This window comes from Narcine bancroftii, chromosome 2 (assembly GCF_036971445.1).
Source record: "Narcine bancroftii isolate sNarBan1 chromosome 2, sNarBan1.hap1, whole genome shotgun sequence".
NCBI lineage: Eukaryota > Metazoa > Chordata > Chondrichthyes > Torpediniformes > Narcinidae > Narcine > Narcine bancroftii.
Window position 1 is genome coordinate 104407344 of NC_091470.1, and position 72089 is coordinate 104479432.

Here is a 72089-nt window from a genome sequence, read left to right on the forward strand (position 1 = left end):
AGTCAAATGTGTTTTTTGTAAAAAAAAGCAATATCAATTTTCATTTTCTTAATAAAAGCTAAAACTCGCTTTTGCTTAATTGATTTAATCCCTGAACATTAAAAGTTGCAAATTTCAAACTAGACCTTTTAATAAACTAACAATATAACCACTTAATGCAAAAAGTCACTCTCCTGCTAATAAATGAAATGCACTCACCCTCCCCTAATATGATAGAAAAAGTTTATATAAAAAGGAATACAATTAATTCCACCCCACCCCCCAAAAATAAAGAACCTCCCAAAGGTAGTAATTCCCTAAAAAAACTGGGTGTGGTAAACCCCACCAGTGGCAGATGACTATCAAAGATTTCAGTGCCATCCACCCCCCCAGCCAGAAATACAATATATATAATAATATAATTCAACATCATAGAAATATTCAGCTCAGTGACTCCAGTCCCAATGACTGTTTAGAATCTTCAACATCAATAAGACTGTGTCAAAAACTCCATCTTTCCCATTCTTCCCATTCTGTCCATTTCCATTTCCATTGGCCCTTCTTTTAGGCGACGACGGCGAGATTCTTCCTTGACCACGTAGATCCGGTAATGAATTAGCAAAAACCAATGCATCATGATCATTCTCAAAAAATCGAGACTGATAATTGACATAAAAAACCTTCAACACAGCAGGTTATCGAAAAGCAAATTTATATCCTTTCCACCACAACACATTTTTAGCCGAATTGAACTCCCGTCGACATCTAATAATTTCTTGACTCAAATCAGCATTGAAGAAAAGTTTATTATTCTGAATCATTATTGGAGCTTGACTTTGTCTTGCCTTCTGTACCACCAATCGCAAAATCATTTCTCTATCCTGATGATTCAGGCACTGAATTAAAACTGCTCGTGATGGTTGTCCCGGTAACGGTTTCCTCCTTAACGCTCTATGTGCCCTTTCCAATACTAAACACCCATAAAGAATTCTTTACCCAATATCTCAGGGATCCAGTTCTTAACATTTTTTTATTGGATCTGCACCTTCAATATCTTCTGGAAGGCCCACAATTTTTACCTTATTTCTCCGACTTTGATTTTCCAATGAATCAATTTTTTTTAATAAATCTCTCTTCTGAATTCCCCAATCCACGAACGAATCTTCCACTTTCTCTATTTTATCTTTATTACATACAACTTGCTCTTTACATTCAGAAAAAAGTTTCTCAAGGGTTTTTTAAATTTTCTTGTACTACATCTACTGAAGTAAGGCATTTATTAACATCTCTCTTAAGTGTAGATATATATTCAGAGACATTAAACATTGTAGATTGCATTTAAGTCATTTGATGAGACATAGTATCCATATGGTAAGCAATCCCTTCCAACACAGTAAAAATAGAGTTCAGTCCGGATTCCAGTGCCACATCTTGAGACCCACCTTATACAAGCTCCTCCTCCAATTGTTCCTGTGAACTGGCCATGAAAGGTAAGTCTTCTTGTTCCAGCATTGTCAGGGCTTTTCCCATGCGGCTGCGGGTCTGGACACCTGGTAACGGCACCCTGACCACATCGGGGCGCCGCCGCTCAGGCCCCCCCGCAGAACACACATGCTCCAATAAATCGTGGACCCTGGAAGCACCGCGCATGCCTGGCAGGGGCTGGGGCTGCGCAGGGGCAGTTTCCAGCGCCTTCCTGCACGTCCCCGACTCCCCTGACAGCAGCGTGGGCCCAAGGGCTCTTTGTTCAGTCGGGTCGCCCTTGCGCCCAACATCGCGAACGCGCGGGTCAACATCGGTCAATTTCGTCAAGAAGCCGGTGCCATCTTGCGGGGACAAGACCGGCGCCAGCGTAATACTTAGCCTAGATGGAGTCCTCTATGGCTTGGAAGTTCCCGACGGCAACTCCGTGGTTCCAACTGGACAGGTAGGCCTAAGTTCTTCAGCACTTTTAAAAAATAGTTTTTTTCTGTAGTTGAGTCTTAGGTTTTTTAATATTAGTCACCAACTAATGTACTTAGAAGCAGAAATAAAGCATTTATATACTTAGATTAAAGTTTAAAAATGGGTGTTTTAATAAACTGGCTGGGGAGGATTAAGACCGCATGACTGCCCTCTACGCCATCTTGCCATGCCTCCCCCCACCCCACCCCCCCCACTCCCCCCACCCCACCCCCCCCCTACCCCCCCCCCCCCCCGATTTTATACATTTCTACAAGATCCCCTCTCATTCTTCTAAATTCCAGCAAGTACAACCCCGGGCAATTCGATCTCTCCTAACAGGCCAACCCCTCATCTCTGGGATCAACCTGGTGAACACACCCCCCACCCCCACCACCTCTGCATCGCCTCCAGTACATCCTTCCTCAAGTAAGGAGACCAGAACTGCATGCAGTCCTCTAGATGCAGCCTCACCAGGACCGTGTACAGTTGCAGCAGAACCTCAGTGCTCCTAAATCCAATCCCTCTGGCAATGAAGGCCAACATTGTGAAGGTATACTTCTACCTGTGGCCCTCAGCTTCACTGAGGGAGAAATGATTCATTTCTAAAATCATCAGCTTGCTCCTTTACTTCAGGACACTTGGTTTTAGGGGTTGAAATGAAGGCGGGGACGAGGAAGGTGAGAATTGGGGTGATGAAGCTCAATGGGTTATGTAGGCCCAGGCGATGTATTTTGATTCAGCACGGATGGTGGAGAAAAGGTAAGAGGAGCTGTAAGCAGGTCTGTCATCTGCAGATCGCTCACTGCAATTGAGCACATTTTCAGTGACAGAAATTAGCTGTGAAGGTAGACTGAAGTAAAGTTAAAGTCCACATCCTCACCTGCTCTTGTTCTAAATTTTAAAATGTAGACACACAGCACATTAGCAGGCCCTTCTGGCCCATGAGCCCATGCAGCCCAAAAACACCCAATTGACCTACAATTTTTGAAAAGGCTGAAGGTAGTTGGAGACTATGTCCTGGCAAATTTCTCCCGTCCAGGTTTCACTTTTACTTGCTCATCTCTGATTGTTGTTCGTCCTTCATAGTCGAAGATGACCATGGCTTCAAAATCAAATAGGAGATTGGTGGCTGTGGGTCCAGAAGTGACTGGTGAGGCCAATCCGGGCCCTGAAAGCTCGCCCACATGGTGGGTGGGTGCTGTCATGGTACTGAATGCTGCTCGGACATTGCGCACAGCACGCTTTTGTTGCACCTCGGTGATGCACCTGACTTCAGCTGCCCGGGCTCCCGTGGCGATCTTACAGCGCCAAGCTGGATGGTCGAGGGCAAGTGTCTCCCACGTGTTGATGTTGACACCCAGGCCTTTGAAGGACACTTTGAGGCAGTCTTTGTGATGTTTCTTCTGCCCCCCCCCCCCCCCACAACTGAGCACTTGCCCTGACACAGTTCTCCATAAAGCAGCTACTTAGACAATTGGCTATCTGGCATAATGACCACAGGTCCAGCCCATCTGGCTTGGGCTTTGGGCTTTCAGCAGGAGGGTGTAGACACTGCAGAGCCCAGCTCGTTCCATGATTTCCATATCTTTGATACCTTTCATACAACGTGTTATGACCTAGAGCAGTAGCAATTGAAATTCACCAGACCATGGTATTTATAGTGTTATATAACATAACACTTCTTACTTAACTCTAACTTAATCCCATTATGTGCAAATGTGTATATGTGTGTGTGTAGCAAAACCCAAACCATTACAGTTTAGGCATAATTCTGATTTTAAAGTTCAGTCTCAGTAAGATTTTGTGTTGAAACTCAAAGTTTTTACTGCCGTTTAAAAGTTCTCAAACTCACAAATTCTTGTAGTTTTGCTTTTAGAGAATTGTTTCTTCATACGAATGATTCCCCTCTCTTGGATGGAGGTTTCAAACTTATGTTTTCTTCCATGAAGATTTCACAAACTCCGGCAAGGGTTACATGAAGTGGCCATGTAATAATGGACATGGTGAATCTGTCCTCTTTTCAAAGAGAGAGCAGAAATGACTCTTCCTTGCCACTGATTTGTGCATCTCCCATGGTAAAGGGAACACAACACAAACAGTACCTCTCCCACTCGAGGCTACATTTCTCCCTTCAGATGTTTCTTGGTGCAATATTAAAGATGTATTTTCTGGAGTGTTGAAATCACATGACATGACCTCATTGAAGTTTCTTCTCTTCCAAAAGTTAACGAGCAAATACTTCCAAGTTGTCTGCCCAGGTCACAAGCAGATGGTTTTGTGTGCACACAAATCATTGAAGCAAAAGCCAGCTTGTTTGAACCTATGCCATCTCTCAGCAAACACCATTATCTTTAATTTCAATGAAGAATCACTTCAGTTTTACTGGCTGTTTACACAGCTTCCACTGAACAATGGATCCACAGATATTTCGACTTTTAAAATGGTTTCTGGATGTAAATGCCTGTGCATCCCTATCCACCCACAAAGGCTTTTCTAATAAATATATATCATTTTCATAAAGATTAAGAATAACACAATTCCGTCACACAAACACTCAATCGTCATCCGAATCTCTGGCCACTTTGAGATGTGACAACAGTGCCTTTGTATTGTTTCTGTTAGAATCAGCCTAGTATTTGCATTTATTCTGTTTTTGAGACTTCATTAATGCACATTTCAATGCTATCCCCCGCTTCTCCTGCAGACTGCACATTTTCTTGGCTGGCCTTTATTTCCTGACATATCTTAATCTGCTTTCAGATTTGATGTTATTCTATACTGTAATGATTTGTTACCCCTGGTTTCTCAATTTGTTTTAAAAAAAGTCACAAACTGCACTGGTTCAGATGTCCTGGCAATTAATCCAGTGGTCCAGCTCTGAGGTATGGCAAGAGATTAAGAAAGATGATAAAATTGGATGGAATTTGTACCTGGCAGCCAGATACACAAGATTATCCTGCTGTTCTTTCAAGGTTCTTTTATTGTCATGTAATAAAACACAAAATTTCCTTTCATCTGCTGTAAGGCAGACAAAGATTTGGCATCAGCCAATTGTGCAGTGCCCTTACAGTCAGAGAAAGAGAAGCAAAAGAGAGTTCCCCCATTGTGACTGAGTGTCTGCGGATTTGCCTCCAGCCTTCTGTTCAAACCATTGCCAACTCAAGCTTCAGATCCAAGCCTCTGACACGATCAAGAAGCCCTCAGTGCCCTCTCACTTCTCGATTCCAATACCTTGTACCCCTTCAGCCAGTCCTGAGGCAGTCTCCAGCAGTCCGCAGGCTGGTCCTTTGACCACAGTCGCCCGTGTGTTCTTCAGTCGCAGAGCCCCCTCCCTAGACACCATCCCATGGGCCGTCCCCTCTCGATCAGAGTCCCCAAATCAGAACCCACCCTTCCATTTCTGCAGAGCCCTGGACGAAATGTCGCGACCACCTCAAAGATGAGAGTACAGTTCAAGACGTTCCGGTGATCATCTCATGTTCAGTACTGAATTGGAATCAGTTGGGACAATGAGACACAGCCCAATCCTTTCATCTCGCGTCCAAGAGACAAATAAATTGCTGCTTGCTGTGACATATTCATAATAATTACCAGTATGCCAATGTTCTTATTTTATCCCAAAGTTGCCTCCTCTAACAAGACATAAATGACATGAATTCACCACAGCAATGCAGAGAATTCTCTGAAGCTCTATTTTTTTCATTGCTGTTTTATGTTAAGGGTCAAATGCAGAGATAGATCCATCAACGTTCACAGCTTGCCAGGAAAATATAAACAAAATTCCACATAAACATGAGTAATGCTAACATTTCATGTGGCTGAGGGACTTCCAGGTCAGATTCTTGCCAGGTTATAAGAAACAAATCGGGATTTAATCATCAGGCTCCCTTTCACAACAGTTCATTCAGACTGAAGTGATTTATTTGTGCGATCCTTGATGGTGAATGCCCCAGGGCCACCTTCCCTGTTTTCTAACAACCCTATGATCTAAGCACTGGTTTTGCAAACTCTTGCCTCTATGACTGATCAGAAGATCATTACACAGCTCTGTGTTGTTTTATGACCAACCTAATCTGTTGGAGATCCCATGGTATCAAGCCTATTGCCATCTGATTGCACAAGTACAACCTGATGAAACCACGTTCTCTGGTCCTCAGTACAGGCACACAACCAGACATAACACACCTACACTCAAACAGTACATATGCAGGACAATTATTCATCTATACAAAAGAATAAATATTATTTTGTAAATATCAGAGTCTCAGATGGTTAGTGTGAGCAGATCCTTTGATCGTTCAGCATTCGTGGGACGAAGCTGTTCCTCACTCAGCCTGGTGGTGCTGCATCTCTTTCCCCCTCCCCCCCCCCCCCCCCCCCCCACCGACGGGAGCAGCTGAAAGATGCTGTGTGCAGGGTGGAAGGGGTCCTCAACGATTTTGCGTGCCCTCTTCAGACAACGATCTCGGTAGATCTTGGTAGATTGGAAGGGGATGATGATCCTCTCTGGCACTCTTACGTTCCTGTGAATTGACCCCCCCCCCCCGATCCATTTCCCTGCTGCTACTTCACTGCACTGTGATGCAGTGTGCAAGGACACTCTTGATAGAGCTCCTGTCGAAGGTTGACCCGATGGTGGTTGGTAGCCTTGTCCGCCTCAGTCTTCTTAGGAAGTGTTGTGCCTTCCTGACAAGTGAGGAGATGTCGTGTGTCCAGGATAGGTCACTAGTCAAGTGGGCTACAAGGAACTTCCCTGTAACTACTGAGTTACTGATGTATCGGAGAGTAGCAGTATGACATTAATTGCTTTCTCCTGTCTGCAGAGAGGATTTGATTGTAGTGGGAAGCACGCCTCAGCAACCAATGTGCTGGAAAGCTTGTTTTGTAATTGAGTTCAGTATTGGCCTCTGAAAATATTGCAGCTCCCGTCAATGTCTTCACTGCACATTGTGCCACAGCATTACTTTGGAAGATGATTCAGGATATCCTGTGAATCCTCTCAAGAGGATTAATGAAAACAGGATTAATGCTGACCTTAGAATATTACAGCACAGAAACAGGCCCTCCAACCTTTCTAATCTGTGCCGAAATATTATTCTGCCTCGTCCCACTGACCTGCACACAGTCCCAATCCCTCCATACCCTCACCTCATCTATGTACCTGCCCAAATTTTTCTTAAACATTAGAAATCAAGCCCATTTTCACCACTTCAGCTGGCAGCTTGTTCCACGCTCCCACCACTCCCTATGTGAAGAAGTTCCCCCTAATGTTCACCCTAAGCTTTTCCCTCTTAAGTCATGTCCTCTGTATTTCACCTCACCCCAGTGGGAAAAGCCGTACCTCCATTCATTGTGTTGACAGGTGCTCCCCTACAAGTGATGGTCCGACTTATGATTTTTCAAAGATATGATGGTTCGAATCCGTACCTTCAATTTCGAATTCTGATCTGGTCCGCGCTTGCAATATGCAGATTTGAGAGTGAAATTGATGACCCTGTCGCTTTAACATCCTCACTTTTAGTGCGCTTTCAGCTGTGTACGTTAATGGTTTTTTTCCAGTATGGAATAAAGGTAATCAAAATTTAATGATTTTAAAAAATGGTAGGTGCAGAACTGTCTTTTGGGGTTGCCAGAACGTAGCTACATCGTAAGTTGAGGAGCACCTGTATACTCACCATAATTTTGAACGCTCTATACAAAGATAAAGTGCTAGCACTGGATGGATTACTTGACATGGAGGAAGGTTTAGATTGTTGTGGAGTAGGTTTAAGTAGGTTGAAAGTAAATCATAAAAATTTGCACTGCACTGTACTGACAATAACCACACCAGCAGTGCAGGTATAAGACAGCTTTAATAAACTAATATGTACACTAAGAGGTCTTGTCTGTCTGCAAGACGAACCTGGAAGGCTTCGACTGTAGCTCTGACTGCTTTATATACAAGGTCACCAGGATGACCCCTGGTGACCTAGTGGTGTAATTACATATCACTACATTCATCCCTTAAAAAATGTTATCCCCCACCCCTTACCCCTGTCCTCCTTCCCTTGTTTGTAAATTCATAAGTCCATAATTTTTCATGGCTTCCGTTGCCTTCTGGACCTCCTTGGTAGTGGTATAGAGGTGGGGAGTGCAGTCTGCCATTCGGCCTTTCTTGGTGGAGGTGTGGGAGTGGGAAGTACTAGATGGCCATGTGGGCTGGGAATCCTCTTGTATGGGATTAAGTCCTGCCATTAAGTCTAGAGTGGTGATATTTTGTGGGGCGGGCATACCCAGGGTCCCGATTTCCGGGGTGGGTGGTCTAGTCCTCTGGGGTGACTCGATGGACAACTGTTCTAGTGACTGCTATTGCGCTCCTTGTTGATCCAGACATCTGTGTTTCCTCTGCGTTGTTCACACATCCAGCCGGCACGAGATCCCTGGTGGCCACCGAGTCTTCTCTTCCACCTGGGAATGTGACGAAGGCGTACTGAGGGTTCACGTGCCTCAACTCCACTTGATCCACCAGTGGGTCTGCTTTGTGGGGTCTGCAGTGCTTCTGGTGAACAGGTCCCGGTGTCATCATCCATTTAGGCAGCACTGGGCCCGTCGTTCTGGAGGAGCTCAGCAGGTCAAACAGAAAATGCCAGCAGGCATTCACACCTTGATGAAGGGCTCTAGCACGAAACGTCGGTTCTATACCATTGCTGCATAAAGGACATTGACCAGCTGAGCTTCTCCTGCATTTTGTGTTTGTAAGGTTTAAGTAGGTCATGGGGTGAAGGGCTGTACTGTGCTGGAACGCTGTATGTGCTTTGACAGCAGAAGAACAGACACTTCGACCCATGATGTCAGCACAAAAAGTCGATGCCAAATTCAATCTCTTCTGCTTGTACATCAAACTTTTTTTCTCCACTCACCTACCACTCTAAGTAATCCCAATGCCATCAGTACTCTGTGATTTAGTAAGGGATTGGTTAAGGTGAGTGGAAAGAAAAGATTTGAAAACCACTCTTTTAATCATCCCTAATTGACTCTATGTGCACAGTTTCATAACTCCAAAGGAAATGGGCCAATGACAATTTTTCTCAGTAACAATTGGGTCTAGAGCAGTGTTTCTCAACCTTCCCTTCCCACTCACATCCCACCTTAAGCAATCCCTTACTAATCACAGAGTACTTCGATGTTGGAGATGAAGTCGCTCCAATGAATGTTGAGGATAGAGCGGAGACAACGCTGGTGGAAGCGTTCTAGGAGCCGTAGATGATGTCCGTAAAGGACCCATGATTCGGAGCCGAACAGGAGTGTGGGTATGACAACGGCTCTGTATGGCAGAGGCCGACAGCATCGAATCCATGCTGCTGAAGATCAAACTGCGCTGGGTAGGTCACGTCTCCAGAATGGAGGACCGTCGCCTTCCCAAGATCGTGTTATATGGCGAGCTCTCCACTGGCCATCGAGACAGAGGTGCACCAAAGAAGAGGTACAAGGACTGCCTAAAGAAAGCTCTTGGTGCCTGCCACATTGACCATCGCCAGTGGGCTGATATTGCCTCAAACCGTGCATCTTGGCGCCTCACAGTTCGGCGGGCAGCAACCTCCTTTGAAGAAGACCGCAGAGCCCACCTCACTGTCAAAAGACAAAGGAGAAAAAACCCAACACCCAACCCCAACCAACCAATTTTCCCTTGCAACCGCTGCAACTGTGTCTGCCTGTCCCGCATCGGACACAAACGAGCCTGCAGCTGACATGGACATTACCCCTCCATAAATCTTTGTCCGCGAAGCCAAGCCAAGCCTAGCCTACTAATCACAGAGCACTGATGGTGTAGGAGTATTTATTATAAAATTTTTGTATTTATTTACTCCTTTTAGTCCAATTATACATACCATTGTAGATATTTTTACAACAGCAGCAAGTAAGAATGTCGGTTCATGTGTACAATGTGTATGAGAATAATTCCATTATCAATATTATCAGATTTTGTATTAATTAACAGCAATTTAATGTCATTTACCACAGTAGGACATACATGGTAAACAGTAGGGCACTGAGGAGTGCGGTAGAACAGAGGGATCTGGGAATACAGATGCACAGTTCCCCAAAAGTGACGTCACTAGTAGATGGGGTTGTAATGAGAGAATTTGACATATTGGGCTTCATGAATCAAAATATTGACTATAGGAATTGGGATGTTCTGGCAAAGTTGTACAAGACATTAGTGAGGCCAAATTTGGAGTATTGTGTCTAGTTTTGGTCATCTAATAACAAATATGATTGTAAAAGAGAGCAGAAAAGATTTACAAGCATGTTACTTGGATGTTGCCAGGACATGAGGAAAAGTTTAAACAGGTTAGGTCTTTGTACCCTGGAGTGTCAGAGATTGACAGGTGTACAAAATTATGAGGGGAAGAGGTAGAGTAAATGCAACCAGGCTTTTTCTCCTGAGATTCAGTGTGACAAGAGCGAGAGGACATGGGTTAAGGGTGAACAGGGAAAATTTTAGGGGGTACGTCTTCATACAGAGTGTGGTGGGAGTGTGGAACGAACTGCCAGCTGAAGTGGTGGATGCAGTCTCGATTTTGACATTTAAGAAATATCTGGAGAGGTACCTGGATGGGAGGGGTATGGACTGGGTCCAAGCAGAATAATGGTTCTGCACAGACTTGATGGGCAGAGAGTCTGTTTCTTTGCTGATTTCTGTCATTTTAAAATAATTATTACATTTTTTCAAAACTTTCCATAAATATCTTCCTTTGTAAGCTGACGGAAGACCATCAGGATGGCCCATAGGTGGGGCACTGTCCTCTGCCATCTGATATCTACCCGTCCCTGCTTGCTCTGATTTGAGCAGTGGACCCAAGCAGTGGCACTAGAGGAGGGGTGTGACCACCATGGATTGCTACCACCCACAGCCGGTGCGAGGTGGGGGGGTGGGGCACAACAACAGCACTAGCTTCACTCGTCTCCATGCGATATAAGCACGCACGTTTGTCTGTTATGTCGGAGCAAGGGGGAAGTGTAACGGCGGTGAGTGGTGCATGGAGGAGGTTCATGGCAGATAGGTGTCCCCACCCCCGCCCCCCCCGCTGAGTGAGATTTTGAATGTCAGCTTGCCCCCACCCCCCCACTCACCCTCATGCCCCCTGATTAGACCTGTTCTGCCACTGATCCTGTACCACCTCGGGAATGGTGTGGGAAGCAACTATGGGAAGACTGACATAGGGATTTCAATTTGCCTGTAGTATTCTTTGGAGCAGTCATCCTGCATATATTAAACAAAAAAAAGCAAGCTGGAGACTTAGGATAATAAAAAATATATTTTTTTAAATTTAGATATGCAGCATGGTAACGGACCCTTCTGGCTCATGAGCCCATGTTGCCCAATTACACCCAATGAACCTACAACCAACATTCTGAACGGTGGGAAGAAACCAGAGCACCCAGAGGAAACCCATGCAGACACGGGGAGAACGTACAGACTCCTTACGAACCTGGGTCGCTGGTGCTGTAAGAGCATTGCTCTAACCGTGCCAATATTCAATGTTAGAACTACAGGCTTTTTAAGTTGCTGTAAGAAGTGCTTCCGTTTCAGTTTAAAGTGGCACTACTGGCAATTTCCACTGGCAGCTAGTATCTCCAGCAGAGTTTTATTCGTGAATAATCCCCGTGGTTTGCTGAGTCGAGCCCTTAACTTTGGTCACTGCTGTCCTTTCTCCCCGATCGTCATTTCCTTGGTTGCGTCTCGTGCACTCTTCAGCAAGGACATGATTGTGGAGCCTCCTGTCCCCCGCTCTACCAGGGACTGTGGGGCTTTCTGCAAGACCTGCGACGAGCTGGCAAGCTTGGCCTTCGCCCTGGCTGCTGAGATGGTGATGTACCTAGTGACCATGGCAATGTGGTAGTTCCTGAGGCCAATGAGGGCCTCAATGCAGTCATTGTAAGCTTCTCGGAGGACAGGGCTTGGGTGAAAGAGGATGTATTCTCGAACAGATGGGCCTGAGGCAACAGCTTGGATAAATGCTTTGTGTGATGGTGGCATATAATCCCTCATCCGATGAAGGAATTCAGCTGTTGATCAGAACAAAATTAATCAAATCATCTACATAAATGGCCAACGTTACATTTAATCAACTAATTGCAGGTGAGCAGAATCTTTGTTGAAGAATTACATCCTTGGCGTGGTTTACATTTTTCAATATATTATTCTTCTTCTTCAAACAAACTGGCTTTCCCTCCACCACCCTCACCCACATATCCTCCATTACGCACACATCTGTCCCCTCCACAACAAGGACAGGATTCCCCTTGTCCTCACCTATCACCCCACCAGCCTCCACGTCCATCACATCCATCTCCGCCACCTACGACGTGATCCCACCACCAGACACATGTTCCCTTCTCCTCCCTTCTCCTCCTTCTGCAGGGACCGCTCACTCCGTGACACGCTCCTCCACTCCCACCAATCCTGGCACCTACCCCCTGTGACCACAGGAGGTGCCCCCCTTGCGTCCACGCCTCCTCCCTCACCACCACCATTTGGGTCCACAAACAGTCCTTCCAAGTGAAGCAACATTTCACTTGTGAATCTACAGGGGATGTCTGCTGCTCCTGTTGTGGTCTCCTCTGCACTGGAGAGGCTCGGCGCAGACTGGGAGATCACATCATTGAGCACTTCGGCTCTGTCCGCCGCAATAGCGTGGATCTCCCAGTGGCCACCCATTTCTATTACCTGCCCCATTCCCTTGCTGTCCATGGACTTACTGCCAGACTGAGACCACCTGCAAATTAGAGGAACACCACCTCATCTTCCATCTGGGCACTCTCCAACCGGATGGCATGAACATCAACTTCTCCATTAAATTTCCCCCCTTCTCCTTCTCCTGTTGCCTTTCCCCCAGCTCTGACTCTCTCTCTCTTCATTTTTATACCCAATTAACCTACACCCCTGGTACGTTTCGAACAGTGGGAGAAAACGGAGCTCCCAGGGAAAGCCTACGCAGACACAGGAAGAACGTACAAACTCGTGAGAGAAATCGTGGGATTCAAACCCCAGTCCCAATGGGGTTCTAACCATTGCGCCAACCGCGCCGTCCTTTCACAGATCCAAAATCAATTTTCACTTTTCTTCTCATCATATCCAATTAACAACTTTTGTATGTTCGGCTGGACCCCTCCCCCTCCCATTCTTCAATCTTTAATCTGATTCCTTCCTGCTCTTTGCTTACTACCTTGAAGAAGGACTCAGGCCCGAAACGTCGGTCATATATCTTTACCTCCTATGGACATTACGAGATCAGCTGAGTTCCTCCGGCATTTCCGCATGTTTTTAACTACAATCACAGCGTCTCCAGACTTTCGAGTTCCACTGTGTTTTATATTTTAACCGATTAAATGCCAAATGAGAGAATGTGTCCAATACATCATCAACATCTGTCCCAGCAATCGCCCCCCCCCACCTCTCCATTAACATCTGTCCCAACTTCCCCATGTCTAACATTACAGTAGAGGCCTTGATGTGCTGAGCCCTATATATCTACCAAAAAGATACAAAACAGTCCCTATCTTTCATCCGTGTGCCTGTCTAAGAGTCTCTTAAATGCCCCCGTTGTTCCAGCTTCCTACACCATCCCCGGCAATGCATTCCAGGCACCCATCACTGTGTTTTTTTTTAAAAACCCTAATATCTCCCCTAAACTTTCCTTCCTTCATTTTGTGCAAATTTCCTCTGGTGTTTGCCACTCCCGTCTTAGTTAAAAAGATGCTGCTACTTTACCCTGTCTATGCCTCATAACCATTCCTTCACCTCTTGTCCTTCTTTGTTTCAAAGAGAAAACCTTGCCTCAAATGTTGCCTTTCCAATCCAGGCAACATTCTGATAAATCTTCTCTGCACCATCTCCATTGCTTCCACATCTTTCCAGTAATGAGGTGACCAGAAATGAAGACCATACCCTGTCCGCACAACCATTAACATCCACACTACACTTTCCCTGTCCATTAACACCTGCTGAACATGTTCCCTGGTCACCAGCATCTGTCCAAAACTCCCCGATCTATAACATCTGTACAACCCCGCCTGCTGACCATTTTCCCTGCCTTAACCCTTCTCCCTCCCGCACTGAGCAACTAGTTCAAAAACCCCCTCCACATTGTTTGGACAACCGTGGTCGTGGTCTCTGACTGAACACCTGACCAATCGTTTGCTCGGCACCTCTCCCGATGCCCTCTCCACTTCCCACAACAAGCCAAACTTGGAACATAGCTGGCAAACATCCAAGACCTTACCAACTCTCCCACTGTTTCCCCACGCGAACACCCCCGAGAAGGAATGCACGTCCTCGGGAGTCCGGGCACTGCACTTCGTGTCCGCACAATGATTCAAACAGGAAACACTTCCAACGTTAGCTTCCAGCTATTCCATTTCTGCAGCTTTGATTCTGTCGAAGCCTTCTGTGTATAATTTCATTACATTTGTTTCCCTGCTACATGAAATTACTTTGTTTTAATATTTGTTCATGCCAAAAGAAACATGACTCACTTCCTGCATTTTGATAATGATGTTGGAAAGGGCACTGTTGACGCTTCTGCCTTCTATGCTTTTGTCTGTATATGATAATAAATCCATTATCATTACTGTTATATTCCGAATTAAAAGCAGTTCATGCCGTTTTACCAAAGTAAACTGTAGGGCACTGAGGGGTGCAGTAGGACAGAGGGATCTGGGGATACAGATACATTCCCTGAAAGTGGATAGGGTTGTAAAGAGAGCTTTCGGCCTTCATAAATCAATGTATTGAGTACAGGAGTTGAGATGCTATGGTGAAGTGGTATAAGGCATTAGCGAGGCCAAATTTGGAGTATTGTGTGCAGTTTTGGCCACCTAACTACAGGAAAGATGGAAAGAGTGCAGAGAAGATTTACTAGGGTGTTGCCTGGACCTCAGGAACTGAGTTACAGAGATGATACGCTATCAATAACTCCAAAAGACTGAAATTACTAGACGACAGGCTTTGACTGGGCACGTGCTCCTGTTGCTGGCCCGATTCCAGGATTCATACTGAAGAAGGGCGTAATTCCCTTTATTGGGGAATTACAGGGGGAGGAGTTATAGGGAGGAGGCGGACCAGCCATAGAGATACAGTGCAAATGGACTAACGGCATCACTGTGGCATCACCACATTCACCCCCCCCACCCCCCGCCCTCCTCCAACAGAGTGGACTGGGTTCAGTGTCAATCAAAAATTCAGCTGCTGCAGTGTCCTGTGTCTCAGGGACTGCCGTGGTGCCGGTTCCTGGTCAATTTAGAGGTGTTAGTAGTTGGTGTACCTGGTGACTGGGGAGGGGCAAGCCGCTGGGGGGGGCCAGCGGTGGTGGTCGGAGCAGCTGGTGAATGAGTCAGGGGTAGGGTGCCCGGGTATGTAGTGGTTAATAGTGGCGGTATGTCACACTGGGTCGGTGGCAGTCTCAGGATCTCCTGCGCACGCCAGGTCCCGGACATAGTGACTTCGTGCCCTTGCAGCTATGCCACATAAATGTATTGTGGGTTGGTGTGGACCTTCTCAACCAGTGGGTCAGTCTTATGGCCTCATGCATACCTCCGGAGCAGGTCTGGTCCTGGGGATGTCAACCTGAATGGTAGCATTGTCCCCAACACGGACTTCCTGGGAAGGAAAACATTTGTTCATGTGGCATGGTGTTGGTGGCTGTACACAGGAGGGATCTAATCATGTGGAGCGCCTCAGGAAGGACCTCTTGCCAATGGGAAACAGGCAGGCCTTTTGATTTCAAGGCTAGGAGGACTGACTTTCAAATCGTGAGTTCTACCATTCCACCTGGCCATTTTCCAGAGGGTTATAGCTGGTGGTCCTCTACCGGCACCACCTACGGCTCCTAGAACGCTTCCACCAGCGTTGTCTCCGCTCCATCCTCAACATCCATTGGAGCGCTTACATCCCTAACGTCGAAGTACTCGAGATGGCAGAGGTCGACAGCATCGAGTCCACGCTGCTGAAGATCCAGCTGCGCTGGATGGGTCACGTCTCCAGAATGGAGGACCATCGCCTTCCCAAGATCGTGTTATATGGCGAGCTCTCCACTGGCCACCGTGACAGAGGTGCACCAAAGAAAAGGTACAAGGACTGCCTAAAGAAATCTCTTGGTGCCTGCCACATTGACCACCGCCAGTGGGCTGATATCGCCTCAAACCGTGCATCTTGGCGCCTCACAGTTTGGCGGGCAGCAACCTCCTTTGAAGAAGACCGCAGAGCCTACCTCACTGACAAAAGGCAAAGGAGGAAAAACCCAACACCCAACCCCAACCCACCAATTTTCCCCTGCAACCGCTGCAATCGTGTCTGCCTGTCCCGCATCGGACTTGTCAGCCACAAACGAGCCTGCAGCTGACGTGGACTTTTTACCCCCTCCATAAATCTTCGTCCGCGAAGCCAAGCCAAAGAAGATAGCTGGTGGTTCTACTAGTGGCAATGCCCGGTGCCAACAGGTACTGACCCAACTTGTCGCTCATGAAGGAGGATCCCCGGTTGCTATCTTTACCGAATAGGGTCAAGATGTTGTGCAATGCCTTTATGACTGTGGCTGTGGTCATGTCCAGACAGTGAATGGCAAAAAGGAATTGGGAGTACTCATCGACATTGAGGAAGTGCAGGTTTTGGTTGGAGGAGGGCTCAGGCGTTCAAAGGGCCAGGTAGCCTTGATCAGGTGTGACTTGTCGGACTGGTAGAAGTGTGGCTTGCACTTAGCACAAACCCGGCAGTTTCTGGTTAGCATCCTGACATCATCAGTGTGGTAGGGAAGGTTTCTGGCTTTGACAAAGAGAAAAAACTTGGCGACCCCTGGGTGACAGAGGTCGTCATGGAGTGCTTGGAGTCATTGGGACTACATGCTAGCACACGTCCCCCAGGACAGGGCATCTGAAGGCTCGTTGATCTTTCCAGGCGGATACACGATGTCATGGTTATAGGTGGAGAGTTCTATTCTCCACCTCAGAATCTTAATGTTTTTGATTTTACCCCTCTACTTATTACTTAAACATAAAAGTGACTGCATGTTGATCAGTCATTTGCCGATCAGTAGTGCCTCCAGTGTCGCACTGCCTCAACGTTTGTCTGGGCCTCCTTCCCAACAGAGGAGTGCTGCACTTCAGAGCCATGGAAGGTGCAGGAGAAAAATGTTCTGGGTTTTCCCGCTTAGCAGCTAGGGCAAAGTTGGAGACATTGTTTTCCACCTGGAATGGGGTGAATTTGTCCATGGCATGCATCATGGCCTTGGCAATGTCTCCTTTGATCCAGGTGAAGGCCACCTGAGCTTCTGCTGACAGAGGGAAGGAGGTGGCTTTCACCAGGGGCTGAGCCAGTATGAGCCTCTCATACTGGATGTAGTATGAGAAGAAACCCCAGGAACCTCCAGGGCCTTTTGGCTGTGGGGGAGTGGGAGCTCCATCAGAGGGCGTATGCAGTTGGACCAATGACTCCATGTCCCACGACACAGCCGAGGATGGCCATACGTGATGTGCTGAACATCCATTGTTTTTATTATAAGTGAAATTGAGTGCTTTGCTGTTTGGAGGAATTTTTCTAAGTTTGCGTTGTGATCCTGCAGGTCATGGCCTCAGTGACAGGCCCGGAGGACCCCAAAACCCAACAGCAAGAGAAATTCACCAAGACAAACGGTTACTTAAACAAAAGTTGTTTTTAATTATCTTTAAACATGAAAACAGGATCAAACTCTAACTTATTACTATTAACTTAACCCCCTTCTAATTCTAAGCGCATGTGTAATGTAATGTAATGTGTGTGTAAGTTCAGAAAAGTTCTTTGATTCACAGTCCAATCTCACTTCTCACTCCTCCAAGTTCACTGGTTGCAGCCAATCCTCATGCTGAGCATAGAATTTAACGATGGTTAAAGGTAATTGGTTACCGCTCAGGAAGGTTCTTGTTGGTTTCAGGGAGAGATTCGTGGCTCATTGGACACCCACACAAACTGATTTACTTCCATCAGTCACTTCAGTGTCTTGCCGAAGAAACCTGCCCCATCAGAGTTTTTCAAATGGTAATCTCTTCTTCCAGGTCACCAGAGTTCCTCTTGTTCCCCTTATTTCAGGAGAAACACTCTAGCCATCCATTTCCTCTTGTAAGGACTACAAGGGTTTTCATCAGGATGAACTCAGAACTCACAACCCATCTTTAACAAGCTGCCAGCTTCCAAAAGCCACTGCAAACCTGAGTTCTCCCTTTCTTAGAGAAAGCCTGTTTGGTCTTTTCTCTCTCTCTCTGCTTGCAAAACCACATAATCTTCTTGCAGGGCTCCAGACCCAGTCTTTGAAAGATCTCATCGCCCTCTGAGTGTGGACTGTCTCATTTGCACTTGCTTTTGAAGTTCCTTAGCAAAGCATTTCCAAAATAGTTTTTAATGTCTTTGCAAAGGCTCCCAGTGCCTTAAGGTCTCACTTTCAGTAAAGTTACTGCATTTTAAATGAGATCTGTTTTGTGAAGTGTTTTAAGTGACCTACACTAAACCCCCACAATCTATCTCTTTTTTTAAAAACATATTTATATATAATATAACTCGTCACAGTCCAAATAGGGAAATATGGCTTTGAGCCTGTGCTGGTCCACCATTTTAAAAATGGTGATTCTGAAGGGGACCCATAAGAAGTGGTGAGGCAGCCATCTGCCTCGAATGCGGTGTACTGGCGATCCTCTGGGTGGATAGGGAGCTGATGTATGCCGATTTAAAATCCACGGTAGAGAAAACCTGGTATTGGGCTATCTGTTTCACCGCGTCGACAATGCGGGGGGGAGGGGGGTGTATGCATCCAGCTGCGCAAAATGGTTGATGGTTTGACTGTAATCGATCACCATGCGGAGATTTCCCCCCCCCCCCCCCCATTTTTGACCAACATGACCTGGTCTCTCCAGAGGCTAGTGCTTGGTTCAATGACCCCCTCAGCCAGAAGCCATTGCACCTCTGACCTAATGAACATCCTGCCCCCAGTGTCATATCACCTGTTCTTGGTAGCGATCAGCTTACAGTTGGAGGTGAGATTGGCGAACAGAGGTGGGGGAGTGTGTACCCAGAAGATGGACAGCCCGCAGTTGGATCGTGGTTTGCCGCTTGGTCATGTGCAGCGGGGAGCGCAGTTTAAAAACTGATGGTTTCAGACTGTGGTGAGGGGGGTGGGGCCTCTCAAGCTCAATAGTGATGGTCTTGAGCTGGCACTGGAAGTCCAACCCCAGTATATTGGGCACCAGAGCTATGGCATTACCAACAGTTTAAGTTTGTATAGGTTGTGCCGCATACGGTCAGCATCGCTATACAGTAGCCACAAATCTATAACTGTTTCATGGAGGCCATGGAGATCTTGCAACTCACCGGGCTCACCGCAGAGAATAGTCCGGCATTGTACCGGGATGTACAAAGCTCTTTCTGCTCCTGCTATCAAATAGACAGTTGGTTTGATGACCACTTACCTTGACCTCCATCATCGAACGGGCAAGCTGGTGGGGGGCCGACCTAGTCGAGTACAATTGATGCCAGTACCCAGTCATTGTTGAAGTCGCTGTCTGTAAGATGGTGCCCATGACCCAAGCTAGTAAGATGGCAGCCGTGGCATGCACGTGGTGCTATTGCTCGGGGGCAGAAGTAACGTTGGAAGTGACACTGGCCAAGGTGACAGCTTCCTTGGCATGCATGCGGAGTTGTCGCTCGGGGGCGTAAGTGATGCCGGAAATGATACTGGCCAAGATGGCGACTGTCCCCACGCGGCGCTGCTAGGGAGAGGAGAAGGTCTGGACTTACAAACTTCTTCCCACATCCTGAGTACACTGCTTCCTTGACCGGGCAGCGTTTCGATTGCTTGGTGGCACAAGTGCAGTTGGGGCACTCATGCTTGGAGGTGGCCTGGCATCCCACATTCCCCATGAGGCGGCACCATTGTTGGAGGAGAACAGGTCCGTGTTATGGAGGGCTACATCCAACATTTTTGGACACCTTGAAGGCCCTCTGCAAGGTCAGTTCATCCAGTTCCAGGAGCTGCTGGCGGATTGGATGCCTGCCACACAGGCGTCCCAAACAAGCTCATCTGAATAGACCTCAGCAGTATCATCCCTGCAACCGCAGGCTCATCTCAATTTGCGCAGGACCCAAAGGTTTTCTTTGAGGGGCTCACCCGATTGTTGCTTGCGAGTGGCCAGGAGACCATGTTTGTCCTGGGCCTGTTCTGGCTTTGGAGCTTGTTCATGGCCTCCTCATACATTGTGATGCCCATGAGATTGTACAGGCGCGGCGGCTGACCCGCGATTGTAGCAGATGTAGCTTGTTGTCATCGGATTCCACAGCATGAGTGGAGGCTTGCAGAAAGTCGTTAAAACAGAATCTGTCTGGGGCTTCGAGCGATTGCAGATCAGTGTCTAACTTGTCAAGTCTAAGCAACTTGCCCATTGCAGTTAAAAAAAACTTTATGATAATAAAATTGATGCGCTGTCAATAATTCCAAATGAATGGAGTTACTAGGTGACAGGTTTTTATTACCATAAAACTGGACACGTGCTTTTGCTGGCCCGAATCCAGGATTCATACTGAAGGAAGGACTTGAGTGTAATTGCCTTTATTGGGGGATTTCCAGGGGGATGGAGGCAGTACCAATTGAATAACAACATCACTGTGGTATCACCACAAGCCAAAGGTTAAAAAGTTAAGACTTTATTCCCTGGGGCACCAGAGAATGAGGGGAAACATGATTTTAAAAAAAGTAGACAAAATTATGAGGGGGTACAGGTAGAGTAAATGCAAGCAGGTTTGTTCCAGAATAGTTGGGTCAAACAAGAACTAGAGGACATGGGTTAAGGGGAAATATTGGGGAAACTTCACACAGAGAGTGGTGGGAGTGTGGAACAAGCTGAAGCGGGCTCAATTTCAAAATTTAAGAAAAATTTGGCCAAGTACATGGATGGGAGAGGTATGGTCTGGATGCAGGGCAGTGGGTCAAGGCAGAATAAGGGTTCAGCGCATACTAAATGGGCCGAATGGCCTGTTTCTGAACTGTAATGGTCTATGTTTTATCTCATTTTTTATTTTTTTTCCCCAACTGTCCATAAATGTCTCCTGTGGTAAGCTGACAGAGAGTCATCAGGATGGACCATGGGCATATACAAATGCTGCCACATTGTGTGGTAGGATTAAAACTGGAAAGTCTGCAGACACCATGGTTGAAGTAAAAACTCAATGCTGAAGAAACTCAGTGCACTTTATATACCAAGATAACCAGCATTTCATCACGGTATGATCAAAATGTCGGCAGGCATTGGAACTAAATGGTGAGGGCAGCAAGGGGCGGGGGGGGTAGGGGGGGGGAGAGCACAGTCCCACAGGATAAGGGAGGGAGGGCACACAGCAAATGGGGGGGGGGTGTCTCTGTGAATGGAAAGGGAAGGGGGTGGAGAGTTGGAGGAAAAGACACAGAGGGAAGGGGAAGAGAGGGAGTAACCAGAGGTTGATATCAATGCCATCCTGTTGGAGTGTGGCCAGATAGAAAATTAGGTGGTCTTAGTTTGGCAAGCAACACTAAACACACTACTACTTCCACCACTGGCATCACTAGGGCGTGCCACACCAGTGACACCAAAAAGACCATCTATAATCTTTTTGGTGCAGTTTCAATAGAAATTTATTATTTTGTATTAAAAAAATCCCCATCATTAATTATTACAAAAACATTTTTTGTAAGCCCAGGTTACATCTATCAATAGACCTATAAGGCTAAAACTCTGCTCTCATTTACTAGTTGTTTATCTCACTACATTCAGTGATCTAAGGGAATTACGATTTACCAGTAACATTCATACAAAAAAAATTACTAAGCATTCTATATGATCTGGTACAGGAGGACGTCCATGGGGGATGGGGTGGGGTGACATCATGAGTTACCACACTGGGAGACACCAACCCTCGTGATGTCATGGACCAATAATTATCTTTGTGTTCACCCAATAAATGGACTGAAATGCTATGGAAGGTAATGCTCACCACTCTCTGCATTGTGTCGAATTCCCAAAAACTCGTCAAAGGATTGCAGTGTTGAGCTCTGTGCTGCGCTCCCTCCTGAAAACTGCCTTGGTTGCTCCCACACTCCCTCGTATAGCAAGCCATCCGGAAAGGCTGGGTTATCCTTCCACCTGCAAAATGATCGGTTCCAAATGAGTCCAGCTGAAGTGAACGAGGCGCCTGCAGATGCAGGGGAACTGAAGCAATGCACGAAGGTCTGCAGACACTGTGGTTGACGCAAAAACGCTGGAGAAACCAGCAGGCCAAACATTATATTGCAAGGTTATAGATACATAACCAACATTTTATCAAGGTATGCAAAAATGTTGATGAAAATAGCCTTATAATTTTCCTATCACGTACTGTTATTAAGATATAACCTATATTTTTGTGACTTCCAAAGTCTACTTCAAGCATACAAAACCATGAAGTGCGACATATCATTGAAAATTTTCTGCATTGTTGATTTGAGTTTTTCTATAAAGATATTATTGGTCTTTAGTAATATTAGTAGATATGTCAAAGTTGAGGTTTGCTACTTTTAATGTTCGAGGATTAAGCATAAGCGAATTTTGACATATATTAAGAAAATGAAAATTGATGTTGCTTTTTTACAAGAAACACATTGAATGTCAAAGAAAGTATGAAATTGAAGAGGGATTGGGTAGGTCATGTATATTCTTCTTCATTTAACTCTAGAGCTAAAGGTGTAGCAATTTTGATACATAAAAATGTATCTTTTGAATTACAATCAATGGAGGAAAAGGCAGGATGTATTCTTAAATTGAATTGTAAGATTTTTAGTGAATTTTGGACTTTACAATATTTATGCTCCAAATGTAGATGATGAAATATTTATTTCCTATGCATTTTTATATCTGGGTCAGGCTAATGAGAATGTTTTAGTTGGTGGTGATTTTAATTGTGTTTTGGAACCTTTGTTAGATAAGTCCCCAAAGAAAGTTAAGAAATCTAAAATGGCAGTTCAGGTTCAAGCGTTGATGAAAGATCTTAATTTAGTAGATATTTGGAGACGTCTTAATCCGACAGAGAAAGATTTCTCCTTTTATTCATCTAGATATGAATCGTTTTCAAGGATTGACTTTTTCTTAGTATTGGCACATTTACAAGGGAAAATACAACAAGTAGGGTGATTTCAGATCATTCTTTGTTATACTTTACATATGCAACTTCTGAGAAAATTCAAGTGGCCTATCGTTGGAGATTTAATACAATGTTATTAAAAAATACAGAATTTATTGATTTTTTGAAAAAACAAATTAATTTTTTTTGAAAGAAAATTCTAATTCTGTTCAAAGTAAGTTTGTATTATGGGATGCTATGAAAGCTTATTTGAGAGGACAAATAATTAGTTATATTTCTAAAATAAAAAAGAATTGATTAAATCAGAGTCTTGAATTAGAGAAACAGATTGATGAGTTAGAAAAGGAATTTCAGAAGATCAGAAAATAGAATTATCTAGGTTGAAATTGGAATATAATACTTTGCAATCTTATCAATTTGAATGTGTGATTAATAGGACTAAACAACGGTATTATGAATGGGGAGAGAAAGCACATAAGGTATTGGCATGGCAATTAAAGAAAGAACAGGTTTCGAAGACTATTAATGCTGTTAGACAGAATTGTCTTATCACTTATAAACCTCATGAGATTAATGATGAATTTTGTTCATTTTATAAAAAGTTATATACATCTGAAGGAAAACAAGAAAATGGATCGATTGATCTTTTTTTAATCACAGTTGAATTTACCGACATTAGAGGATGCAGATATACGGGAGTTGGAAGCATCATTTACTGATTCGGAAATTAAAATGGCTATGATGGAAATGCCGAACGGTAAATCACCTGGTGACGATGGATTTTCGGTTGAATTTTATAAAATTTTTTATGATAATTTTTCTACAGTGTTTGGAGATGTATTACGTCAAGTTGGAGAACATTATGAATTACCTGAGTCTTGTTCTAGTGCTTTAATTACAGTAATTCCTAAAAAAAAGATAGAGATCCTTTGAAAGTATCTTCATATAGACCAATTTCTATATGATTATAAAATAATAGCTAAAATTTTAGCGAATAGATTGGCTAAACTTTTACCTAAGTTGATTCATATGGATCAGACAGGTTTCATAAAGAATAGATATGCCTCAGATAATATTTTGTGTGTGATTAGTTTGATTAATAGATTTCAACAATCTTTAGATCACCCGATGGTGATATCTTGAGATGCAGAAAAAGCATTTGATATAGTTGAGTGGAATTTTTTGTTTAAAGTTCTGGAGAAATTTAAGTTTGGTCCTATCTTTATTGGTTGGATTAAGGCTTTATATTGTAAACTGGTAGCTAGAGTATTGACGAATGGCTTGATTTCGGAACCGTTTAAATTGACTCGATCAACTCGTCAAGGTTGTCCTTTATCACCAGCTTTGTTTGCGTTAGTGATCAAACCTTTAGCACAGCTGATAAGACAAAATATGAAAGTTTTAGATGAGGAATATAAAATTAATTTATTTGCCGATGATGTATTGGTGTATTTAACAAATCCAGCTCAATCACTTTTGCACTTGAAGGAGTGTCTGATACAATATGGATGTCTTTCTGGATATAAAGTTAATTGGGAAAAAAGTGAAATATTACCAGTAAGTGAAGGAGATTATTCAGTTTATAAGAATATTATTAATTTGAAATGGACTGATCGAATTAAGTATTTGGGTATAATTTTGAATGTTAATTATCAATCTTTATATAAATTAAATTATGTTCCATTAATTAAAAAAATTAAAACTGATTTGATTAAATGGAAAGATTTACCTATTAATTTATTGGGTAGGATAAATACAATTAAGATGAATATTTTTCCACGTACGCAATATTTGTTTCAATCTATTCCGTATTTACTTGATAATTTTTTTTTCGAGATTTGAATAAAATGGTTAGGGAGTTTTTATGGAGAGGTAAATTTTCAAGAGTAGCTTTGAATAAATTAACTTGGAAATATGAGTTAGGGGGATTACGTTTACCACATTTTCAAAACTATGAAGCAGCCCAACTTAAATTTATTAATTCATTGATGGATTTGGAACGGCCCCCTAGTTGGGCCAAAATTGAGATGGCATATATTTCTGAATTTGAAAAACATCAATTTCTGTTAAGATGGAATATAAATTTGTTACAGCAACATAATGTGCCTATATTAAAACATTTAATGAAGTTATGGATAAAGAAAAAGAAAATGATAGGTTCTAGGGGTGAATTATCGACTTTGACTCCGTTGCATAATAATCAACTTATTTCTTTTTCAATACATAATTGAAGTTTATTACATTGGAAATTTAAAGGTGTGAAAAATTTGGGAGATTGTTTTAAAGAAGGTAAATTTTTATCTTTTAATCAGGTGAGGGGCAGTTATGGTATTGATAAGAACTCTCTGTTTCTTTATTATCAAATTCGATCTTTGGTAAAACATGTGTTTGGTAGAGATATGATTTTACCTGAAATTATTAAATTTGAGACTTTTCTTATGAAGGTACCAGAGAAGGGTTATATTTCATCTATGTATCAAATATTACAGGATGGTATGGATTAAAAGGGTTGGGATAGATCTAAAATTAAATGGGAAGTGGATATTGGTTTTATTTTTTCTGAGGATGATTGGTTAGATATCTGTTATGATAGTGTAATCAGACTGATAAATGCACGCTATGCAATGATTAATTATAATTTTTTACATCAATTATACTTAACACCTGAAAAACTAAAAAAGTATGGTTTCATGAATCAGATTTGTGTTTTAGATGTGGTAATTCTGTTGGAACTTTTTTTCATGCTGTTTGGTCATGTATATATATATATATATACAATCTTTCTGGAAGAAAATTCAATTGTTTTTAGAATATCTGTATAAGATTAAAATACATTTAGTTCCGACATTATTTTTATTGGGTAGTTTGCAACCTCTGAATGGTTTGGGATTAGATAAATTTCAACTTGCTTTTGTATATTTAGCATTATCTGTAGTGAAAAAATGTATTGTTAGTACGTGGAAAGTTACAAATACGATTGATATTAATAGATGGCATAATGAGATGAAAAATATTTTTCATAATGGAAAAAAATCACGTTTCACGTGATAACTATAGTTTTTTTATTAATAAGTGGTTGTTATATTCAGAATATTTACATTTTGATTTACATTGATTAGATCTCAATATGTATGTTTAATTTTTCCTTAATTTTTTTTCTTTCTTTATGGCTCTCCTTAGGAGAGTTGGCTGAAGGGGGGGGGGGTTCTTTTCTCTTCTTTTCCTTTTTTTCTATAAAATATAACGATCATGTTTATGGTTAATTGTTGTATATGTTATTTACTATTTGTATTTTGAACGAATAAATAAAATTTAAAAAAAAAAGAAAATTTTCTGCATTTGCACTTGGACTTCTCAGTACAGTCAGTGAGAAACGCAGTGACAGATTTCACCAGAACATTGCAACCATGGAAAAGCAGTATCAAGGAAACTGGAATCCATCAGCGGTGACCGCCTATTGTTGGACGCTGACATGAGAGGCATCAGATGCTGAGTTCAAATGAAAATCAGCAGCAAAACATTTTTACTTCAGTTAATCCAAAGTGACACCATCGTTAATTTAATGTTTCTCTGACTTCCTACGTGATACAGCAAATCTGAAATTATCTTTGCGTTCAGCTTGAAGAGGTCTATCGTAATGCCCAATTTTTTTTTCAGGATCTAAACCTTTTGAAAAAATGTATTGTCCAATATCATTGGGCAGCATGGGGCCAGTTACCATGCTGTATTTCTTGGGGGGGGGGGGGGGGAAATGTCCATCAGGCCAATTTCCACAGAGCGAACCCTGTCAGTAATTGAAAAGAAAATGCAAGTTTAGGAATTATTGTTCTCAAGAGAGGAAAATATTTGTGTCCAAACTCATTTCCTCTCCCCCTACACGTGCAATCAATCTCTGTTAGCATTCAGACCCGATGATCAGTCGTAGAAGGGAACTACTGAAGCAAACAGACCAGGGAATGTGTAGTCTGATCAGATAGCCCGTTTCTTTTGGAGGTAAAAGCACACAGAAATGCTGGAGGAACTCAGCCAGCCTTGCAGTGTCCACAGGTGAAGATATGTTACCGATGTCTCAGGCCTGCGCCCTTAAACAAGGAATACGCAGAGAACAGGAAGGCATCACAATAAAGACTAACCTGCTTCAGTAGATCAACAAAAAGGTGTTGATTGGATATGATTAGAGGAGAGGTGTGAGTGGATTTTGGCTGTGTGAAAGGAGACAGAAGGAAAGAGAGATGGGGGAAAGACGACAGGGTTGGGGGGGAGGAGGTTTAACTGAAACCAGAGGTGATGTCAATGCCATCCAGTTGAAGGGTGCTCTCTCTCTCTCTCTCCCCTTTTCCCTCTGTCTCCTTTCACAGAGCCAAACTCAATTCTCTCCTCTGGTTGTACCCAATTAACACCATTTGTTGATCTGGACTCCTCCCCCGGTCGGTCATCAATCTCTCTATTCTTACGCCTTCCCGTTCTCTGCCTATTTGTTAAAGAAGGGCTCAGGTCCCCAAAGTGTCAGCAATAGATCTTTACCCCCTATGGGCACTGCGAGACCAGCCGAGATCCTCCAACATTTCCTGTGTGTTTTTCCTACAACCACCGGTCTATAGACTTTCATGTTTCACTTTTTTGTGTGACGTTGCTAGCTAAGCGTTGGGCATTATGAATTACCGTTGGCTTCAGTTGATCCACTGACCATGGTCCTTCGGGAAGTGAATTCCAGCTTTCTGCTATCTTTTCTTCCCCCCCCCCCCCTCTCACCCCCCACCCCCCACCACTCTGTTGAGGAAATCACTTTGTGGCTTTGTGGCCTGGTTTTAATCTGTTCCTGTTGTTTGCCAGATGAAGTGTGAAGTAAATTCCTGGCTGCTTCCTCAGGTGGATGCAAAAGATTCCAAGGAGAAAGAGGGATAATAACCTGCCCAGGGCTTTCCTTGACAAAATAAAAATTGCAGAGATCTGGAATTCACTCCCCTGAAAGGCCAAGGTCAGTAGAAGTTTTCAAATTTAAGTTTGCTGTCGAGAGTCACGTGTCTGGGAAACCATCTCCTGTTACAAATGTTGAGTCTTGATTTTTTTAAAAGTTAAATTTAAATGTACAGCACAGAGACAGGCCATTTCGGTCCATGCCGCTCAATTTACACCCCATTAACCTACACCCCTGATTCTTTTTGAATGGTGGGAGGAAACTGGAGCCCCTGGGGAAAACCCACGCAGACATTGGGAGAACGCGCAAACTCCTTACAGATAACGTGGGATTCGAATTCTGGTCCTGATCGCTGGCGCTGTAAAGGCACTGCACCAACCGCTCTGAAACCTAATTTTCCTTCTGGGCACCCTCCAAGTGGATGGCAATGACATAGACTTCTCCGGATTCTGCTAACCCACTCCCTGTTCTCCTCTCTTCCCCATCCCTCTGACTCCTTTCCTCCAGCTCTCCACCCAGGTCCCAGCCCAAAACCTTGACTGATCGCTGCAGCTCGTTGTTTGCTCAAGGTTCCACAGATTTTGCCTTTCTCACCCATTCTACTCCAGTGCCTAAACCACGCAATGTGGAAACCTCGAGTAAATCGCAAAGATCTGCAGACGTCGTGATCGAAGTAAAAACAGGGTTGGAGAAACTCAGCAGGTCAGGGAGTGTATTTTGTTTAGTGAAGATAAAGATACAGAACCAACGATTCAGGCTTGAGCCCTTCACCAAAATGTGAGCAAAATGTATGCAGGCACAAAATGGTGGGGGGGGGGGGGGGGGTGGAGGAGGGGCAGGGTGAGGAGCACAGATTCTCAGGCATAGATGGATGAGGGAGGGAGGGCTCACCAGAAAACAGGGTGTAGAGCGCGTCGAAAGAACCAAAGACTTGTTGATCCAAACCAAGGCTTTTATTAACTAAAAGTCTGGAGAATATCACAAGTAGGTCGACCAGTCCAGAATGACCTGGTCTGGCTAGGAGCAATCCTTTAAGACCTGCCAGTAGGTGTAGCTACACTCTCAGCCAATCACAGTCATCCTACATTACCATCTGTACATATACACATTGGTGATAGAATGTGTACTCTCACACAGGGGGAAGGCTCCGTGAATGGAGAGGGAAGGGGGTGTGGAGGCTGAGGAAAGAAGACAGATATGGGAAAGAGAGGGAGAACGGGGAGTGGGTTAGGGGAAACAATCAGTTGATGTTAATGCCATCTGCTCGGAGAGTTCCCAAATTGAATATTAAGTGTTGCTCCTCCAATTTACGGGAGTGGGGCGCAGAATTAAAAGAGTTGGCCGATGGGAGATCCCTGTCACTGGTGCAGACAGAGCGAAGGTCCTCAGCGATGGGATCTCCCAGTTGGCATCCTGTCTCTCTGATGAAGAGAAGGCCACATCAAGACCGTGCGATGCAGTAGATGACTCCTGTTGATTCACTTCAGAAGGTCTGTTTGGGACACCAAATGGTGGTGAGGGAGGAGGCGTGGGTGCAAGTCTGGCACTTCCTGCGACCGCACGGGAAGGTGTCAATTAGTGGAATGAGTGGACGGGGGAGTCACCGAGGGTGTGTTCCCTACAGAAGATAGAGAGGGGAAGCTGCGCCTGGTGTTGAAATCTACAGCATTTCACAGGGACTGTGGCGAGGCAGCAATTAGTGGCCAGCATAACGCTGGTACAGCGCCTGTGACCGGGGTTCAAATTTGGCATGTAGGTCAATTGGGTAGCATAGGTTCGTGGGCCTGTTACCATGCTGCGTGTCCAAATTTTTTAATTTACATTGAAAAAAGCAGAATAAAAATTTAAAATAGAACAACATTAATAATCGGATCTTGTTAAATGGAAGAGATTTATGTCACAGAGCAGCAGGGCTGGCGTATTTGCACAAGGCATTCTGAGGTTGTAAAAAAAAAACACCTCGAACACCATAAAAATGTTTTCGCAGAGGGCGGTGGATGAACAGAATGGGCTGCCAGAGGAGGTGGTCACAATGTTTAAGAAATGTTTTGATGGATACATGGATAAGATGGGCTTAGAGTAGGGGTCTCCAAAGTGGTTGATATCTGAAGTGATTCAAGGGGTCAAAAAATTCCAGGTGGTCGGGGTGTCAAATAAATACCAGGGAGATTGAATTTTTAGGGTCGAAAGAATTGTAGAACCCGGGTTCTCTCCTTCTGCCCAGGAAATTGTAGAACCCAGGTTCCCTGCTTCTGCCCGGGAGCCCAAGGCGACTGTTTTGATGCGGACCTCGCTGGACATGATGTTGAAAATGGAGTCGCCGTTGCCGACTCCGGCTGCAGTCAAGTCTTGGACCCAGCTCCATTTGGCATCTTCCCGGCCAGAAGCAAAGGTTTTTTTTTAAACTGTTACTGTAATCACTTGCTTGTTGCAAAGCCTTAGCTTTATTTTCAAGTATATAAGAAAACCTACTTAATTATTGTTATTATTTATCTATTTTTTGTACATGGCTGGGGTTTGATGAGGGCTCAAAGATTCCATGAAGGGTTCAATGGTCTAAAAAAGTTTGGGGACCCCTGGTTTAGAGGGATATAATCCAAATGCACAGGTAGGACGAATGTGGGCAGTTTGCACTGAAGGGCCTGTTTCCACACTGCGTGCCTCTCTAAGAATAAATGCTGAATCAAAAAGGTTTGGGCCAACTGGGATCAAGACGTTGGGGATGAAATTAACAAAATATCTTGGCTGAATGGGCTGCTTATTCTTTAAATTTTCTACATAATCATCAGGTTTTCATGGTGAATACATACCCAGACAGAAAGAGACGAATTACTCCATAAAATACGGCAGGATCAACACGTTCTGGAGAGAGAAACAGATTCTTCTTCATTAAGTGAAAGCTGAATTCAAGGGAACTAAATCTGCTGGTCCACAAGGGTGAGATCTGACTGGAGGTCGGGCGCTCAGTCTAAATTAAGTTCACTGACGTTTTGATACATTTCACTGAAGCTTTGAGATGCTGACCAAGTCTGCAGATTACACTGGTGAGCCAAAATCTGGTTGCAATTAATGTTCAGAAGGAAAAATATCAGTGAATTCTTCTAGCAATTCAATTGGCATCACAGGACCATAACCTTCTATTCCAGAGGTTCTCAACCATTTTCTTTCCACTCACGTACCCTCTGCCATCGGTGCTCTGTGATTAGTAAGGGATTACTTAAGGTGATATGTGAGTGGGAAGGGAAGGTTGAGAATCACTGCTCTAGACTCAATTGTTACTGAAATATTTTGCTTAAGAAAAATTGTCATTGGCCCATTTCCTTCGGAGTTATGAAACCATGCACATAATGAGTTGATTAGGGACAATTAAACCAGTGGGTTTCAAACTTTTTCTTTCCACTCACATCCCACCTTAAGCACCTTAAAAGAGTAATTACTCTGGGATTAGTAAGGGATTGCTTAAGGTGGGATGTGAGTGGAAAGAAAAAGGTTGAGAACCACTGATGTAGGGTATATTAAAATATATTTCTATGAAATATATTTCTCCCCAAGTCCCTCCCTTCCCTCTCCATTCAGAGAGTACCTCCTTTCCCCATCACCTCAACTTTTTTCCCCTCTTCTACCCTCCCACCTATGCCCCACTTACCTCTTAGCCTGTGCTTCTTCCCTCCCTCACCTTTTTACTTGGGTGCCCGCCTGCCTTTTGCTCATACCTCGACGAAGGGCTCAGGCCCGGAACGTTGGTGACCCCTTTCTAACGAGGCTGTGTGACTTGCCGAGTTTCTCCAGCAAGTTTGTCCACTGCACTCAACCTTGTACAGTGGAAGTTCAAAACTCCAGAGACCCGAGAATCCGGACTTCCCGAAACAATCAAACTTCTTAAATTTACCAAGCTTTGGTGTGCGTGCATGCATAAATGCCACAGATGCACAGCGAGCACGCTTTTTGTCAAGCATTGACTTTATTTTTTGTTAAACCTGCTTGTTTTGATAAATGAAGCTAATGAATAAACCATCAAAATGTTCATGTTCATCTCTTTTCTCATTCCTCCTTAAATTTGAATTTGAAAGGTACTGCCTGAGAAAATCCAGACCGATCCAATCCCTGAGCAGTTGGATTTTTGAACTTCCACTGTTGGCCTTTGTTCCTTCCGTTCCACGACACCTTGACCAACCATTGCAAGACATCACTCTACCCCCCCCCCCCCCACGCGCCCCCACCCTGAAGAGAGAATTAAAAGCTCCAATCCTGTTTGGAGTTCAAACGCAGATGCAGGCCCTTCCTGCCCATGCCTACCATACCATCTAGTGTAGCCTCAATTAGCCCCATTTGGTAAATGAAGCCAATCCCTCAGTGATTCAAGTGCCCGTCTGGGTCACAGGCCTTAGATTTGGAGCTTTGTGCCAGCGGAAGCCACGAGCTTCAGCGAAGGACTCAGGAAATGTTTGAACTGCTCAAAGATCAAATTTCAAAAGTTCAAATTTATTGCCAGAGTACATCACATACAACCTGGAGATCCCTTTTTCCTGCAGACTAGGCCAGAATTTTACTTATCGGTAACTGTAAATGGTTTATATCAGTGGAAAGCCCATTGATTTGAGTAGATCCTCATTTAATTCTGCCATATCTCCGTTTCTCACTAATTTGGGGAAAAACCTTAATTTTCGTTGAAACAAAATTGCCACCAGACCTCTCGCTACTCCATGTTAAATTCCTAAAGGCATTGTTTGAACCTAGCCATGGTCAAAGTTCAAATATATTGTTGGAGTACATACATGACATGGCAACACTTTTGGTATAACAGTTAGTGCCACGCCTTTACAGCACCAGCGATCCGCACCTGTGTTTGAATCCCGCACTGTGTGTAAAGAGTTTGTACGTCTTCCCTGTGTCTGCCTGGGTTTTCTCGGGGGCTCCAGTTTTTTCCCACCCTTCAAAATTGAACCGCAGGTGTAGGTTAATTAGGCAGCGTGGACTCGTGGACCGAAATGGCTTGTTACCATCCTGTATGTTTAAATTAAATAAATAAATGACATCACATTCAAACCTGAGATTCTTTTTCCTGTGGGTCAGGCAGAATTTCTACTTATCAGTAACTATAAACTGTACTCGAGAAGAAAGTTATGTACACAAAAGGAAGAAATGGAAACAAACTGACAGAAAAAAAAAGTCAGTAATATATAATGGGGTGGATGCAAAGCAGGTCCCCATCAAAAATCAAAATTCTGAAATAAAAACAGGATATGTGAGAAAAGCTCAGCAGGTCAGGCAGCGTGGGTGGAGAGAGAATCAAGAACTGATGGGCAGGGAGCTAATCAGAAGGACTGATACATCTGAGAGGAAGTGTGGGCCAGCCCTCTCCAAACAGAGGTGGTGCAGACACTAACACGAGATGTCCCCGTGAGCATCCTCCTGGTCCTTTTCCCAAGGAAGTTATAAGACGTAGTAGTGGAAATTAAGCCATTCAGCCCATTGAGTCGGCCCTGCCATTCCATAGTTTCCAACCTCATTCTTCTGCCTTCTCCCTGTCTAACATTTCAAGTCAAATTTATGGTTGTCTGATTGTACAGGTACAACCCGATGAAACAGCGTTCTTTGGTCCTCGGTGCAAAACGTGTAGATACACAACCAGACATAAACACACATACGGACAAACAATTCATATACAGGATGTGTATTTATTGAAACATAGATTATATATCTTGACCTCCTACAGATGCTGCGGGGGAGGGGGTGCGTTCAATGGGCTAAATGGCCTAATTCCACTCCTACGGCTTTTTAACTCCCTAGGAATAGATCAAGGATGATGCTCAAGGATGAGGCAGGGTGTCTCTCAAGTTAAGTGTCCACACGACCTCGGTTTGAAGAGGCCCACACTTCCTATGAGATACATCAGTCTGATTGGCTCACTGCCCATCGGGTCTTGTTTCCCTCCCTCTCCACCCACCCTGCCTGACCAGCTGAGTTTTACCAACAAGTTTGTTCTTATTTCGATGGGGACCTGTTTTACATCCAGAAGTCATTTTGCATATTGTTTATTACTGATTTTTTTTTTCTGGCATGTTTAGATTTCTTTGTTTATATTTCTCTTTTGTTATATATCTTTCTTCTTGAGTATAGTGTTACGGGGTATATTATATTTTATATTATTTATAAATATGTCTTTAAAATAGATAGTTTGTGGGGAGTTTAGTGTGTAGGTCACTTAACACTTCAAAAAGAAATCTCATTTAAAATGCAGAGCTCTGCATAGGTAGAAACTTCATGCCCACGGTGACTTTACAGAAACTCTGAAGGATGCCTATGGAGTCTTCACAAGTAGGTGTTAATTGGACTGATGTTGTGGAGTAAATGGACTATTGTCTTTTAAAGCATAGATATCCAGGCTCATGTGGTTTTGCAAACAGAGAGAGAGAGAAAAAACATGATTCTTTGGGGAGAGATAGAGAAAAAAGTGAGTACTACAGTTCTGCAGTAGCTTTTTGGAGGCTGCAACTTGGCAGGCTGGTTGAAAACCCTATTTTGAAGACGGGTTGCGAGTTCTGAGTTCAGCCTGTTGAAAAGCACTTGTGGTCCTTACAGTAGGAAATGGCAGGTTAGAGTGTTCCTCCTGAAATAAGGGAAACAAGAGGAACTCTGTGGTGGCCTTAAAGAAGAGGATATCATTTGGAAAACCCAAGATGGGGCAAGTTTCTTTGGCAAGACAGTGAAGTGACTGATTTGAGGGAATCAGTTTGTGTTGGGATCCAACAAGCAACACATCTCTCCCTGAAACTAACGAGAATCTTCCTGAGTGGTAACCATTTAACTTTAAGCACCAGAGCCTGGTGAAAATTCATAAATGTTAAATTCTGTGCACAGTATAAGAATGGCCTGATACTGGTAAACTTGGAGAAGTGAGACTGGACTGTGAATCAAAGAACTTCTCTGAACATATACACATTACATACAACATGTGCCTACAATTAACAATTAGAAAGGGGTTAATAGTTAAAGTTTGATCCTGTTTTTATGTTTAAAGGAAATTAAAAGCAACTTTTGTTTAAGTAATCATTTGTCTTGGTGAATTTCTATTGCTGCTGGGTTTTGGGATCCTCTGGACTCATAACAAAAGCTTAAGTAGAAATTCTACCTGACGCACTGGAAAAAGAATCTCAGGGTTGTAAGTGATGTCATGAATGTACCCTGACAATAAACCTGAACTTTGACTGATATGGCATTGAACTTGAACGTGAACCTGAACGTACGCTAGTCCCTACACATTCCAATGCTGTAGGAAGATAGTTCTATGAATCCAACATGTCACCACTTGCCCATGACCTTTCTGAAACCTTCTAGCAAAACAGCACAGCTTAATGCTCTGTTTCAGCCATCCGAGAAAGGCACTGGGCATTGATCAGTCCGCACTATCTGGGATAATCAAGTAACACAACACTGTCGACAAAAATGCGTCAAAACTTACCATCCATCTTTCTGAGTGTCTGATTCATCTTTCTGATTGACCCGGCCACACCTCGCAAAGCAGCGTTGATGGAAACCGTGTCATGTTTCCAGATTGCCTCAGTTGCAGTGGCAATAGCCTGCAAACAGGGAGGGAGTATTAGAAATAAACTGGCCTTGATGTTATACTCTACACCAGTGGCTTTCAAACATTTTCTTTCCACTCACACATCACCTTATGCCATCGGTGCTCTGTGATGAATAAGGTGGGATGTGAGTGGGAAGAAAAAGTTTGAAAACCACTTTTTTAATCATCCCTAATTGACTCGTTATGTGCACGGTTTCAGAACTCCAAAGGAAAAGGGTAATTTTTCTCAAGCAAAATATTTCGGTAACAATTGGGCCTAGAGCAGTGATTCTCAACCTTCCCTTCCCACTCACAGACCACCTTAAGCAATCCCTTACTCATCAGAGCACCGATGGCCTAGGGATTACTTAAGGTGGTCTGTGAGTGGAAAGAAAATGTTTGAAAGCCATTGATCTACATAGCAATACAGCCGTCATGTCTGTGAATTCCCATCGATCTCATTACCCTCATACGTCTGTCACCTATTATAACTGTGTGCCCATCAACTTCCTCCATTCCCAATTCTCCTCCCCATACCTTAGGCTAGAAGTAGTTTCCAGCAAACCATTAACCTAGTAGCATGACTATGAAATGTTGTTTTTATTTTCACGTATTAATACATTAAAATATACTCTCTATAATACACTTCAACTTGTGTCTGGCGTGAGAAGTGTCCAGTGACCCTAACAACAGGAGAAAGAGAAACAAAAAGAGAGTCGCCCCAAAGACACTGAGTGTCCAGGTATTTAGGTGCTGGCACAGCCTTGACAACCACACAGACTCCGGTTCAAAGGGCGGCGTGGTTACCATTATACTGTTACAGCACCAGTGACCGGAGTTCGAATCCGGCACTGACCGTAAAGAGTTTGTACGTTCTCCCCGTGTCCTGTGTGGGTTTCCTCCAGCTGCCCCGTTTTCCCCCACCCTTCAAAAACATACCAGGGGTTGCAAGTCATTTGGCCAACATGGGGGCCCGTGGGCCGAAAGGACCTGTTGCCGTGCTGTATGCCAAAATTTAAATTCAAAGCATCGGCAGACCGAGATCCATGTCCAAACCTCCGAGTGGGAAGCCTTCAGCATCTGAGCCCCTTTGGGAGAGGGAGTCCACACCATCACAGAGAGAATGTGAGAACTCCACACAGACAGCAGCTGAGGTTGAGTGGAATCTAGGGTGCTGGAGGTCTGCAGCAGTAGTACCATCTGCTGGGCCAACCTGAACAAGCTTGCATACAGAGCATCAGTCTGGTGAGAACACGTTCTCTGGGCACCTCAGCCAAGCTTAGAGGAAAGATTATTTCTGATGTGGTTCCAAGGTTGAAACACAGTCTGCTTGTTGATATTAATTAAGTTTCAGTTCAGAATGACTTTTGAATTTGTTCTGCCTGAAAATGGATCTGCTGCTCTGACAGTTGACATGATGGCTCTAGTAATTCTGACCTTTATGGTGAGGCACCAGGCATGTTGTTGAATCCTGTACTGGCCCAGAAAGTTGGGAGTAGAATTACTTTTGGAATGAGTGCAGTGCACATTGTCGAACAGGTATGACAGCATGCATGTCCGGGATCCCAAATGGGCGCCACGCTATTACAGCACCAGTGACCCAGGTTCAAATCTGCCACTGTTCAGGAGTTTGTACGTTCTCCCCATATCTGCGTGGGCTTCCTCCGGCTGCTCTAGTTTCCTCCCACCCCTCCAAAGCGATTTGAGGTTGAAGGACCTACCCGGGCCGCTGGAGTCTCATGGGCACCAAGTATCGGAACCGGGATTCGAGAGGGAGAGGTGGGCAAGTCAGAGCTCCCGAAAGGCCTCGGGCGCTGACGGCTTGCAGATAGGATCAGAGGTTTGGACCTGGAGCTCAGGTTGCCCTTGGTAGTCTACAGAGCCTGCGGGAGCACTGGAGATGAATCCACGGACACTCAACATCTTTGAAGGGACTCTCTTTTGCTTCTCTTTCCCTTATTCTTAGGGGGAGCCAAAGCAATGCCAATGGTAACTCTTTGCCTTACAGAAATACAACATCTCGGATCCTGAGCCCATCGTCAAGGTGAGTCGACCCTACCAACTGCCTAGAATATCACTGCTGTGTCACTCTTCTATTGTACCTGCCTCCTCCACCGTTACTTCTATGCATTATTATGTGACGATAAAATAAACGTCGACCATCCAGAAGGTACTGCCATAGAGTACTTCACCCAAAGGCAAAGACAAATGTGTGCCCACAAACCAAGCACTTCAGGGCTTGGAGGGAGGAGACATTGCTATGCAGGTCACACAAGGCCATACTGTTCTCATGAAATTAGAAATAATAATCCCAAGGATTTGGCTTGTCAACAGCTTGTTTTGCACCATTCAGAACTTGAAAGCCGATGTGCATTCAGATAGAAAATGAAGTCTGGTTGATTCATCGGAAAATATTTGTTCTGGCTGGAAATGGACCTGTTGCAATAAGTGACTGTAAGAGGCACTTATTATTGCAACATCGGCAAATGTCGGAGAACTAGAATTAAAACTTTTATCCTCAAAACCTTCTTTGTCGGCCACTCTCAACCCTTTATTTTTGGCAATGGCCCCCTTGAAACTTTGCTCAAAGTTTATGGGCCCCCCCTTCCCTGCGAAGTGGTCAAGTTTTGGTTTCTTCCGTACCTCTCTCCTACCGACTACATTAAAAAAAACATTACAAATATTTATGTTAGAAGAGGTGAAAAGAGAACAAGGCTTTTACTTAAATAATCTATGCCCCCATCACCCCCCCCCCCAAGGGAACACACGTCCTGGGGGTCCCTTCACTGTCCTTGGGTTTCTGCATCCATCCCAACATAAACATTAATCAAGTTGTATTAATATTTTGGTTCATTAATTAATGTGGTAATAAACATAGAACACTACAGCACAGTACAGACCCTTTGGCCTTTGATGTTGTGCCGACCCATCTATTCCTTCCAAAATTAAAAAAAGTACTAAACCCTTCCTGCCTCGTAACCCTCTATTTTTATTTCACAGCTGAGTCTGCCTAAGAGTCTTTTAAATGCCCCTAATGTTTCAGCCTCCACCACTATCCCTGACAAGGCATTCCAGCCCCCCACAACTCTGAGGGAAAAAACACCCCTGACATCTCCCCTGAACTTTCCTCCCTTCTCTTTGTTTGCTATACCAGCTCTGGGGGAGGCCTCTCATAATCTTGTAGACTTCTATTAACACTTCTCTCATCCTTCTTTGCTCCAAACCTTGCCTCACCCGACTTATTTTCCAATCCAGGCAATACCCTGGTGAGTCTCCTCTGCACCCTCTCCATAGCTTCCACATCCTTCCTGTAATGAGGTGACCAGAACTGGACACAATGACGATTTTGATGTATCAATCAAAACTAGAAAGACCCTTACACCTACGATTTTATTGTCATGTAGGTTGTATAATGTTCACATTCACTGAAATTCTTTCTTGCTGCAGCCAAACAGATACTCATGGCAAAAACAAAACGACAGTGGCCCACATTAGCTTAAAAGTAAGTCAGTAGTACAAAATCATAAATAATCATACTTACAATTGTTCAAGCAAAATAAGGTATGTTGCAAATTTGCTGACAGTTAGGGGGTATACAAAGCTGCTGGAGAAACTCACCATGCCTTGCATCATCCATAGGAGGCAAGGATGTACAGTACAACCAACGTCTCGGGCCTGAGCCCTTCATCAAAGTAACGGTGGAGGAGGCAGGTACAATAGAAAGGTGATGCAGCAGTGATTTTCTAGGCTGTTTGTAGGGTCGACTCACCTTGACGATGGGCTCAGTATCCGAGACGTTGGTCATATATCTTTGCCTCCTATGGACGCCGCGAGACCAGCACTTTTGTGTACTTAATGCAATCACAGCGTCTGCAGACTTTCCTGTTCTTCCAAGAGGAGTGAAGCATGAAAGTCTGCAGATGCTGTGATTGTAGTCAAAACACAGAAATGGTGAAGGAACTCAGCTGGTCTCGCAGCGCCTGGAGGAGGTGAAGATATATTACCGAAGTTTCAGGCCTGAGTCTTTTCTCATGGTGACTCACAGACCATCATGATACACAATAATTTTAATAAAAGCAGATAGTGCATTTATATTGTCCACTACACCTTTTCATCTTCAGATGTGTGACCCATCACAACTTTAGTGCATGGAGCTCACCTTGATGCCTTGTACAGCTGCCAGCTCCACCTCTAACGTCACCAGAAAGAATCCCTTCAAGTTGTTTCCTCCAGGCAGAGCAAAGATAGTGTCCAAATTTCTGGAAGAAACGTATTACCATCTAGTGGTCGTTCAAAATACCAGCACATAAACAGAAAGACATTTCTCCACCATGAACTTCTTAGTAGCTGAAACCTGTTTGATACCCTCAAACTTGCATAGTTTTCCAATGACCGAAACATCAGTAAAATTGAACAAAGGTTTTCCCACACGCAATATCTCAGAGTGGTTAAAACCCGAGAAGCCATCAGAAAAGTGCTGGTGTACAGTGCCGTGAGCTCAGAAGGTGATATATGTAGCTCGTCATGGAAACATCTTGAACATGGGTGGACAATGACAAAAAAGTTTAATGGCCTCACACAAGTCATTAAGGTCATAGGTCTGTGTGCATTCTGGCAACTGTACCACTCACAAGTCTTAAGAGGCAAGGTTAGCAGAGCTGGGATTTTTCCCTTTGGAGTGAAGAAAGATGAGGGGGACTTAAATGAGGTCTACAGGAGGCATATGGTGGACAGCCAGCACCTTCTTCCAAGGGCAGGAACAGCAAACACCAGAGGACATCTGTACAAAGTGAAGAGGGGAAAGTTTAGGGAAGATATCAGGGGTGGTTTTTTTTAAACCCAGAGAACTGGGGGGGCCTGGAATGTATTGCCAGGGATGGTGGTGGAGGTTGAAACATTAGGGGCGTTCAAGATACTCTTAGACGGGCACATGGATGAAAGAAAAATAGAGGGTTATGGGCTAGGGAGGGTTAACTTTCGGTAGGAATATATAGGTCAGCACAACATCGAAGGTTGAAGGGCTGTAATGTTTAATTTTACATTTTAATTTTTTTTAAATTTAGCCATACAGCACGGTACAGGCCATTTCCGACCATGAGTCCGTGCCACCCAATTAACCTACAACCCCCGGTACAGTGGGAGGAAATCGGAGCCCCTGGGGTAAACCCACGCAGACATGGGAGTTCGTACAAACTCCTTACAGACAGCGTGGGATCTGAACCCCAGTCCCGATCGCTGGCGCCGTAAAGGCGTTGCACTAACTACCACTCCAACTATGTTCTAAAATCAGGCTCTGTTTAATTCTTCAGAACTGCTATTAATCAGTTATCAATAACCTCCACTAACCAGGATCTATGGTCCAGTGCATTTATATGGTCCAGTGCATTTATATCACCCACCCCATCATTTCTTCGACTGAGATGGTAATATCACCCAAAACAATGTAGCCCCTTTCACACTGAAGCTCGCCCTTTAATTTTTTTTCCATTTTAAATTAATTTTTTTTTTAAGATGTACAACACAGTAACAGGCCCTTCCACCCCACAGGCCCATGCCGCCCAACTGACCTACAACCCCCCCGGTACGTTGTTTTGAAGTGCAACACGGTGAGCGTAGCGGTCACAGTGCCAGAGACCGGGATCTGTATCTGGTGCTGTCTGTAAGGGAGTCAGGAACTGCAGACAATGGAGGTATAAACCCTCTCCGCATTTACAAAGCTATTCATTTGCCAAATACAAAATGAATAATAAGAGATAAACAAAGTCCCAATGCTTACCTGGTCTCCATGGGCCTGAAAGATTTCACCAAAGGGACATGTGAAAAGAATGTTTAAAAATTAGTAATTGTCACAATTTTGTGTTAAGCAAAATTATTCAGTTTCTAATATTAAATTAATGTGAAGATGGAGCATGCAAATAGTGACCATGATAACCCCTAAGGTGTAAAGCACTGCAAAAGGTAATGGACACAGCACAAGACATCACAGGCAAAACGCTCCCCACCGTCGAGAACATCGACAGGAAACGCTGCCGTTGGAGAGCAGCAACAATCATCAAGGATTCCCACCACCCAGCACACGCTCTGTTCTCGCTGCTGCCATCAGGAAAGAAGTACAGCTGCCACAAGACTCACCCCACCAGGTTAAGGAACAACTGACCCCCCTCCACCATCAGACCCCCCCCCATGACAAACTCAATCAGGGGCTCATTTAACGACTCTTACTTTTGCATTTTATCGATTTGCACAATTTGCTTGCATTTCTTTATTTGTTTACACGTGTAGGTTGAGAACAGTTTTTGTTTTGCTCGACCAATAAATGGTCATTCTGCCTTCGCCTGCAGGGAATAAAGGATCTCAAGTTGTACGTGATGTCATGTATATTCTCTTACAATAAACCTGAAATTGGAAATCTGTGTAATGGAACACTGTTGGATACTTTATCAAACTTTTACAGGTACACGGTGGAAAATTCTCTGGTTGGTTGCATCACAGCCTGGTTTGGGAATTCACGTGCCCTGGTCAGCCTCTTGAACCTCCAGTCATCACCATGGACTGTTCCAACAGCAGAAAGTGGACTTTAAACACTATTTTTTTGCACCAGAGTAACTATGAATATCAACTATCTGTGGCGGCTCACCACAAGGCAGGCGAACCGGCCCCGCTTGTAAGCCACACGGCAAGACAGCCGGTCAAAATGGCGCCATCCTTCCTTCCAGCTTAGGGCTCAGAAACCCGCACTTGGGGACCATGTGACGTCGGGGTGATGTCAGCGCCCTCCAGTGCGGTTCTCAGCCAGGTCCAGGCTGGGAGTATAAGTGCAGCCCAGAAGCCTGCAATAAACTAGTCTGCTCACTGAGCTCATCCCATCTGGTTGCGTGTGTTATTGCAGGAGCAGTGTAGCCCCCGCTGCAATTGGTGACCCCGTCTGGTTCAAACATCTTTGAACCCATCATGAGCGAGCCTGGGATCAGCGCTATAGCCATGAAACTGCCTGAATTCTGGATTCAGGAGCCGGAGACCTGGTTCGGCCACGCGGAGGCCCAGTTTCACCTCCGCCAGATTTTGTCCAACATGAACAAATTCTACCTTGTGATCACTGCCCTGGACCAGGCCACTGCCAGATGCGTGCTACACCTCGTTCAGCACCCACCCGCCGAGGACAAATACGAGACCATCAAGCGAGTGCTTACCGGGTCCCTCGGATTATCCAGACACCAGTGTGCCGCTCGGGTGCTGCACCTCAACGCCCTGGGGGACAGGTCCCCAATGGAACTGATGGACGAGATGCTCGCGCTCATGGGTGAGCACACCAGTTGCCCACTTTTCAAGTGCATCTTCCTCGAACCTATGCCCGGGGACATCCTCCCGCTGCTGGTTCGGGAGAGCTTCACTGGCCCGAGGAAGGTTGCCCAGAAGCCCCAAGAGCTATGGCTCACACCATTCTCAGAAGGCTCAGTGGTCCAGCAGGTCACGAGGCATGGGCATGACCACACCAAGCAAGGACCTCCAAGAACATAACCAAGGCCATAGCATCCGCTTCAGGCCTCTGCTTCTACCACCAGTGCTGGGAAGCCAAGGCTCAGAGGTGTCGTAAGCCCTGCTCGTTCCAGGGAAACGACCAGGCTGGCTGCTGTTAATGGCTGCGGCGGCTGGCCAAGGGCCCAGCCTTCTCTACACGGGACTCAGTCAGCAGCCAGCGATTCCTCGTTGACACTGGAGCCCAGATCAGCGTCATACCAGCCACGGCCATCAAATCCAGGAACTGACCTCGCGGACCTCCCCTCAGTGCGGCCAACGCAACGGCAATCCGGACGTATGGAGACAAGACAGTCCACTTCCAGATTGGCCAACGGAATTTCGTGTGGAGGTTTACCATCTCGTCCCTCCCGACTCCTATCCTAGGTGCAGACTTCCTCCTCGCACACAGGCTTCCGGTGGACATTTGAGGTAGGTGCCTGGTGGACGCCTGTACCTTCCAGGCCATTCGCCTCGATGCCTCCTGCTCGAAGAATCCGCAGATGGCCACGATCAGCACGCCCAGAGACGAGTTCCAGCAGATCCTGGACGAGCTCCCGACACTCCTCAAGCCACAGTTCTCTGCTGCCTGACCGCACCACAGGGTGTTCCACCACATCCCCACCCAGGGCCCGCCGGTTCAAGCCAAGGCACGCCAGCTCCTGTCTGCAAGCTCCAGGTAGAAAAGGAGGAGTTTTTGCACCTGTTGGAGCCGGGGATCACTTGGCAGTCCGACAGCCCGTGGGCCTCGCCGCTCCACCTGGTCCTGAAAGCCTCCGGTGGCTGGCGTCCCTGCGGAGACTATCTACAGCTCAACGAGGCAACCATTCCTGACCGTTACCCCATCCCTCACATCCAGGACATTACGGCCAACCTGCATGGCGCGCGGGTCTTCTCCAAGGTTGACCTGGTGCGCGGATATCACCTGATCCCGGTTCACCCTGAGGACATACCCAAGACGGCCATCAATCACCCCCTTTGGCCTGTTCAAATTCCCGCGCATGACGTTCAGGCTCAAGAACGCCACTCAGACCTTCCAGTGCCTCGAGGACTCTGTGGGCAGGGACTTGGATTTCGTCTTTATTTCTTTGGACGACATCCTTGTCACCAGCAAGGACCGGGCGCAACACAAGGCCCACCTACATGCCCTTTCCTCCCGGCTGGCTGATTTCGGTCTTACCATCAACCCGGCCAAGTGTCAGTTCGGGAAAGAGTCCATGCAGTTCCTGGGCCATACCATCATGGCTGAAGAAACCATGCCCGCCGCTGCGAAGGTTGCCGCCATCAGGGAGTTCCCACACCTGAACAGCCTCAAGGGGCTGCAGGAGTTCGCTGGTATGGTCAACTTTTACAACTGCTTCATCTCAAGAGCTGCGCGCATCATGCAGCCGCTGTTCGCCCTCATCGCAGCCAAGCACAAGACGCTCGCTTGGAACCCAGAAGCCTGCACCGATTTCGAGGCCACCAAGGACGCACTTACCATGCTCACCCACCCGCACACTGACCTGCATATGGCACTTTCTGTCGATGCCTCTGCCACAGCCATCGGTGCTGTCCTGGAGCAGCAGGTGAATGGGCATTGGAAGCCGCTGGCATTCTTCAGCTGCCTGCCTCGCCTGCCAGAACGCAAGTATAGTGCCTTTGACCGCGAGTTACTGGGCATGTACCTGGCGGTGCAGCATTTCCGCTATTTTTTGGAGGGGAGGACTTTTATCATCTTCACCAACCACAAACCCCTCACCCAGGTGCTTGCGATGGCAAAGAATCCCTGGTCGGCTTGCCAGCATTGTCACCTCTCCTTCGAGTCGGAGTTTACCACCGGCATTCGCCACAAGGCAGGAAAGGACAATGTGGTTGCCAATGCACTCTCCCGGCCTCGACTTCGACCAGCTCACCCTGGACCAGGAAGCTGATGAGGTGACAAGACTGCCATCACCGACCTGCGGTTCCAAGACCTCCCGACTCCGAGCGGCGAAGGCACCTCTGCAGTGACCGTATGAGGGGCTGTACAGGGTTATACGGCGTTCCAGCTCAACGTTCACACTGGACTTAGGCAGCAGGCATGAGCTGTTTACCATGGACAGGCTGAAGCCAGTGCACCTCGATCCCACTGAGCCTGTGGTCGTTGCCCAGCCCAAGAAGCAAGGCCGCCTGGCAAAAAAGGACATTGGCGCCAGTTCTGGGGGGGGGGGCTGTGTGGTGGCTCACCACAAGGCAGGCTTGTAAACCATGTGGCAGGACAGCCGGCCAAAATGGCGCCATCGGGGGTTTCCCTTCCTTCCAGCTCAGGGCTCAGAAACCCGCGCTTGGGAACCATGTGATGCCCGGGTGACGTCAGAGCCCTCCAGCGTGATTCTCAGCCAGGTCTGGGCTGGGAGTATAAGTGCAGCCCAGCAGCCTGCAATAAACTAGTCTGCTCACTGAGCTCAACCCATCTGGTTGCGCTTGTTATTGCAGGAGCCGTGTAGCTGTCGCTACATATCCATCTTTTATATGTTACAGAGTCCAGAGGACCCCAAAAACCAGCAGCTATAGATATTCACCACAACTCAGGGTTACTTAAACAAAAGTAATTTTTAATTATATTTGAACAAGAAAAGAGAATTAAACTTCAACTTATTACTTAACCTACTTACTTAACCTACCTCACCTACTTAATCCCCCACCCCCTCTAATACTAAGCGCAGGTGTGTGTAATGTGTATATAAGCTTAGAAAAATTCTTTGGATCACAGTTCAATCTCATTGGTTGCAGGCAATTCTTGTACTGTGCACCGAAGTTAGCATTAACAAAGTTCACCAGTCTTTGGTGCTTAATAGGCAAATGGTTACCACTTAGGAGGGTTCTTATTGGTCTTAGAGAGAGATTCATTTATTCCAGGACATCCGCACCTGATTCCTGTTTAATCAGTCTTGCTGACGAAACTTGCCCCCTCTAAGGTTCTCCAGATGATCCTCCTTCTTTCAGGTCACCTTTCAGACAGCCAGTCTTCTCCTTTGACCAGGCAGTCTTCCCAAAAGTTTGCTAGCTTTGTCCTTCTGGAACTAATTTCTGTCTCCTTTCTCTCTGTTTCATACCCTCCCTCTCGGAGAGCAAAACTGTTCTGTCTCCCTGCAAAAATCACATGCTCTCCCAGGCAAGCTGTATGCTGTAACTTTGTTACTCTTTTTGCAAAAATCACTCTGCAAAAGTCCTGCAAATATTCTGTGTTTTAAAATGTTTGTGTGCAACCTGCTCTAACTATTTCTCCCAAAACATCTCTAAATACTCTGTCACATATATTTATCTTTTTAATTTAATTCACTATTGTAGCTGGGTTTTACCGTTTACAAAGTACCTGTCCATCTGCAGCAGGTAAGGATTTCAGTGCATTTGTAATTGTACATCGTAGGTGGCAATAAACTCACTCTCATAATGCATGGGAATCCTGTGTGAAAGGAAAGATGGAGTTCCGGGCACAGAGGAGGATGTGGAAAGGAAGAAGGCAGCCTCAGACTTGTAGTCCAACTGGTTTCATTCAAATGAGTTTTAACGATAAAGTGGCATTTTGGGAACTTGGGTTTTCTCAATACTTTGATTAGCCCACTGGATTAAACAAACGTACTATACTGAACAGAGATTGGAGCGTCAGAAGTGCATCCTAGCCATTGAAGGAGTCGCCATAACTATTGTCTCAGCCCAAAACAAGCTCAGGGAGTTTGATCACCTCTGGCTTCGGCAGTGGAAACAGTAGCAGATCAAACGTTAGGCTGAAGCCTAGGGGCCCGTCACAACCATTGGTACCCCAATACTTGTCAATATGGGCTCACGTTAGTCCTGGGTCCACCTGTCAATCAAGACTCGCAGAAGTACCTTGTTCAACGTCAATCAGCAACAGGGGGTTTGGGTCCCATCTAGGTTCCACTGGTCCCAATGCTACCTGCCAGTCAATGCTTGTGTTTGTACACATGCGTGAGACTGAGGGCTGCCTCCACCGGCAGAGATCGGGTTATGCAGCGTTACTCACGGGAGGTTTACTTTTTAAAAAAACTCTGACTTCTGTGTTATTTTGTACTGAGAACTTTTTTTAACAACTGATTTTATTTATCCTTTTGTAACTGGCAGATTTTTCGGGGAGGACAGACGGCTTCTGTAAGGCAAAGTTTTGTTTGATTTTATGAAGATTTTCCTCCCCTTCTCCAACCCAACACCAACCCAGCGGGAAAATTTAGAATATGTGAGGACATCATGCCCAAAGGCCAATTAATGGAGCAATTTCAATTTATTCAATGAAGGGTGGGACAAAGTCGGGGGGGGGGGCTTACTAAAGCTCAGCCTAGGGTCCAGGTGGTAGTTAATCCACCACTGAGAGATCATTCCTAACCACGTGGAAGAATAGAGCATCCTTGGGGTCCAAATCTATGGATCTCTCAAGGTTGCTGCACAGATTGGTAGGGTGGTTAAGAAGGTGTTGGGCTTCATTGGTCGGGCGATTGAGTTCAAGAGCCCTGCGGTAAGGTTGAAACTCTATAAAGCTCTGGTTATACCACACTTAGAATATTGTGTTCGGTGCTGGTCGCTTCATTACAGGAAGGATGTGGAAGCGATGGAGAGGGTGCAGAGGAGATTTACCAGAATGTTGTTTGGATTGGAGAATGCATCTTATGAGACAAGGTTAGCAGAGCTGGGGCTTTTCTCTTTGGAGTGAAGGATGAGAGGAGACTTCATAGAGGTTGACAAGATTCTGAGAGGTGTAGATAGGGTGGAGAGCCAGCACCCGTTTCCCCAGAGTGACAATAGCAAATACCAGAGGACACCGGTCTAAGGTGAGGGGAGGAAAGTTCGGGGGATGTTAGGGGTAATTTTTGTACTCAGAGAGCAGTGGATGCCTGGAATGCGTTGCCAGGGGTGGTGGTGGGGGCTGTTACAATAGGGACAATTTAAAAGATTCTTTTAAAAGATGCAAGAAAATTAGAGGGTTATGGGTGTGAGGTAGGGAAGGGTTAGATTGTTGAGCTGGTTGACACAGGTCGGTACAACATCATGGGCCAAAGGGTCTGTACTGTCCTGTCACGTTCTATGTTCTAAAATGAATTGCCTTCCTATTGCTGGGGCGATCTGAAAATTCCACTCAGACACTTTGGACAAGATAGTGACGCAGCAGGAAGCGCTGCTGCCTCGTGGCTCCGGAGACCCCGGTTCAATCTGGAACTTGGGTGCTGCCTGTGTGGAGTTTGCATAGTGGGAGCTTCCCCCGGGATCTCCTGTTTCCACCCACATCGCAAAGGCTCACGACACAAGACACGAGTGTGCTGGAGAAACTCAGCAGGTCACACAGCATCCGTAGGAAGTCCCCTGAGCCTCTCTGTCTTCTTTCCTCCAGCTCCCCCACCCCCTCCTTCTCCATTCAGAGGGCTACCCTCTCCCCTGATCATCTCTGAGTGTATTTATCTCTTCTACTCGCCAATCTGCATGCACCTACACCCTCTTAACCCGGCGGCGGTGGCTGCTGCTCCTGCTCCTCCTCCTCCTCCCCACCCCCCTCCACCCCCACCTTTTTAAATCAGGAAGCTATCTTAAATGCTTGCACCTGACGAGGAGCTCGGGCCCCAAAACGTTGGCTACCCTTCCCGTGGGTGCTGCTTGACATGCTGAGTTTCTCCAGCACATTTGCTGATTGTGTGGTGAGCAAGGGGTTGGCTTTAATTTCACTTTAAAGTTATTAGGTTTAGTTTTTCCAGTTAGTATTCTTTTTCTTTTCAACATTTTTATTGCTTTCATCGAATAGGGTCATGACAATAAAATATTTAGATCTTATACAACAATAAAAAATGGTATTGAAACCTACATTATATTAAAAGTAAATTTTAAAAACCCCACTCTACTAATTATCTTACTATCAATCCCCTCCTTTTGGAGGCTACTGGCTTTAAACAAACAGTCCACTACTAATATTTTTTTTAAAAAGATAAAAGCACCAGAAACTGGTTAATCTTACAACTTTTGAAAGAAACTGAGAAAACAACCCCACAACTAAACAAAGTTAGGATTCATTTCACAAGTGGAACATCTAATTTCCACCCCCCTCCCCAAGTCAGACATGGCCATCACTTTGGACAACCCATGATCATGTGTGGAAGGAGACAGCATCTTTCCACCTCATTAATATAAGATTAGATAACCTTTTATTGTCGTTGCACGAAATTGAAGACGCACATGCAGCAAACAAATAAGATACAAACACGCAACACACTGTTAGGCGGTGTTCAGTTCATGTATGGCTCTGGGGGTCAAAAGTTTTTTTAAGTCCGTGATTTAATGGACCTGAAACGTCTACCCGGAGGGCAGCAGGTCAAACAGGGTAGGAAGGGCCTTTCAGGACGCTGGCTGCTCTACTAAGGGCAGCAAGAGCCAAATAAATACTCCAAAGCGGGGACTGAGCCGCCGATAATCTTCTGGTGATCCCCTGAAGCCCCATCTTCTCTGCTGCTGAGCAGCCGGCAAACCACGTCAGAATGCAGTAGGCCAGCACGCTCTCGAAGGAGCAGCGATAGAAAGTTCCTCCTGCCGTTTGATCTTCCTGAGAATCCTCAGGACGCGGAGTCATCCTGGTGCCTTTTTAAATCTCCCCGGTGCTATTGGTAGACCAGGAGAGATCTTCAGCAATGGGCCTTCTTGTGATAGGGGTGGGGGAGTGAAACTTCCGTTTTAACTTGGTTATGTAATGTTGTAAACAAGTGGCCTTTGGTCTCCCAGGTAACGAGGTTATCAGTCGGAGCGAGGTAATTAAAGTCCGATGACAACAAAACTTTGATAACTGCACAAGCCAGTGCCTGCTAACAGCACACGTGAATTGTGAAGATCATCCATGGCGAGAGAAACTTGGTGAGTGAGGGATTAGTGAGGCAAAGACAAACTAAAATAAATGGATTCAATTAAATATTTTAGGACAGAGCTGTTGATATGTTACAGCACACTACAGACTCTTAATGACCTACGCCAACAACTGCCTAGAATTTCTCACTTTTGTTACGTACCAGACACCAGTGATTAAAAATTAGCCCAGGTGTTATATTTAAAATAATATTATTAATTAACAATGATACAACACATCACCTAATTTACACTTATCTGACTTAACCCCTAACTGTGCACAGATATACTGGTGTGTGGGTGTGGGGGTGGGGGTGTGGGGGTGTGGATACCCCAAACAACTACAACTCAAGGACCAGTTCTCCAAAGTCAGTTCCAACTTCACTTATGGGAAATTAGTGATGACACACAGGCCTTGGGCGGCTGAGACGTCCGGGCTTTAGATGGATCAGACACGTAGGCCTTAGATGAAATTAGCACTTCATGAAGTGGGCGAAAGAGTCTGGGGGTGACAAGAATGTTGATTATCTTACGAAACCCTTGTTGAGGTCCTTGGACAAGCGCCAACTAAAATTCCCTCTTCTTTGGTATGGTTGAGGGGGGGGTGGGGGAGACTCGAAGTAAGTGGTGCTCACAAAACTTTCAAAACCCTTTCTGTGGGTCAGTCAAATTCAAGGGACTCTCACTCTGGCCACTATCCAAGCACAGTATTACTTCTGTCAGTACCACCCTTCTCGTGGGTCAGTCAATCACTCTTTTCGGTCATGAAGTGGGGATGCTGGGGTTGTAGTGCATTACACAAAATCAGCAGGCCACACAGCAACTCCAGGAAGCAAAACCAACGTTTTGGGCCTGAGAACCTTCGTCAAGGTAGAGTTAGGGAATGACATTATCATTCCCATGTTGGTATAACTTCCCAAAATGCTTCCCTTACTCATCTGCCCATTTTCCCAGTGGGGATAGATCCTGTTGTTATCCCATTGTCCTCTCAAGCGCCAATTGCTGTGGCACACCTCTGGTTGCAGGAAAATGCACATGAGAGCTGGAGAAACTCAGCAGGTCTCACAGCATTCACAGGAGGCAAAGATAAATTGTTTAAAATTTTTTAAATTTAGACTACAGCATGGTCCCAGGCCATTTCAGCCAATGAGTCCGGGTCATCCAATTTACACCCCATTAATCTACATCCCTGGTATGGTGGGAGAAAGCAAGAGCCCCCTCTCCAAAGAAAACCCGCGCAGACACTGGGAGAGCGTACAGACTCCTCACAGTCAGCGCAGGATTCAAACCCTGGTCCGGTCCCAATCGCTGGTCCTGCAAAGGCGTTGCACTAACCGTTACGCCAACCGTGCCACCCAAATAAGCAATGCTTCGGGCCTGAGCCCTTCGTCGCAGTACTGAAAGGTTGGCTTTGCTCTTGATGGACATTGCGTGACCTGCTGTTTCTCCAGCAGTTAAACATGAAGCTCTGCAGACGCCGTGGTTGAAGTAAAAATGCAGTGCTGGAGAAACTCAGCAGGTCAAACCGTGTCCTTTATGTAGTCAAGATAAAGATACAGAACCGACGTTTCGGGCTTGAGCCCTTCAATTCTCCAAATTGCTAGAGTTTTTCCGTCACTTTGTGTATTAACTACAATAATCACATTTGCAGATCTTCTTGCTTCACTAGTTGCAGGTATCCAAGATGAAACACTACCACTAAGCTTATTTTAGAATTAATTAGCCAGCTCACCCTGGATATGATCTAACCACCTGTCCTGTCTTCAAGAAAGCAAGCTCAGCCAAATATCCCAGGCACACAAACTATCCATAATCCTTGCCTTTCCAAACCTCCTGAATCCCCTCAAGTACCTGTCCCACAGCTGGCGTGCGGCTGACCAGCCTGCTGTTTCCTGGGATAAAGCACTTGAAGCCTTCCATCCTTCCAGGTATTAGAAACAACATTGGAAATGCATGTCATGGCTTGGCTGGTTCCCAACCGCCATTGGCTAAGGGGAGCTGGAGCACCATGTGAACAGGAACTTTCCTTGAATGGTTCCTTTTCATTGCAGAACAAAATACAGTAAAATCCCCGTAATCCAGAATTCAAGCAACCAGCAAAAAAAAAGGAAATAATAAAAATAAAGATTAAAATAAATTAAAATTTAAAATTGTAAATGATCTCCGAAGCAAGAGACAACCCCTTGGTGGAGATAGGAGCAAACATTCAGCCAGCCTGGCGCCCGCATCATGCCTCGTCCGCAGCAGCTGTTCCAACAAAGTTGCATTTGACTAAAGTGGCAGCACCCAGGATGACGAGGCAGCCGATGGGGCCAACTCTCCCAAAGTGTCTCCCTACCCCTGACTGGCCAGAGTCTGAATCTTTACTAGTACATGAGTAAGATTTTATCTGAAACTTGGGGGAGGGGGGTTCATTATGACAGCGGCACAGTTAGCGCTACGCTAACCAGCGACCGGGATCCAAATTTAAATTTTGTATGTTACGTGAATTACCTGATTAAAGTGAACTTAACATAATTAAGGACTATAATACTCTTTTAGTCAGTCATTGTTAGAGTGAATCTTAGGGAACTAGAAAATTGGGGATTTCACTGTATCCACAAAAAAAGGGGGAAGACTTACCTTTTAGGGTCCTTTCTCTTCCAATTTGCTAAAACGCAGTCAGCGTGAACTAAGATTGGAGGCAGTCCAAGAATTTCAGATATTTTACAGTAGGGCACCGCAAGGTTCCTGGGCAGCACCTGGAATCGAACCATGAAAACAAAGGTGTATTTATTACCAATTTTGGCTTTCAACATTCTCGCTGCAGTCTCGGGAATGCCCCTGTATGACCCCACACCAGAACCTGTTGAAAACCCTCTCTGTGAGGACCACACAACAATTCTGGAGGGACTCAGCAGGCCACGCGGCATCTACAGGAAGTGAAACGCTGTCACAGTGCCGGTGACCCATGTTCAAATGTTCCGCTGTCTGGAAGGAATTTGAACCTTTTCCGCATGACCTGTGTGGATTTTTTCTGGATGCACCAGTTTCCTTCCACCCTCCAGAAACCAATGGGGCTGGTAGTTTAATTGGGTGCAATTGAGTAGCTTGGGTTTCATGGGCAGGAAGGGCCTTCTACCTAACTGTAGCATTTGTACCAAGGCACAAATAAGATGGGGAAGGGGTGGAGAGGGGGAGAGAAGAGGAGGAGGGGAAGGGGTTCCTAAGGATGCTGCGTGACCCGCTGAACTTTTCCAGCACTTGCCAGCACTGAAGTCTATCCCAGCCTCTGCAGAATTTTTTGTTTACCGGAGGAAAAAATTGTCACCCTTTCCAAACACAGTCTTTCTCTGAACAAATATCTCAAAGTCTCTTGTCTGTATTTAATATTTTAAATGCTCTAATGCAGTAGATATATCACAATCGATCTAGTGGGTTTTGCAGCAGTTGAATTCTATTATTTATGGCTGCAATTTTATATTCTGCAGTTAAAATGAAACATTCTGGGGGTTTTAAAGGATGAGCCTTTCTTCAACATTAATCACGCTCAGCTTTATCTTTGGCAAATCTATCTCTTCATGCACCAGAAATAGGTAGAGACAGGAGACTGCAGATACTGAGATCTGGAGCAAAAGAAACAAACTGCGAGATAAAAATCCAGGGGCCAAACAACATGCGGAGGGGAAGGAATTGTCCATATTTCAGGTTTAGACCCTGCGTCAGGGCTTCTTTTGTCCTGCTGCATGGCTTGGCCCGAAATGTCGGCAATTAAGTTCCCCCCCCACCCCATCATGGGCACTGCTAAACCTGCCGAGGTCCTCCACGGCTTGTTATCTGCTTCAGATTGAGGTCAATCCTGTTGCAGCATTGAAAGAGTTTCTCCAGCACTGTGTGTGTTTTACAGTAATTATATAGATGGAGGGGAGGCCAGTGGAGAGACACAGAGCCTGGAAAGTATTGTGGAAAATTAACAAAGGGGCTATATCAAGCAAGGAAGCTACTGGTTGCAGCAAATCACCACCCTAAACATTAGCCCTCACACAAAGGTTCGACTCCAGCCTCCACCCCACCCACCCCACAACTCTGCCCAGCCCCCAAATTGAATCTCCTGTCAGGGTTGGCGTAGCGGTTAGCGCAACACCTTTACAGTGCCAGCGACTGGGACCAAACCGGGGTCTAAATCCAGTAAGGAGTTTGCACATTCTCCCCATGACTGGTGGGGTTTTTCCCCTGGAGTCTCTGGTTTCCTCTCACCATTCAAAATGGACCGGGGTGGTGGGGGGGGGGGGGGGGGGTGGTGGTGTAAGTTAATTGGGTGTAAATTGGATAGCATGGACTTGTGGACCAAAATGGCCTGTTACCGTGCAGAACGTCTGAATTTAAGAAAAAGAGGACACAGGGCAGATTTACGAGTGTGTTAAGAGAGATGGGGAATTATTGTTACGAGCAATGACTGCTCATGTTGAGATTTGATAGCGCGAAGGGATTTGAATGGGCTGTATACAGGGGAAGAACATTCCGTTTGGTGCAAGGTTATTCATTGCAGAAGGGAAGAGGAGAGATAAGCTCAAGGGAGTTTTGAACACGCATCCTGAAGGGGTGCTGGGGTGAAGAAACCTTCATCGCCTTTAAAAATCAAGGCTCAAAAAGCAGAGTTAGGGCCCCAATGCTGGGAAAATAGGATTTCCCCAAGTGGGCTGAGGGGCAGAAGATGGCTCGTGACCTCTTTCTGTCCAGGCAGCACGGTTGGGGCAACACCTGTGATCGGGACCAGGGTTTGAATCCCACGCTGTTTGTGTGTTCTCCCCATGTCTGCATAGGTTTTCCCTAGGGGCTCTGGTTTCTTCCCACTGTTCAAAACGTACCAGGGGGTGTAGGTTAATTGGATGTAAATTAGCAAGCATGGGCTCGTGGGCCAAAATGGCCGGTTACTGTGCTGTACATCTAAATAAATAAATAGTACCACAAGGAACCAAAACATTACAGGAAGGCTATGGAGAGGGTGCAGAGGAGATTTATCAGGGTGTTGCTTGGATTGGAAAATTTATCTTTTGAGACAAGGTTAGCAGAACTGGGACTTTTCTCTTTGGAGCGAAGAAGGATGACTTACTAGAGGTCTAAAAGATTACGAGTGGACTGCCAGCACCTTTTCCCCAAGACAACAGTGGTAAACACCAGAGGACATCTGCTTGAACTGAAGGTAGGAAAGTTTAGGGGAGACATCTGCGTTGTTACGCAGGTAAATAAGAACCACATTTCCCAGCATTCAATGTGCGTGGTTGCCTGGAAACCGAAGCAGCTCACGGAAAATAAAGTCAGTTAAGTGTTAAAGTCATTCTTCTTGAAAGAACAAGCCTAACAATGTCGGGGGTACCTTTTTTTTTAAACTACACAGATTGTAGCCGGTGCCCAGAATGCATTGCTGGGGTGGTGGTGGAAGCTTGTATAATAGGGATATTTTTAAAAAAACCTCCTGTACAGGCACGTGGATGCTAGAAAAATAAGGGTTGTGGGTGTGAGGCAGGGATGGTTTAGCTTACAGAGTGGGTTTATATGCATGGGCACAACATCATGGGCTGAACTACCTGTACTGGGCTGTAATGTCCGAAGTTAACACAAAGTCGCAAAATGATTTATTTTACAGTCAAATGTTCATGAGCAGTTACTCAATAGCGCAGGGCAGGTATTCTGACCTTTGTGTTGTTGTGTTCTCCCTCCTGCCAGACATAGCCCATTGTAATGGAGCTCAACGCCAGGTGTGCCAACCGCAGCTGTTTGTGCCCGGAGAGCATGTGTGTCCCCAGAAGTTGCATCTGTGAAAAAAAAGGTGGGAGGTAAACGCAATGGTGTTGACATATTCCGGTCAATTTCAAGGTTCCTTCCATTAATCACTTTAAAAAAAACCTAACATATGTGGTATACTTCAACTTCTGTCTGCCGTAAGGCCAACAAAGGGTCGGCATGACCGTTGCCCAGCGCCCCCAACAACAAGAAAGAGAAAGAAGAAAAAGAGATTCCCTTCAGAGGTATTGAGTGTCCGTGGATTTGCCTCCAGCGGTCCCATGTCCTCTGCAGCCGCTCAGGCTCCTGTTCAATCTATCAGCAAACCCCACCCCAAATCCATGTTCTCTAGTGGACATTGAATTATGTTTTTTTAAATATAGATAGAATTTACGTGAGTTTACCGATCTGATATGCCATAGACATAGACCAGACAAGTGTTATACTAATACTGGGACAGACTAGAACCACCACTTAACTGGCCAGTGGCAAAAGCATCTCCATCTGTTATACCAGTAGGGTGGAGTATCTCTACAGCCATAGCCAATAGCAAGCAGTCAGCATAACACACCACCACCTGACCCTCCCCCCCCCCACCCCCACCACACACGATCAACTAAAACTCTAAATCGGTTTCCTTACAGACCGGAGGTGCGGTAAGTAAAGTAGTGGGACTTGCAACGTGCATCATCGATACGTGCTGTTCATGATCCCATTGTTCACGGAATACCCGCACTTCACTTTAAGCTGCAGGGATTCCAGGAAATTTACAAGGAGGTCTAGGAGGTAAAGTATCGGAACGGGAATGGGACCCTCATCCCTGTTCTGACCTTCTCACGCAGCAGGCATTCCGGGAAAAATGGCAATAATTTCCTGCAACACAGCAGCTGTGTAAAAAAGCATAAATGACTCTTTTTCTCTTGCACTAAGGGGTGTCGGACAACATTAATGGCGTCTGTTTGCCTTACAGCAGGCAGAGACAATTTTGTGCAATAGAGGAATCTTGGTTATGGATTCTCCTGCTCTGGGCAAAAGACTCTCCAATCGATCCCTCTCATGTTGAGTAACTGCGGTTCATTGTTTGGATGTGTTCATGGGGTCTGGCGACTCTTTAACACCTCTTCAAATGAGAGGCCAGTGACACAAAGAGAAAGGGTCACTGGAGGGAGATTCAGCGGGTCCACACTTCAGGCCTTGTGTGTGCGTACTGGGGTTACAGCAACGAGGATTGGGGCAGGATTCCAGCTAACGTAGGGAAAATGGCAATACTTCCCAAAGGATCCAAGTACATCTGGGTCTGTGCGGAGGTCTGCATAGTTACCTAATGGGACATAGATCCCACTCTTGACCTCTGCCCGGTCATCAGTGCGTCATTGTTGATTCAGAACAGGAATTCCCATTGTGACGTTTCTAAGCAGAACATGACCCTCACTATCTCTGCAGATAAACAATGGGCAAAGGTTACCAGGGACATAAAGATCTCCTGCCTCTCAGCGGAAGCCTTTTTTTTTTACCCCCTGAGAAAAGAGAATTGGCTTTAAAAAAAAATCAACTTGATCCAAAGATGAAGGAAGGCTCACTGTTCATAAACAGGTCCAGCCTACTAGTGGCCTACACCAGGCTCAAAACTTGATTATGGCACCAGCGTCCTGGGTTACAATCCGGCCCTACCTTCGGGGCCTTTGTGTGTTCTCCCCATGGAATTTTACTTCCTGTAGACGCTCTGTGACCTGCTGATTTCCTCCAGCACCTTTTGTGTTTTTAATCCAGATCCTATTGCAGCGTTCAGTCACCTCCTGCACGGTCCAAGACATTATCATTGTCCGAGTGGTGTCTTGGGGAGCTTTAGCACAGCAATGCCTCCATATTTTATTTCTACACATCACATGATAAATCGGCCACTTACTTTGTTCACTTCAGGGCGAAGTTGATGATGTTCAATCAGGTGAGTTAAATTGTTTGCAATATCCATCCATGGTTGATAGAATTTCGGAAGATCAGACTAGTGAGAAGAAACAAATTATTAACCAACCATAAATCATGAAAAACTTACGTTTTGTGCAAAGATGGAGTTTGAGATGTATTTTTCCATTTCAAGATGAATGGAGGTTGCAGAAATTAATTTAACATGAAGAACATTTAAGTTCTTTTCTATCTCCTTGGATTAAAGGGGCAATGTTTCCAAGAGAAAGGTCTATTTCAGTGGTTAGTAAGGGATTGCTTAAGGTGGGATATGAGTGCGAAGGGAATATTGAGAACCACTGCTCCAGACCCGATTGTTACTGAAATATTTTGCTTGAGAGAAATCGTCACTGGCCCATTTCCTTTGGAGTGATGAAATCGTGCACATAACGAGTCAATTAAGGTCAATTAAAACTTTTTCTTTCCACCCACGTCCCACCTTACTAATCCCAGAGCACTGATGGCAGAGGGATTACTTAAGGTGGGACGTGGGTGGAAAGAAAAAGGTTGAGAACCACTGGTCTATTTGATTACAGAAAGTGAGTAAGTTAAGGGGAGGGAAATTTCGGGGTGACGTCAGAGATAGGTTTTTCCACACAGAGAGTGGCGAGTACCTGAAATGCAGTACCAAACAAAATCTTATTTATTTATTTAATTTGATAAAATACTTGTCCTGTGTATGTATTATTTGTCTGTATGTGTGCTCTGTCTGGTTGCGTGTTTTCACCGAGGACTAGAGAACGCTGTTTCATTGGGTTGCACTTGTGCAATCGGATGACAATAAACGTGACTGGACACGATACAAGAGAGATATTTAAAAGACTTTTAGACAGGCACAAGGACTTACGGGAAATAAAGGGTCATGGGTGTGAGGTAGAGAAGCGTTAGATTGGTGCTGAGTAGGTTTACATAGGTCAGCACAACATCGTGGGTCAAAGGCCCTGAATTGTCTATGGTCTGTGCCCTTTCCTCTTTGGTGCACTTTGTTCCTGAAAGAACTTCAGCAAGAAAGAATGGAAAAAGATAATAAAGGAAATAGAGCGATCAGATTCAAAGCAGGAGCTTGTGCTCAACTTAAAAGAGGTTTTATAGAACATTACAACATTACATTACAACAAACCTAGGGCTCTTCGGCCCTAGATATTGTGCCTTCCTATTTATTCCACAAAAAAAAGTTACTAAGCTCTCCCTGCCTTGTAACCCTCTGTTATTTTAACACATGCAGATAAAGTAAAATAGCAGTGACTCTATTTTACCAGACTTTTCAGCATTTTTACTGCAGATTGTGTAGCGAACCGAACAAACAAAATGATCAAAAAAGAAAATTGTTATAGATAAAGCCAAAAAGATTGCCATTGATCTTGCGTCAATAACCAATGTCACCCACACTACAAGGCCCGGTTAATGCTGAGTTCCCAGAAGGGTGTATAACCAACCTCACCTCTATGTTCGGCCCCAAGTTAATGTAATGGTTAAGAAGCCAAATATAACATTTACTTGGAAACTTGTGGAAGTAATTCTCTGCGACTCTATACCCATCAAGACAGGAAGATGTTCACTTTTCAGAAAAGGGTTACCACTGTAACCCAGTTGGGAATTAAACTTTGATTCACTATGTTGAAAAAGCAAATACATACCAATGGCTCATCCAAAACAAAACCAGACTCTTTGGAGACATGAAATTCATCCAGATTTAAGTAGTTTGTGTCTGTTGCCTCATTTTCTCCCTTGTTCATTTCTCAGTAGGTGATATTAATGACACGGGAGAGAAATTTTACTTATCCACCGAGGCCAGAAAGTAGCAATTGCTTCCAAATGTGTTTTAGCTCAGGTAAGGTGCTTTCAGCAGGGGAGAGAGTGGAAAACAGACCATTGCAAGCTGAACCTTGGACTTTGGTTCCGGCCCTGATTGGTTTAGTTGGACTTTTGAATGACAAATTCATATGTCATTTCATTGGCCATCTCCAAACTTTCTGAACTAACTGGTTGGAATCGAAAAGTCACCAAGAGGATGCTTACACAGGGAGGCCAAATGATGTTTACTCTTTCAAAGATAGATTAAATGAAACAGCTGGCAAGATAAGGGAAGAGAGATAAAGTGAAATGGATCCATGGAAGGGTCACAAGCTACAAAGCTGATGTTGAACCTCCTCTGGCGAAGGCCTCAGGCCTGAATCGTTAGCTGTATCTCTTTACCTCCTGTGGACGCTGTGTGCCCTGCTGAGCCCCTCCGGCGATCCTGTGCTTTTAAAGCTGCTGTCGTATCCTGCCTGCAAATGAGGGATGAGCAAAGGGCCGGAGATGAAAGAAGCAGAAGCAGGCCACTCGGCCCATCAGTCCTGCTTCACCTTTCGTGGGAATTGTTTTTAGACCTAGAACTGCGGTACAGGAACCAGCCTATCCAGTCCATGAGCCCAAATATACCCATGTGACCAATTAATCGGCTAAACCCCCCCCATGAACGCCTTTGGAACACAGGAGGAAGCCCACGCAGACCCGGGGAGAACTCCTTACTGACAGTATTGGATTCAAACCAGGCACTCCAACCGCAACACTAACCGTGCCCACATAGAACACTGCAGCACATGAACAGGCCCATGACATCCGAACACGATGTCAAGTTAAACTAAATTTCTTCTGCCAGCACGTGATTCATCTTCCTCCATTTCCTGAATATTTATGGTCAAACTAAATATCTCTTAAATGCTACGATCATATCTGCTTCCACTACTACTCCTGGCAGCCCGAATCAAGATTCAAGGATCCTTAATGTCAAGCGCAAAACATCTGATTCACTCTGTTTGCTCGTCAAGGCTCACGAAGAAGTGACACTAGGTCTGGCGTCACTCTCAGAGTCTCTTTGGAAACACGTCAAGTGTTGGTGGATCCAGGCACCTCCTCTGATGTCTCTGCCTCCTTAGTCCCCAGAACCTTCATGGCCACATGTCCTACTGTCCGATCTGGTGGTGACCCCGAGTTCCAGATGTCCGAGTGTCCCTCCTCGACCCCCTGGATCCCAACCCACCCCCCCCCAATACGGTCAGGCCCGAGGAACTTTGGGAGCTCTGCTCGCCATCGGCACCCTCTGGAATCCCAGTTGTGACACCTGGTTCCAGACGAGCCGCTCTCCAGCAGCCCGTGGACGGAACTGACCAGGGCAGAGATGATCCTACAAGTGGACTCTAACCCCTAAAACATAAGCATGATGATCAGGAAGACTGGTGAAGACATAGCGACATAGATTGCACAGGGATGGGGTGGGGGTGGTCCCGATAGAAATATAGAAAATCTTAAAGTGATTTGCCACAGTCTTGGCCTGTGTAGGGGAGTCCAAAAACTACAGGGCTTTGATTTAAGGTAAGGAAAGATTTAATAGGAATGTGAGGCATGGTTGTCATGCAGAGATTGAAGGATGTATGGAACAAGCTGCCAGACATTTACAACACACTTAGACAGGTACATGGATAGGAAAGGTTTAAATGGATATACACCAAATATAGACAGAAGGCTGGCTTCACAACATTTCATCTCCCTTCACCCCTGTCTTCCTACTGAATTCTTCCCCTCTCTTCCAACCCACCCACCCCCTCAGTTCCACCTGATAGCTCTTTAAACTAACATTCTCACCCTCTTCTCAGATTCCACTATATCTCCGTCCTCTGGTAGTCTCACCACCACACCATGATCGCCACAGCCTGGCCAAGAGGGTCCCACCTCACTTGGAGATGTCCAACCACTTATCTTGCTCCTGTGACCCCCATCCTGACTGAAGAGCATCCTACAAAAGGAATCAACACAATGTCCCTTATTACAAGAACAATCTCCATGTCCCAATATTCCCCAATGCTGAACAGGGAGAGAACCTGTGAGATATTTCTGTTTGCCCTTCTTTCTTTGCTATTTTTCATTAATTTAATGTTGAGATGCTGTCCATGAGATTGGAACTGAAATAGAACATTCAGCCCATCGAGTCTGCCCCACCATTCAATCATGAGCTGATCTATTCTCCCACTCAGCCCCACTGCCCGGCCTTCTCCTCTTAACCTTTGATTGCCCCAGATAATCAAGAACCAATTGATCCAATTGATCTCTGCCTTAAATACACCCAACGACCCAGCCTCCATAACAGCCTGTGGCAACAAATTCACCACCTTCTGGCTGAAGAAACCTTTTAGTACCTCTGTTCTAAGTGGACACCCTTCAATCCTGACGTTATGCCCTCTTGCCCTAGACCAGTGGTTTTCAAACTTTTTCTTTCCACTCACATCCCACCTTAAGTCATCCTTATGCCATAGGTAAAGGTTCCATTATTGCCACATATTACTACATTTAGAAAGTCTTTAACTTCTGTATACCATAAGGCAGACAGAGAGTTACCACTTTGTCCAGCGCCCCTCACAGAAATGCTCTATGATTAAGGGATTGCTTAAGGTGGGATGTGAGTGGGAAGGGAATTGTGACTGAAATATTTTGCTGAAGAAAAACTGTCATTGGCCCATTTCCTTTGGAGTTATGAAACAGTGCTCATAACGAATCAATGAGGGAAGATTAAAACAGTGGTTTGCAAACCTTTTTTCCCACCCACATCTTCTTTGGCTTGGCTTCGCGGACGAAGATTTATGGAGGGGGTAAAAGTCCATGTCAGCTGCAGGCTCGTTTGTGGCTGACAAGTCCGATGCGGGACAGGCAGACACGGTTGCAGCGGTTGCAGGGGAAAATTGGTTGGTTGGGGCTGGGTGTTGGGTTTTTCCTCCTTTGCCTTTTGTCAGTGAGGTGGGCTCTGCGGTCTTCTTCAAAGGAGGTTGCTGCCCGCCGAACTGTGAGGCGCCAAGATGCACGGTTTGAGGCAATATCAGCCCACTGGCGGTGGTCAATGTGGCAGGCACCAAGAGATTTCTTTAGGCAGTCCTTGTACCTCTTCTTTGGTGCACCTCTGTCACGGTGGCCAGTGGAGAGCTCGCCATATAACACGATCTTGGGAAGGCGATGGTCCTCCATTCTGGAGACGTGACCTACCCAGTGCAGATGGATCTTCAGCAGCGTGGACTCGATGCTGTCGACCTCTGCCATCTCGAGTACTTCGACGTTAGGGATGAAAGCGCTCCAATGGATGTTGAGGATGGAGCGGAGACAACGCTGGTGGAAGCGTTCTAGGAGCCGTAGGTGATGCTGGTAGAGGACCCATGATTCGGAGCCGAACAGGAGTGTGGGTATGACAACGGCTCTGTATACGCTTATCTTTGTGAGGTTTTTCAGTTGGTTGTTTTCCCAGACTCTTTTGTGCAGTCTTCCAAAGGCGCTATTTGCCTTGCCGAGTCTGTTGTCTATCTCATTGTCGATCCTTGCATCTGATGAAATGGTGCAGCCGAGATAGGTAAACTGGTTGACCGTTTTGAGTTTTGTGTGCCCGATGGAGATGTGGGGGGGCTGGTAGTCGTGGTGGGGAGCTGGCTGATGGAGGACCTCAGTTTTCTTCAGGCTGACTTCCAGGCCAAACATTTTGGCAGTTTCCGCAAAGCAGGACGTCAAGCGCTGAAGAGCTGGCTCTGAATGGGCAACTAAAGCGGCATCGTCTGCAAAGAGTAGTTCACGGACAAGTTTCTCTTGTGTCTTGGTGTGAGCTTGCAGGCGCCTCAGATTGAAGAGACTGCCATCCGTGCGGTACCGGATGTAAACAGCGTCTTCATTGTTGGGGTCTTTCATGGCTTGGTTCAGCATCATGCTGAAGAAGATTGAAAAGAGGGTTGGTACGAGAACACAGCCTTGCTTCACGCCATTATTAATGAAGAAGGGTTCAGAGAGCTCAATGCTGTATCTGACCCGACCTTGTTGGTTTTCGTGCAGTTGGATAATCATGTTGAGGAACTTTGGGGGACATCCGATGCGCTCTAGTATTTGCCAAAGCCCTTTCCTGCTCACGGTGTCGAAGGCTTTGGTGAGGTCAACAAAGGTGATGTAGAGTCCTTTGTTTTGTTCTCTGCACTTTTCTTGGAGCTGTCTGAGGGCAAAGACCATGTCAGTAGTTCCTCTGTTTGCGCGAAAGCCGCACTGTGATTCTGGGAGAATATTCTCGGCGACACTAGGTATTATTCTATTTAGTAGAATCCTAGCGAAGATTTTGCCTGCAATGGAGAGCAGCGTGATTCCCCTGTAGTTTGAGCAGTCTGATTTCTCGCCTTTGTTTTTGTACAGGGTGATGATGGTGGCATCACGAAGATCCTGAGGCAGTTTTCCTTGGTCCCAACAAAGCTTGAAAAACTAATGCAGTTTGGCATGCAGAGTTTTGCCGCCAGCCTTCCAGACCTCTGGGGGGGATTCCATCCATACCTGCTGCTTTGCCACTTTTCAGTTGTTCGATTGCCTTATATGTCTCATCCAGGGTGAGGACCTCATCCAGCTCTAGCCTTAGGGGCTGTTGAGGGAGCTGGAGCAGGGCGGAATCTTGGACTGAGCGGTTGGCACTGAAAAGAGATTGGAAGTGTTCTGACCATCGGTTGAGGATGGAGATCTTGTCGCTGAGGAGGATTTGCCGTCTGAGCTGCGCAGCGGGCTTTGGACTTGGGGTGAGTGGCCGTACACAGCCTTTAGAGCCTCGAAGAAACCCCTGAAGTCGCCAATGTCCGCGCTGAGCTGGGTTCGTTTGGCGAGGCTAGTCCACCACTCATTTTGGATCTCCCGGAGTTTGCGCTGAAGATGGCTGCATGCGCGACGGAAGGCTTGTTTCTTCTCTGGACAGGACGGCTTTGTAAGGTGAGCCTGGTGGGCAGCTCGCTTCTTTGCTAGCAGCTCCTGGATTTCCTGGCTGTTTTCGTCAAACCAGTCCTTGTTTTTCCTGGAGGAGAAGCCCAGTACCTCTTCAGTGGATTGCAGTATGGTAGTCTTCAACTGATCCCAGAGGGTTTCAGGGGACGGGTCCGTGAGGCGGGTTGCATCGTCGAGCTTTGCTTTGAGGTTTGCCTGGAAGTTTCCTCTCGCTTCGTCTGACTGCAGGTTTCCAACATTGAACCTCTTTCTGGGGGCTTTACTGTTCCTGGGCTTTGGCTTGAAGTGAAGGTTGAGCTTGCAGCGAACCAGCCGGTGGTCAGTGAGGCATTCCGCGCTAGGCATGACCCTGGTGTGGAGCACATCTCGTTTGTCACTTTCTCGCACCAGGATGTAGTCCAGGAGGTGCCAGTGTTTGGATCGGGGATGCATCCAAGTGGTCTTAAGGCTGTCCCTCTGCTGAAAAAGGGTGTTTGTAATGACAAGCCGCTGTTCTGCATACCACCTTAAGTAATCCCTTACTAATCACAGAGCCCCGATGGCATCGGGATTACTTAAGGTTGGTGTATGGGAGAAAGAAAAAGTTTGAAAACTGTTGTCCAAGACTCTCCCACAAGAGGAAACAAACCTTTCTACATCCACTCTGTCCTTGCCTTTCAATATTCAAAATTTTACAATGAGATTCCCCCACCCAAATTTCCTAAATTCCAACAAATGCAGGCCAAGAGCTGATATGATAACCCTTTCGTTGCCAGAATTGTCCATGTGAACCTCCTTTCCAACATCAGCACATCTGTTCTGCAACAAGAAGCCCAAAGCTGCTCCAAGTGAGGTCTCACCAGTGTCTGATAAAGCCTCAGTGCATCAGGGACCCATCAAAGTGGAGTCGATGAACCAATCCTTTGGCTTCTGTGCCTTGGTGATTCAAGTGCTTGTTGAGATACCTGATAACAGAAGGGCTTTAGACTCACAGCGCCCCTGCGCCAAGCCGCCGCACGTCCCTCAGCCCATACTCCAGCCGCCTGGAGCAATAGCAGGATCCCGGCACCTCCATGTGCTGGAAGACCAACAGGTTTCATTCAGACCGAAGGGTGTCTTTCCCTCGACCCCATCGAAAAACTGCTGGGAAGTCAGCCGGTCTCCCAGCCAAAATTGCCTCCTCGCCCTCAGGTTTGCAGTGCACAACTGCAAGTCTTCTAGTCAGACCGGACTTTTGACGACACCTTTCTACCTTACCTGGATTATCTCACAGGAGGGGGAAGATAACCGCCCCAATTCTTGGCCTCCATGAACAGCCCAGAGCAAAGTAGAACTTAAATTGAAATTCTGCAAAAGAAAAGCCTTTTGTTCTAAACAACTGAATTAGTTTCAAAAACCACAGCTTGTTCTGGTTTGTTCACAAGGAGGCTTTTTCCGGATGAAGAGCTGGTCTAAATGCAACCCCCGGCTCGTTTCCTTGCAGTGAAATCTGCGATGGACTATTGTTTCAGTCTGAACGGGAGGAGAAACTTTCGGCCGCAGACTTCCTACCGTGGCGCCTTTTGCTTGGATGTGTCAAAGTAGATCGCGTAACAATTAGACGTTGCCATTCCTCCTGCTGAGAGCCCTGGGGTTACAGATGCTACAAACACAGCAGAGGTGTTGGGGGGGGGGGGGGGGGTGGGGGAGAGAAAGGAGTCTTTGATTAGGGAGAATATCACAGCGGAATTTCGAGAGGGCATTTGTGGGGAATCATTTAAATAGGCGGAATATAGAAAATAAGAAAGGGGAAATCGGATTTCAGAGTACGTACACGACATCACATACAACCCCGAGATCCTTTATCCTGCGGCAGAATTATTGGCCATGCAAAATAACAACTGACTCAACGTACTCACTGTCAGGTGTTATTGTCTGGTCAGCCACACCTATTGGCCGCTGGTACCTGTGGTCCCCTCCCCACAGGCTCCCGTGTAAATTCTCTGCGGGACAGTCGAACAGTATGAATGTATAGTTGTTCTTAAGTAAATAAAAGCATCAAAACTAGCCTTTCGACTAATTGATGATGCACCATTACACATGGAAACAAATAAAGAAATGTAAACAAACTGACTGTGCAATACAGAGAAAAAAAATCGATCAAGTGAGAAAGTAAGAGGACTTTTACTTTTATTTTGTTGTTTTTTTTTTTTTTTTTTTTTTAAATTTTTTATTTTTCACACCATAAATCACAATAGCCATGATATACACTTTTTCTTTTCCACACATTTACAGTGACTTTTTCTCCCTCCCCCCTCCCTCCTCCCAAGCCACCCCCCCATCCCTCCCCCCTCTCATCCATTTTAGTTATACAATCTAGGTTGCATTAATTCAGTTAGACAATGTTGTCATTCAACAAAAATACACCAGAAATTCTACTGAGTCCATTTTTTTCTTCTCTTCTCCTTCCATCAACTTAGGTAATGTTTGTTCCCGGTAGGTTTTCGCTATTGTATTTAATGTAAGGCTCCCATACTTGTTCGAATATTTCAATATTATTTCTTAAACTATATGTTATTTTTTCTAATGGAATACATTTATTCATTTCTATATACCATTGTTGTATTTTCAAATTATCTTCCAATTTCCAGGTTGACATAATACATTTTTTTGCTACAGCTAGGGCTATCTTAACAAATCTTTTTTGTGCATCCTCCAAGTCAATTCCAAATTCTTTATTTTTTATGTTACTTAGGAGAAAGATCTCTGGATTCTTTGGTATATTGTTTTCTGTTATTTTATTTAATATCTGATTGAGATCATCCCAAAATTTTTCTACTCTTTCACATGTCCAGATTGCATGAATTGTTGTTCCCCTTTCTTTTTTACATCGAAAACATCTATCAGATACTGTTGGGTCCCATTTATTTAACTTTTGCGGTGTAATGTATAGTCTGTGTAACCAATTATATTGTATCATACGCAGCCTCGTATTTATTGTATTTCTCATCGTTCCAGAGCATAACTTCTCCCATGTTTCCTTTTTTATCTTTATATTTAAATCTTGTTCCCATTTTTGTTTAGTTTTACCATTTGTTTCCTCATTTTCCTTTTCTTGCAGTTTAATATACATATTTTTTATAAATCTTTTGATTAACATTGTATCTGTAATCACATATTCAAGGTTACTTCCCTCTGGTAAACTCAAGTTGCTTCCTAATTTATCTTTCAAGTAGGATCTCAGTTGGTAATATGCCAGCGCTGTATCTCCCGTTATATTGTACTTATCTCTCATTTGTTCAAAGGATAAGAATCTACTTCCTGAAAAACAATTTTCTATTCTTTTAATCCCTTTTTTTTCCCATTTTCTAAAGGCAAGGTTGTCTATTGTAAAAGGGAGTAGCTTATTTTGCGTCAATATTAGTTTTGGTATTTGGTAATTTATTTTATTTCTTTCTACATGTATCTTCTTCCATATATTGAGGAGATGGTGTAATACTGGAGAAGTTCTATGTTGTACCAATTTTTCGTCCCATTTATATAATATGTGTTCAGGTATCTTTTCCCCTATTTTATCTAATTCTAGTCTCGTCCAGTCTGGTTTTTCCCTTGTTTGATAAAAATCTGATAGGTACCTTAATTGTGCGGCTCTATAATAATTTTTGAAGTTTGGCAATTGTAAGCCTCCTTGTTTATACCATTCTGTTAATTTGTCTAGTGCTATCCTCGGTTTCCCCCCTCTCCATAAAAATCTCCTTATTATTTTCTTTAACTCTTTGAAGAATTTTTCTGTCAGTTGTATTGGCAATGCCTGAAATAAGTATAGTATCCTTGGAAAAATGTTCATTTTAATACAGTTTATCCTTCCTATCAGTGTTAGTGGTAGCTCTTTCCAATGCTCTAAATCGTCCTGTAGTTTTTTCATTAGTGGATTGTAATTGAGTTTATATAATTGGCCTAGATTTTTGTTTATTTGCACACCTAGGTATCTTATTGCCTGCGTTTGCCATCTGAATGGGGATTCCTCCTTAAATTTTGAGAAATCCGCGTTATTCATAGGCATTGCTTCACTTTTATTTACGTTTATCTTGTATCCCGACACTTCTCCATATTCCTTCAATTTCTTATATAGTTCTTTTATTGATAGTTCTGGTTCTGTTAAGTACACTATCACATCATCCGCAAACAGACTGATTTTATATTCCCTGTCTTTTATTTTTATTCCTTTTATATTATTATCTCTTCTTATCGATTCTGCTAGTGGTTCTATAGCTAGCGCAAACAATAATGGTGATAGTGGGCATCCCTGCCGCGTTGACCTGCTTAAGTTAAATTGCTTTGATACATGTCCATTTACTGTCATTTTCGCTAACGGTCCCTTATATAATGCTTTAATCCAATTAATATACTTCTCCGGTAAACTGAATTTTTGCAATACTTTGAACAAGTAATTCCATTCTACTCTGTCGAAGGCCTTCTCTGCGTCTAAAGCAACTGCTACTGCCGGTGCTTTATTTCCTTCTACTGCATGAATTAAGTTAATAAATTTACAAATATTGTCTGTTGTGCGTCTTTTTTTGATAAATCCAGTTTGGTCTAAATTTACCATTTTCGGTACCTGTTCTGCTAATCTGTTCGCTAATAGTTTAGCTATTATCTTATAATCTGTGTTTAGCAAAGATATTGGTCTATATGACGCTGGTGAGAGTGGATCTTTCCCTTGTTTTAGTATCACTGTAATTATTGCTGTTTTACATGAATCTGGTAAGTTTTGTGTCTCATCAATCTGGTTGATTACATCCAGGAGGGGCGGTATTATTAGGTCTTTAAATGTTTTGTAGAATTCTATTGGGAGTCCATCCTCTCCTGGTGTCTTATTATTTGGTAAATTTTTTATTATCTCTTGTATTTCTACTGTTCCAAATGGTTCTGTTAATTTATTTTGTTCCTCTATTTGTAGTTTTGGTAGTTCAATTTTAGTCAAAAATTCATCTATTTTCCCTTCTTTCCCTTCGTTTTCGGTTCGGTATAATTGTTCATAGAATTCTCTGAAGTTTTCCTTAATTTCTTTTGGATTATATGTAATTTGTTTGTCTTTTTTCCTTGTTGCCAATACCGTTTTCTTAGTTTGCTCTGTCTTAAGCTGCCATGCTAGGATTTTGTGTGTTTTTTCCCCTAGTTCATAATATTTCTGTTTTGTCTTCATTATATTCTTCTCCACCTTATATGTTTGTAATGTTTCATATTTTATTTTTTTATCCGCCAATTCTCTTCTTTTGGTTGTATCTTCCTTTATTGCTAATTTTTTTTCTATGTTTATTATTTCCCTTTCCAACTGCTCTGTTTCCTGATTATAGTCCTTCTTCATCTTGGTTGCATAACTTATTATTTGCCCTCTAATGAATGCTTTCATTGCGTCCCATAGTATAAACTTATCTTCCACTGATTCCGTATTTACTTCAAAGTACATTTTTAATTGTTTTTCAATAAATTCTCTAAAATCCTGTCTTTTAAGTAGCATGGGGTTTAATCTCCATCTATACATTCTTGGAGGGATGTCTTCTAGCTCTATTGCCAATAACAGGGGTGAGTGGTCCGATAATAGTCTAGCTTTATATTCCGTTTTCCTAACTCTCCCTTGTATGTGGGCTGATAACAGGAATAGGTCTATCCTTGAGTATGTTTTATGTCTAGTCGAGTAGTATGAGTATTCCTTTTCTTTTGGGTTTTGTTTCCTCCATATGTCCACAAGTTTCATTTCTTGCATTGATTTAATTATAAATTTGGTTACTTTGTTCTTCCTGTTAATTTTTTTCCCCGTTTTATCCATATTTGGATCCAAATTCAGATTGAAATCCCCTCCTATTAGTATGTTCCCTTGCGTATTAGCTACCTTCAAAAAGATATCTTGCATAAACTTTTGATCTTCTTCGTTAGGTGAATATATATTAAGTAGATTCCAAAGCTCTGAATATATCTGACATTTTATCATAACATATCTCCCTGCTGGATCTATTATTTCCTCTTCTATTTTAAATGGCACATTTTTGCTAATTAATATAGCCACTCCTCTTGCTTTTGAATTATACGATGCTGCTGTTACATGTCCTACCCAATCTCTCTTTAATTTCTTGTGCTCCAATTCAGTTAAATGTGTTTCTTGGACAAATGCTATATCTATTTTTTCCTTTTTCAGTAAATTTAGTAGTTTCTTCCTTTTAATTTGGTTATGTATTCCATTAATATTTAGAGTCATATAGTTCAGCGTAGCCATTTTATATTTTGTTTATCTTCTCTTTCCGTTTTTCCATCATTACCTTTCCTCCTTTTCCATTTCTGTTTTCTTATTTTCAACTCTTTACCAGACAACATTCCTACAACATCCAACATTTTCCTTATTCTCCTATTTCTATCTTCTTTATCCCCAATCTCCCCTTCCCCTCCTGAGTTGCCCTTTATCCCTTGTCGGACAACCACATCTCCCCTCTCCATTTGGATTTGCGAATCCACTCGCAAGCGTCAACTGATTTTGCAGTGACCGCTCTTTTCCCCCCACCCAGCCCCCCCCAGAAAAGATTTCGTTTTTTATATGTCACAAAGGTCACTCTTTTAGTTCCCTCCTTATTCTCTCTATTCCATTACCTTCCCTTATTAATTCTTGTCTATACTTTCTATGTTTTCCTCTAATTACAGATACTTTCACATATGCCCGTTGTCTCTATTCACTCTTATACCTCTTTACCCGCATACATATCAATCGTGGTCATTTTTACCCTCCTTACCCGTCTTCATCCCTCATTCTATTTTTGTCTTTACCCACATACATATCAATCGTGATAATTTTTGCTCTCATTACCCGTCTTCATCCCTCAGTCTATTTTTGTAATTGTTCTGCAAATTTTCGTGCTTCTTCTGGATCCGAGAATAGTCTGTTTTGTTGTCCTGGAATAAATATTTTCAATACCGCAGGATGCTTCAGTGTAAATTTATATCCTTTCTTCCATAAAATCGCTTTTGCTGCATTGAACTCTTTTCTCTTCTTTAGGAGTTCAAAGCTTATATCTGGATAAATGAAGATTTTTTGCCCTTTATACTCCAGTGGTTTGTTGCCCTCTCTTACTTTTTCCATTGTCTTCTCCAGCACCTTTTCTCTTGTAGTATATCTTAGGAATTTTACTACAATAGATCTTGGTTTTTGTTGTGGTTGTGGTTTAGGGGCCAATGCTCTATGTGCCCTTTCTATTTCCATTTCTTGCTGTAGTTCTGGACATCCTAGGGCCTTAGGGATCCATTCTTTTATAAACTGCCTCATATTCTTGCCTTCTACATCTTCCTTAAGGCCCACTATCTTTATGTTATTTCTTCTGTTATAATTTTCCATTATATCTATTTTTTGGGCTAGTAATTCTTGTGTCTCTTTAGTTTTTTTATTAGATTCCTCCAATTTCTTTTTTAAGTCTTCTACCTCCATTTCTGCTGCTATTGCCCGTTCTTCCATCTTGTCCATTTTTTTCCCCATTTCTGTTAAGGTCATATCCATTTTATTTATTTTCTTTTCTGTGTTGTTTATTCTTCTTCTTAAATCATTGAATTCCTGTGTTTGCCATTCTTTAAATGACTCCATGTATCCTCTAACAAGAGCAAGTACCTCCTTTACCTTGCCTATCTTTTCTTCTTCTATTTCCCTGTACTCTTCCTCTTCCTCTTCTTCTTCCTCTAGG

The 72089-nt window shown here is 44.6% G+C and overlaps 1 protein-coding gene across 3 annotated transcripts; it reads right to left on the reverse strand.

Annotated features, from left to right (window-relative positions):
* Positions 1–9738: 9738 nt before the first annotated feature.
* ido1 (indoleamine 2,3-dioxygenase 1) lies at positions 9739–59527 on the reverse strand. Of its 3 annotated transcripts, none has more exons than XM_069917805.1 (10): positions 59286–59527; positions 57593–57688; positions 55599–55718; positions 52546–52664; positions 41333–41347; positions 39716–39815; positions 35452–35569; positions 30800–30851; positions 21950–22098; positions 9739–11973 (listed from the first exon to the last, which is right to left on the reverse strand). In XM_069917805.1, the coding sequence occupies exons 1-10, from the start codon at positions 59382–59384 to the stop codon at positions 11603–11605; spliced, it is 1239 nt and encodes a 412-aa protein (XP_069773906.1). In that variant the 5' UTR covers positions 59385–59527; the 3' UTR covers positions 9739–11602. The 3 variants fall into 3 exon arrangements, with proteins under 3 accessions (XP_069773906.1, XP_069773907.1, XP_069773908.1); XM_069917806.1 differs by lacking the exon at positions 59286–59527 and adding an exon at positions 57959–58086; XM_069917807.1 differs by lacking the exons at positions 57593–57688; positions 59286–59527 and adding an exon at positions 57008–57112.
* Between the last annotated feature and the right edge of the window lie 12562 nt (positions 59528–72089).

What these genes read in the sequence shown, in the direction of transcription:
- ido1 (XM_069917805.1), bottom strand. Translation starts at nt 59,384, where the DNA reads ATGAACAAGGGAGAAAATGAGGCAACAGACACAAACTACTTAAATCTG. An exon ending in GAGAACACAACAACACAAAG is followed by an intron (nt 52,665 to 55,598) that starts GTCAGAATACCT and finishes GTTCGATTCCAG; the next exon opens with GTGCTGCCCAGGAACCTTGC. An exon ending in TCGACACAATGCAGAGAGTG is followed by an intron (nt 11,974 to 21,949) that starts GTGAGCATTACC and finishes TCTGATCAACAG; the next exon opens with CTGAATTCCTTCATCGGATG.